This window comes from Pempheris klunzingeri, chromosome 3, assembly GCF_042242105.1.
Source record: "Pempheris klunzingeri isolate RE-2024b chromosome 3, fPemKlu1.hap1, whole genome shotgun sequence".
NCBI classification, from domain to species: domain Eukaryota; kingdom Metazoa; phylum Chordata; class Actinopteri; order Acropomatiformes; family Pempheridae; genus Pempheris; species Pempheris klunzingeri.
This window is the reverse complement of record NC_092014.1, coordinates 23,391,023-23,458,219: the sequence shown is the minus strand read 5'-3', so window position 1 is coordinate 23,458,219 and position 67,197 is coordinate 23,391,023. Positions and strand designations below refer to the sequence as shown.

The 67,197-nt window shown below is 42.8% G+C and overlaps 5 protein-coding genes across 6 annotated transcripts; all 5 read left to right on the top strand.

The window, feature by feature from the left end:
- The first annotated feature begins 7,678 nt into the window (after positions 1-7,678).
- On the top strand, positions 7,679-9,445 carry LOC139199179 (cysteine-rich protein 1). Its single transcript, XM_070828207.1, has 4 exons — positions 7,679-7,817; positions 8,934-9,028; positions 9,134-9,188; positions 9,299-9,445. The coding sequence occupies exons 1-4, from the start codon at positions 7,775-7,777 to the stop codon at positions 9,307-9,309; spliced, it is 204 nt and encodes a 67-aa protein (XP_070684308.1). The 5' UTR covers positions 7,679-7,774; the 3' UTR covers positions 9,310-9,445.
- Positions 9,446-11,926: 2,481 nt separating this feature from the next.
- On the top strand, positions 11,927-23,638 carry pi4k2b (phosphatidylinositol 4-kinase type 2 beta). The gene is made up of 11 exons (XM_070827488.1): positions 11,927-12,447; positions 16,566-16,717; positions 17,378-17,458; positions 17,574-17,693; positions 17,839-17,970; positions 18,863-19,016; positions 19,514-19,584; positions 20,018-20,120; positions 20,864-20,997; positions 21,143-21,202; positions 22,255-23,638. The coding sequence occupies exons 1-11, from the start codon at positions 12,093-12,095 to the stop codon at positions 22,426-22,428; spliced, it is 1,536 nt and encodes a 511-aa protein (XP_070683589.1). The 5' UTR covers positions 11,927-12,092; the 3' UTR covers positions 22,429-23,638.
- A 2,290-nt stretch (positions 23,639-25,928) lies between these two features.
- htra3a (HtrA serine peptidase 3a) lies at positions 25,929-31,256 on the top strand. Its single transcript, XM_070827491.1, has 10 exons — positions 25,929-26,368; positions 26,992-27,097; positions 27,400-27,622; positions 28,087-28,281; positions 28,975-29,007; positions 29,519-29,633; positions 29,759-29,809; positions 29,924-29,978; positions 30,203-30,298; positions 30,763-31,256. The coding sequence occupies exons 1-10, from the start codon at positions 25,945-25,947 to the stop codon at positions 30,929-30,931; spliced, it is 1,467 nt and encodes a 488-aa protein (XP_070683592.1). The 5' UTR covers positions 25,929-25,944; the 3' UTR covers positions 30,932-31,256.
- Positions 31,257-41,993: 10,737 nt separating this feature from the next.
- LOC139199327 (G-protein coupled receptor 26-like) lies at positions 41,994-43,925 on the top strand. The gene is made up of 3 exons (XM_070828377.1): positions 41,994-42,667; positions 42,863-42,976; positions 43,457-43,925. Exons 1-3 carry the CDS (start codon positions 41,994-41,996, stop codon positions 43,698-43,700), a joined length of 1,032 nt encoding a protein of 343 aa, XP_070684478.1. The 3' UTR covers positions 43,701-43,925.
- Positions 43,926-44,838: 913 nt separating this feature from the next.
- cpz (carboxypeptidase Z) lies at positions 44,839-54,207 on the top strand. 2 transcript variants are annotated; one of them, XM_070856488.1, is made up of 13 exons: positions 44,839-45,064; positions 45,634-45,666; positions 46,152-46,203; positions 46,323-46,645; positions 46,758-46,973; positions 49,558-49,793; positions 51,334-51,495; positions 51,574-51,732; positions 51,869-52,004; positions 52,112-52,251; positions 52,532-52,631; positions 52,905-53,050; positions 53,168-54,207. In XM_070856488.1, exons 1-13 carry the CDS (start codon positions 44,971-44,973, stop codon positions 53,369-53,371), a joined length of 2,001 nt encoding a protein of 666 aa, XP_070712589.1. In that variant the 5' UTR covers positions 44,839-44,970; the 3' UTR covers positions 53,372-54,207. The 2 variants fall into 2 exon arrangements, with proteins under 2 accessions (XP_070712589.1, XP_070712588.1); XM_070856487.1 differs by lacking the exons at positions 44,839-45,064; positions 45,634-45,666 and having other exon boundaries at positions 46,158-46,203; positions 49,558-49,754.
- Positions 54,208-67,197: the final 12,990 nt, after the last annotated feature.

Sequence of the window (67,197 nt, the reverse complement as noted above, 5' to 3'; positions counted from 1 at the left end):
TCTATCCATTAGTGTAGTGAGCCGGTAGCACTGCTGTTGTGTCAAAGGTCATAGCCTGTATATGAAACATCTCTGACATAAATAGGTAGTATAAATAGTGTGGTGTAGTGTTGATATTCTGTGTGCGTGTGTGTGTGTGTGTGTGTGTGTGTGTGTTGGGGGGGTGGGGGGGGCAGATGGCCTGTGAGTAGATACATGTGATCCTTGTCTGTCTGTCCTCTTTCTCTCTCAAACACACACCTAAACCCAGTCCATCTCACCTCCCATACCCTATTCCCTTGGTCTTGTTCTCTCATTTCACACACACTCAACCCCAACCCATCAACACCACTCCTAATACACACACACACCCAACTCACACACACACACACATCGCATTCTCTCCTCATTACACTCCCTTTCCCTACTTTGATGATATGCAAATATTCCTCCCTCCCTCCTTCCCCCACTCCTCCTCTCCTCCCTCCCTCCCTCCCTCCCTCTCACCCACAAGCAGCAAGCCTCCACACACACACACACACACACACACTCACATCACACACAGGCTAATGCGCTGTGGCAGCGTCCACAGACAGGCGGGGAGGATCAATTTTTCACCCAGTGTGCTACCGATATTCATAAGATAAGGCCACAGAAGAGACAGGGAGGGGGGAGAGACAAAGGTGGGGGAAGGAAGGGGAGCGGCAGAGATGGGGATAAGGAAAATGGCGAGTGGGTATAATGAAGGGGATGGAGTTTGAAGAAAGGGTGTCCAGGAAAAAGGGTGAGTGGGAAGCAGAGTGAGAGGAAAATGGAAGAAGACTAGGGAGCAGTTACTAGGGAGGGTGAGCACGGGTGAGAAACTAGAGAGGGTGGGGAAGTCTCGTGGGTGTGTAGGAGGGTGGAGGCAGGATGAGTAAGTGGGTTAGGGGTGGTAGGAAAGGGGGATGGGGTGTAGAGAGGGCTCTGGGGGATGGGGTTGGGAATGGATGGGGTGGTAAGGAAAATGAGTGGTGTGTGTGTGTGCGTGGAGGGGGGGTTATTTTGCTGACGTGCTCTCTTATTGGCTTGTTCAAACGCTGGGGGAGGGGCAGCCACAAACCATACTCTCACCAGCTGTAGGGAAGAGCAGAGAAACAAAGAGAGAGAGAGAGAGAGAGAGGAGGGAGGGGGGCAGATATGTGTTTTAATGTTGATATTCTGGTCTAATTAGATTCCTGTCTAAGTGGCGGAATGAATGGTGCTGATCAGATAGAAATGGGCGGCGTAGAGGAGGGAGTAGGCTTTGTTTGAGTTAGAGAATTCTGTTTTTAGTGCACACAAGGAGTTCTTGATCTATAATTCAATTTCACTTGAGAGACAGAGAGGAGCAAATTGCCAACACTGTCTCTTATGGATACATTGAAACTCACATTTATTCGTATTGTGTATGAAATGACTGAGTGTCTTCTGAGGTGCGGCTGAATTTTAGGTGACACGTCATAGCTTTAATACCTCCAGCGTTACCTAATCGTTATGCAATATGCTTTTGGGGTTAGACTGTATGTGGCAATAAAGACATTTCAAGTGATCCAAGTGGTTGAAATTTGTTATTCTGGAGATAAAATTCACAAAGAACAACAAAGAAAGACATATGGCACCATAGGGTGTGACGTCTACCCTGTCCATATGCATAAATGTAAAAATATTTAACTTTCTTTAGACGTGTTCATAAAATTGAAAGTCGATTAAACAGAAAGCATGAACAGCACAGAAAAAGAAATACCATTCCAGCACACACAAGACGGCAGATTGAGAGCCATGTGTTTGTGGAGCCCAGCTGAACCCCGCCTGCTAAACCAGTCCGCTGGCTGTGACAGACTGACAGGCAGGGAAATAGAGAGGGTGGTGTGTGTGTGTGTGTGTGTGTGTGTGTGTTAGAAGAGAACAAGAGAAAAGAAATTGAGACAAAGAGGCAGATTGACCAAAGCAGACAGACACAAAATATAAAACAGAAAGGAAGGAGACAAATAGAGGAGACATAGAGAAACATACAAAGAGAAAGAAGGAGGGACGCATACTGTAGTCATACATGGAGAATGAGAGAGCAGAGAGCAGAGGAAGCCAAGCTTTCTGTGGCTTAGCCAGACTGGAGCGGTGGGACTTGGCTGGCTGTGGACCCTTGGCTTCACTATTAAAGCTAGAGAGAGAAAAAAAATCACAGTCAAAAAATGAAAAGGGCAAAGAGCTATGCCAAGAATGCACAGGCAAGAAGCAACACATTAGGTTCTTTCCTTCTGCCTGCCTTTCTGTTTCCCCAAGCAGATCTAAACAATAGGTGGGACCAGCCTCGAGAACTGAGCGCCATACACTCAGAACCCTGCTGAGTGACTGAGGTCGACTCTGGAAGTTTGAAACTGTCTATAATGAGCATATCATCCTCTTAATACACCGCTTTCCTGTTTTGTTTCGTCCTCGGTAGCCTTAAGGTTGTTAAAATCATCTTATTCCACACAGTCTGACTGTATCATGTACAGTTTAATCTGTGTTACCCTACTCCAAGTCTTCATTGAAACTATATGATGTTAACACTGAGGAAAATATATGACTCCAAGAAAAATATTTTTTAAGACCGCGTCAGTCAATCAAATGGGACTATTTCAAATGTTTTTTTTCTCCAAAATCAGTCTCATCTAGTCAGGGCAACTTTCCAGTCTCCATTAGAATTGCATATACATTTCTGTGGATTTTATCAATGGTTGGCTGCATGACCTGCGTTTGTAATGACAAGTGTTCCTAAAAATGTAATTTTTGCTAACATCAGCATGTTGACATGCTCACTGTAATGAGGCTAACATGCTGAGGTTAAGCAGCTACAGTGTTGGCCGTGATCACCATATTGGTTTACAATGTTCCACATACTGATTTGCACTAAACAGAGAGTGCAGCTGAGGGTGATGGGAATGTCATCAGTTTAGCAGGTATGGTCATAAACCAAAATACTGCACACATTAGAAACTTGACCTGATGATGGAGCTGGAAGAAAATTCAGGAAATCACCAAAGTTAGAGTATTGTATTTCATCCTGATGGGGACATGAAAATGTCTTTACCAAACTTAATGCCCGCCCTTCTGGTAGATGTTGAGATATTCCACTGAATAAGCAGAAACTGTGACCTGCTGGTGACATTAAAGGAAAAGTACCAGATTTAATAGCAATCCATCCAATAGCTGTCAAGACATTTCACTAAAAGCTCTGGTGGCACTAGAGGAAAAGCCAGGGGAGTTAGTAGAGTACATCCGTCATTTCATGGCCACCCGTTTAATAGTTGTTTGGTTCAGTCTGAATCAAAACGGTGAACCAACTGACTTACTACCAGCTGGGCTAAAATCTCTTTGGCCTTTACATTTTTGTTGAGCAGCTCTCGAAGTTAATGGCAACACAACAACAAACAGATGCCAGAAGTTTAGTTCTTAGTATGTATGTTGTATGGCTTCTTCATGGCTCTTCATCTGTGTGTGTGTGTGTGTGTGTGTATTCCAAGGGCCATGTTAGCCATTTTAGAATTGGCATTGGCATATCAGCCCTCTAGAGAATTTAAAGCCAGAGTGGCATCAACACCTGTGTAATTTATGCTACTGGCAAACACACACACACACCACAAGATTTCTCTATTGCTTTCAGCACACAACATACAAAACAACAGAAGATCCCATAATGCAATGTGACTGACCCAGCTCCTAACCATGTAGTAGTAGTCACCATGCAGTAATCATATCACTGCATAGAGGCATGAGGGGTTTTATAGGCTTTGCCAGATTAATAGTGAAAAACAAGGACTTATTTTCCTGACTTTTCCATCCGCTGATACCCTAAGTAGAGGATTAGCCTTTAGATTGTCTGACTCCAGAAAGGCTGTCACAGAGGGGGATATTTGTGGAAAACACACCCCAGTAATGGCTCACCACACCACGGTGCACAGCACACCAAAATATCCAACCGGCTGTGCCAAAATGAGCACCAGAATGGCTTTAAAACAGCAAAGGGTGAGATATTTTTTTGGCTTGGTTAGAAAAGCGTAAGCTGTTTCCCTCACTTTGACAGTCTGATGATTCAAAAGAAGCAAGGAAAAGTCATTCTGAAAACTGATATTTCCACATCCACAAATGAAAATATCAGGGGAAAGCAAAAGTTTCTTCTCTGTACCTCAAGTAGGTACCACCAAGTAAATCACCATGTGGTCCTTTGGTTATCTTCATCTGTCAAATGTTTGAAATGCTGCTTGATTTTGTTTGCCATATGTCTCGTACTGCGAGGCTGATTGTGTGTACGCAGCTGAGACGTAACCCCAAAGCCATGTCATATTCTGGGCTTGGAGGAGAAAGGAGGATGCCAAGAACTGAAACGTGATGACGAGTGGGTGTGTGAGAGGCAGTGGGGAAAAAGGAAGCCTTCCAAAGGCTCTGTGTGTGTGTGTGTGTGTCTATGTATGCGAGTGTACTTTCATGTGTACACACATGTGATCAAGAGTGCATTTATGTGTGGGAAGAAGGAATCCTTCCAGCCGTTTTCTTTCCTGAGCCTCTTCCTGTGTCCCCCCCGCACACAATTCTCAAAGCCGGCGTCGGAGGGTTTGGCCTCTGCAATATCCAACCCACCAGAGGAGACGGAGGAGAGGAGCCAGTGTTTCTTTCCCTCTCTCCCTCCTCCGAGCTCTGTCTGTTTCCACCACTCGCTGAATGTTACTATAAATCCTGTTCACACACAAATATTCCCACATCTCTCCATCCAGTGCGTGTTGGTGTATCTCATATGACTTGGCAGAAGTGAACCATGCATATGTGCGTGCCAGTTCGGGAATGTGTGTGTTAAGAGTTTTGGCAGTTTTCTCAACGCAGCCTCACCAAAGGATCCACTGGGAAATGTGGTTTTAACGCCCCCTCTCTTCTCTCCTCTTGTTTCCTTTCTCTCTCTATTTCACAATTACATCGCCTCTGTTTCTCCATGCTCCACTCCCTCTTTCTTTTTAATTTCCTTTACATTTTCCTCTCATTTCACCTATGGAAATCCTCCCGGCTTCTCCTTCTATCTATTCCTTCTTGCTCCAATGGATCTAATCTCTACTTTTTTGCGCATATTCACTATCTGGTCTCTATTAAAATCATGACATCATTATTTGCATAAAAAAAACTGTGAGCCATGCAGTGATATAGGCTTCAGGTTCAGGATGTAGCTCTCCCAGCGCTGTCCACACACAATGAATGCTGATGGAGAGACATGATAGGTTATCCTGTAGGGAAAGCTGGTCAGATGAAATAGCTACTTGGTATTCCAGCCCTCTGCAAAGCATGACACACAGGAGAGGGATGCCGGCAAATATGCAAATGATGAAATACTTCATATATTCCATGGCCTTCTGAAGTTCATTAGGGACAGAATTGATAAAGAGATGTATTTGTAAGAGATGGGTACTTTAAAGAACCACAAATGTTTTAAGTTACATACATGTATATATACTCATGATGTACAGCATACACGTACAGTCCTGAATATATTTATAGTAACTAAATGCATTCACTTGTGTACTGTGCTTTAGTTAAGTTCCAGGGTACTTTAAATGTACTTTTCTTGAGTATTCCACTACATTTCACAGGGAAATATTGTATGACACATAATGAATTATTGGAGATTTAACTACCAACCATTATTTACAAAGCACTACCTATTTCACGCCGTAAGTAAATTATTATTAAAAGATGAATTTAAATTTACAAAACGTGCCACATTCAGTTCCTCAATACAGCTGTTCCAAAAATCCAATTCAATTCGATATATGAATGAATTATTTCATTCTTGATCTCCCCTACTCATTTTAACCAACTATTGCATACTTTCAGTTACAACTATCTTTTTGATCTGATCTGTTTTACCAAGCCTCATTTTAGAGACTTACATTTAATAAACAGTCTTGAAAAATGGATAGTGGATACTCCAGCTTCCTCCCAACATCCAAAGACATGCAGGTTAGGCTAACTGGTGACTCTAAATGGCCCTGCAGCTGACTGGCGACCAGTCCAGGGTGCCTCTTGCCCAGTGGCAGCTGGGTTTGTCTCCAGCCCCCCTATGAACCATAAGGATAAGAGGTATAGACAATGGATGGATAGAAGTTTGGCTCATAAATTATTTGTACAATTACCAAAGATGATGCCTAGTTGAAATTAAAAGAACTTTTTTTTGGTTTTGTTTCATTTTGTTCCCAACAGTATTCAAAAGTCTCATTCTTACCACAGTAGTATAAAATTGTATAATCTGCAAATAAAATAGAGTTTAAAAGAGCGCTCTTCTGATTTAGCATTCCACTCATAACAGTAACCTTTTTCACTTAAATAGTAGTAGTCCACACAGATGTGGGGTTCCCCTTTAATGTAATCATTTAATCAACCATATAATCATTTCAGCTGCAACATGTAATCGTGAATATAGGCCTACAGTAATGTATCAATAATAATGATAATAATAATAATACAAAAATATCACTGGAATTTGAATTTCTCTAGTAAAGTTAAAATAGTAAGAAAAATTCTGTACACGTTAGTTTTACTTGTAATGGAGCAATTTAACCTTGAGGTACTGCTACTTTTAGTGAATATTTCTTCCAGCACTGCCATCATGCAGTCGTACGTGTCTTTCAGTAACTCATGAGCGAGAAACAAGTCCTGTTGACAGTGATAGGGATCGAGCCACACAGACGTTTGTCTGTCCTCCACAGTGACTTCAGCAGCCTCGCTCTGCTCTGCGAAGTTCACCAGAGTTCATCTTCTTTGTCCCTGCTGAGCTGAGGCCGGCTACTGTCTCCATCCTTGTCTCGCTCATCTCTCCTCACCCCAGTCCCTCCCCAGGTCTGCTTCCATCACCTATCCCGAGGGGATAACTGCCTCCACACACACACCAACATACTTTGATGAAGACCAACCCGACCTCACCCTGCCTCTCCCTGTGCTCTTTGGCTGCAGCCTCTCTATGTGATGTCATTGAGGAGATGTACAGCCTTTTTGGTGTGTGTGTATGTGTGTATGTGTGTATGTGTGTATGTGTTTATGTGTGTGTGTGTGTGTGTGTGTGTGTGTGTGTCTGCGTGAGTATAAATGGGTCTATGGTGTGTGTCTGTGTGAGTCAGTGAGCGACAGAGAGACATAGAGCAAGAGTAACAGAGAGAAAGAGAGAGAGGATCGACAGAGAGAAAGAAAGAAAGGAATAAGTATCAGGTTTACCTTTTCAATTCAAAGGATCAACTCCTTGTTTTTAATCTAGAAAAGAGGGCGAAAACAGCAAGAAAGGAGAGAAGATAACTGGGAATTTGAGCTGCTGACAGCTGTTTTTGTCCCTTCTCTCCTTACCCCTCTGTCTCTCTCTCTCTCTCTCTCTTTACAGGCTCATGACTGGGTAGCCAAAGCATTTGTATAAACAGCTGACTATAAACTGATGCTTATTTTATATTTCACTCTATGATTTATACATTTATGGTGCCTTTATGTCTGTTATCATACAGGGAAGATGTGGTTGGTGATGCTGTATGTCTCTTTTTTCTACTGATGATAGTATTTACCTCTCAAATCTCTCTTCCTGTGATGTGTCACTCACCACATCCTGGTTGTGACGTCACAAGTCGCCAACATGTATGCAGTTTAACGGTTTTCCTGTCAATTTTCAGTTCACACACTTCATGCACTCGTAAGCTCTCGTGAGATATATTTTCACACCACGCCAGCTAAAGTGCACGTGTCTACACTATACGATCACTAATTATATACCATCATGGTGGGCTACTGTCCAATCTGTGGGAAGCCTGTTTACTTTGGTGAGTCTGACCTCTTTATTTTATTTTTTTTACTTTACATGTCTGTTTTCGTTTGTCTGACTGTCTGTCCTGTTTTCTGTTTCATTCTGATGATATTGTTCTCTGTGTCTCTCTGTGTTCTTATTTTACTTAATTCACCGAAAACAGAAAAACGATCAATAAGAAAAGAGTATTAATTTTTTTAAAAAGTGCTGCCAACAACCAAACAACCAAAGTGATGAAAAGGTGACGATGCATAGATAATATTAACAATAACTGGCTTTCTTACAGTGCACATAATAACCTGCCACACACAGTTGAAACTAATAATGCTATCGATGGCTGGGTTCCATTTAGATGTACCACTCTTAAGGCCCTGTTACAGTGTACACTGACTCATACACAAAACCTAAATGGAACCGAAACACCATTCCAATATCATTAGCTGCCCCTGAGCTTTTCCTGCTGTGGCAAGTCAAACTTTATGCTTTGAAAAAGGTGCTTTTATATACGTTTTGCTACAAAGATTTGGGAGGTCTATTTGCTGAGATGTCTGGCTCCATTCATTGTATGGAGGACAAAAGGAAGGCTTTTCACTCTTTCTTTGTCTCTGGCTTTCTCCTTCCCTTTCAAGCATGCACACACACACACACACACACACACAGATGCACACACAAATGCACACACACATATCCATGATAACAACAGGATGTGGGTCTAGCCAAACAAGCTTGCACGCTGCTCTCTGGGTTTCCTCCTCACCTTCTGTCTCTGTAAGACCTCATTATTAGCACCACTTAAACTAACTATTTTAAGTCTATTTTGTTGTTTTGTGTTTTTTTTTTTACTGCTAATTTTACTTTACTGTGCATGTTGCAGCTAAGTTCAAATTCTCTGATGTGACCTGGCCTACTTACTTCTTCCCCTCCAGCACCACACTCACTGGTCTGTTTGACCAGAGAGTGTGGTGCTGGATCACCCTATTTCCTGTACATTAAATACAGTCTATTGTTATTTAACTGAAGTGATCGTTCCACGTTTTAGAGAATTTCCGACTGCATGTGTGAAAATGAGAAATGCCTCTGACTTTTTGATCAAATAAAAATACCCCACCCTGCCTCATTTTCTTGGGTACAGGTGAGAAGAAGAGGTCCTTAGGGAGGGACTACCACCCTCTGTGTCTGAAGTGTCAAAAGTGCAACAGACAGCTCACAGCAGGGCAACATGCTGAGGTATATGAAGATGGGGAATGAGGAAATATATGAGGGAAGTAATAAAAAGGTGACTGAATGACTGTAGGGTGATGCAGTAAATATGTCCTGCTGATTGTGTTACAGTATGATGAGAAGCCGTACTGTTCATACTGCTACCTGAAGATGTTTGGTCCGAGAGGTACTGCCTTCCCACTATGAAGGCACACACACACATTTTTATCCATACACACACTTGCACCCACATACAATTTCTGAGTATTTTTTCTCTGTGTGAATCTTTGCTGACAGGTAACAGGTGACTGGTGTCCCCATGGCACAGCGCAGCTCCTTCACGGACACCAGACTGAGCCAAAATGGACATACAAAAATACACAGGGCCTGTTTATTGAGCAAAAAAATAGAAAATAAATGAATAAATAAATATGAATGATCCACTGTGGTAGACCATCATTTACACCTCCACAAATTTAAATATTTATAAATGTGTGATGACCACTTGATGCCATGTGATTGTTCACTTGTATGTATACATGCATATGAAAATTAATAAAAGTAAAAATAACATTTTAATGTCAAACTCAGGTGGATGTCTCTGTGACGGAAGGGCAGTTCACATTCTCATATTTTGGCATTGTAGGGTGGATGTAATTGCTCACAAATTAACAAATACTTTAATGACAGACAACAAATGTGCTTATCAAAAAATAAGTTATAGGTATAGAGCTGTAGGGTTCGCCCTCTCTCCATCATCAAGCAGCCAGGGGAAAGGAGAGTGGAGGAGGGAGGGATGGATGAGGATAGTTGCTGTTGGCAGAGTAAACCAGATCTTATGCCAACAGAATCTGCTGGAATGGGTGCTACAGTGAGTCAAAGACAGATCTCTCTCACACACACACACACACACACACACACACACACACACACACGCACACATGCATTCATGCACACTGCTGTCCCTGCAGCAGTGTGACTTGACTGCTGCAGGGGCTTGTCACCCAGTGGCTGGTGAAGCACATAGGTTTGACACACACAGACACACATAGAGAAAGAGGGAGGGAGACAGAGAGAGAGAGAGAGAGAGCGGTGTGCTGATGTGCCTCCCTGTGAAGTGTCATGTGTCACACGTGTGACATTTCAGGTATTTGTCCTTGAAGGATGGAGGGATACAGAAATAAAAAGAGTAGAGGATAACGGAAGTAGAGTCAGAAACAGTGTGAAGGAAGCTGATGGACAAAGGGAGAGAGGGCTGATGGGATTATTTTAACATCCAGCGAAGAGCTAGCAGCGAGATGCCTGCGTGTCTCTACAGCATGTCTTTGAACCTGTCCGTTTCCTTCTCATCCCCCCAGATCCCTCCTTCATCCTCTATCCCTGCACTCTCTCCCTCTTTCCCTCCCCCCCTCCTCTATCCATGTCTCCTTCACCCCCTCACCCCCTACCTTGATAGATCACATGACTGCTGTGATACCAGCTGGCTGACTGCTCATTTGCATGTGTTTCAGCTACACTCCCTTATTAGGGACACGGCTGGTGGCGGAGGGGCCGAGAAGTAGGCGGAGAGGGGATGAGGGTTAAGGGGGGAGCAAGGTGCTGTGGAGAGCTCTGGGTGATTGATAGGCTCTGTGAGAATTGAACGAAAAGAAGAGAGGAAGCCATGAACTTATTGGGGAGGCAGGAAGACGGAGGGGAAAGTAAAATAGAGGAATAGAAAATTATTGTTTTATTAAGCCTGGCAAAGTTAAAGGGGGTTTTCACCCTGCATTAATCCACCATAACACTGGAAATGGAGCTAAGTAAAATGTACCAATGCATTAACATGTGGTGGCTTTGCCAGAAAAAAAAGGCCCAACATTCACATGGTTCCAACATTCACATGGAGGAATTACTCCAATAAACAAACATAAAGAATGATGGCACTTTATGAAGATGAATCAAATCAGAATTGAGATGTCTGCAACACCACTGTTTGTCATCAAAGAAGAAAGAATGAATAAAGTATGTTTCTGAGGAAAAGTTGAGACTCAACGCTTTGCTCTAACCTCCATTTATGTATGACTGTCGACATCTAGTGGCCATAAACGGCACTGCTACATTTCATGAGGAGCAAACAGTGTCAAGGATGAATGGATGGACCGTGAAGGCATCAGTGTACCTGTTTAACATTATGTCTTAACATTATGAAGAGTATCAATGATCCTTATCAACATCAAAATACTACTTCTGTTTGTGTAAGAGAGTTTAACTTTTAAATTATTAGTGTAGTATAACCCACAACAAAGAAAAAATCAACCTACTGTTTTAAACAATGTTAATTTTTGTCAAGATTTAGGGAAATTCTTTGGAATGAAAGCTTTAAATGGTAATGTTACCTATTCATTACATTAAATTGAATTGTCTAACAGGCTGATTGGCCTTGGTTTGAGGGGGTCAGTGTGGCTTTATAAATTAAGCTTCACATTGAGTTTATTATTTACAGTGTTAGTTCCGTTTAAAAGGGGGGAAAAGCTGAGGATAAAGTGTTTCTGTTCAAAGATGGCTTCAAAGCAGACTAACAGGCGATTTTAATTAAAGCGAGTGGCTTCAAAAGCCACGGTGACTAGTTCTGACCTCCAATAAATAGCTATATTTGTCTTGTGTTTAGGTTTAAGGCATTCCTTACAAACCACAATATAATATTGTTTATATTAGTTATAGTTTGACCATGTGAAGTTTCCATAGTAGATCTTATTTTGATCCTGTTTTTTCCAGGCACGTCATGAGCAAACAGCCGAGTAACAGAGGGAGTGCAAGCGTCTTCAACATCCAGGTGTTCGGACTTGACCAGGAGCACTTGAAGGCAACTTCAGCCAACGGTGTTCTTTTTGTGTGGCGCATGCGCAGTGAGCCATATAGGAAGCAGCGCAGACGAGCCTGACGGATTATGTGGACACATCGGTGAGCGAGAGCAGCTGCTTCCTAATAGTTCACGTTATGTGCTCGTGGAAAGAACTGGGTCTCTTTACAATGGAAGGCTGACAGCTCAAAGGAAATCCAGTTTAATTTAATGTATATTTAAGCGTATGTATTAAACAAGTGAGCGACAATGATGTCAGAATGCGACCCGACAGAGACAGAGAGCAGCGAGCCCGTGTTGGACACTGGAGCAACAGCGGTGCCCGCTCCTGAGTGTAACTTTGGCTCCTCAGACCCTCCAAAGGTATTATTTGACAAGAACCGGATAGGTTTGGGGCTTGCGGCGAACCCCGGATCCGCCGTTCGCATTTCGGACTCCTGTGAAAGCGTCTTGACCGAGCTGGAGACGGATGGCTCCGGCGAAGAGGCGCTGTTGTTACCGTGCTTAGCAGGAGGCTCGTCGTCTCCGCGGGGTGTACGAGAGAAGCGGAGCAGGCGGAACAGACACAGCTCGTCGTCGGATAAAGACACCTTGGCCTCCCCAGGTAATTGTTTTGGATCAATGCCCGAGAGATCTGATTAAAAAAAGCACCGGGCACTTGGGTCCCATGCTCAAAGAGGACAGGTCCTGAGGAACATTACGTTGTGGTTTTGCCGCATATTGTTCATTGGTGCCTTTAGATGTCAGTGAACGCAACGTTCCTTAGACGTAATGTTTACTTAAGACAACAGCAACTCTGAGTTATTACTGCAGGAGTATTAACTCTTTTCTCTGTGACTCCCCACCTGGAGCCCCTCTAGGGTCCCTGCAGGGCGTTGGGTCTGATGTGAGGACCCAGCACGTTGGATACTCAAAGGATAAAAAGCTATAAACTGTAGCCTGAGCACAGCAGAAACTAAGCAAACAAACAACTCCGTGACTGCAATGAAAACTATCCATACATTCATGTTGCACTGCAGGCATTTGGCTTGTGTTTGCACTGAGCCTGTGACTGTGTGTGTGTGTGTGTGCCCTGTGTGTGTTTTGCAGTCAGCTGATGCAACAGCTTTATGTTATCATCCATGTGGATGAGATGAGCTGGCACTTTCACCCAGTGACCTGAACACCACATGGATGGCCCTGTACAGTCGGTCACTGTAAACACCCTTTTGAACGCACTCTCATGATTGAGGCATGTCTTTATTTTTCTTTTTTTCTAGCCAGTGTCCTCCTCAGTACAGCCATCAACTCAAACAGGAGGCCAGCAGAATCTATTTTTGACTATGTGTGTTTTGTTGCTTATCTGTTGTCAGTCTGGTGTATTATTCACAGCACTAGGTTTGCTTTGGACTGTAAATAAAAAAATGCCGGCATAGGTGAAAACAAAGAAAAGGTGATCTAGTCACCATGGAAGCGGCACATATTCTGACAAATCTGCTAATTGCATATAACACGTCTCCCTCTAATACCGCCCACCTTTTTTTTTTCTTCTCTTTTGTAACATAATTTTGTATTATTTGTTGCCGTCTACATTCTCTCCTATTGGTCTGTCTCTGTCTCTCTGCTGCGGTCTATTGTTCGATCATGTTCTATCGGGGCCAGAAATCTAGGCCACAGGTAGACACGCTGAGCCCGAAATCGCAGGTGTTAGTGTCCCATTTCCTGTGGCCTTTTAGAATAATAGTGTCCTGATCTAAAATTACAACAGTTTTATTCAGTGCATTGCAAATGAGGAGTCGTGCGCACACAATCCCAAGAGCTGCTATACTGTGTCGCTTTCTATGCTATAAAGTGTCATGCCATTTTCCAATACAAATTCTGGCACTTTAAATCCTATCACGCATATCTGGTGGAACAGGACCCTAAACCTTTACAGCTAAAATTTACTTTCATATAATCTGCCAAACTGCATACAGCTTTTGGTTCACCTACTCGTACTGTTTTCACCAGAGTCCAATGTGAAACCGTCTCATTTAAAGTTATGCAAAATACATTTCATCTTGAATGATACACCTGCATACATTCAAATGTGGAACCATGTGACTGTTTTAAGTATGGGACAAAGGTTTTAATGTGTTTTAAGTAAAGCACCAAGGATTCAAGTATGAGTTTGCAATGACTTGAACATATCTGCAGTGTGGCCACACATCATAGCCGTGGCCCTGTTCAGAGTTCAGAGTTGTTGTGACATCTCACACACTGCATGCATTGCAGGTCAGCGGGTCTCTCGAGCTGTGAGTGAGCTGCACTCCAGCTGTGAAAGAGCTGCGTTGGGCCGAGGGCTCTGAGAGACTGACATTAAATATGCAAAAGGCCCTCGGTGCAAGCAAACACGCAGACAGACATGCAAACATTCAGTAGTTCAGTGCAGTGCATGTTGATGATGAACAGGTCGTTTGGGAGGGAGGAGGTTCTCGTGCGTATTTCCTTAAACTCTGACTCTCTGCGGGGTGAAAATAAAGGAACGAGACAGAGATGGAGAGAGACATTCTTTCCTCCTGGGGTCACACAACACAGTGACATTATCATAGGCGTCCATCGTCAGTGTCGTCCAACACAAGCACACGACTTCCATCAGGCAAAACAGCTGAAGAAACTCACTGAATAGAGTTTTGCAAATGAAATGTTTAAGATAAAATATTGTGTCAACTCTGTTTTACACGTAGAGTAACTGCGTTGTGTAAATCAGAGGCATCCAGCAGGATTTAATCACAATCCTTACGCCTGTGTAGACACCTGGGTCCAGATGGAGTTGTTTTTAAATAACAGTCAGGCTCCCTGCATGCCACCAAGATGATGCCTTCATGGCCCTTTCGGCAGGGTGGCGTATTAGCAATTAGAACTCGTACTAGGTAATCGGGCAAAGATGGAGTCGCATGTTACACGTCTTCCTAATATGACACATTTCCCTATTTGATGCACAATGAATATTGTACATACACAGCGTTGTGTGAGCTGATCCAGGTATGTTGCCATGTAATACATTCTCACCATGTATATTCCTCCAAATCAAGATGTAGGAGTTTGGAGTCTCATATGATGTAAACAGTGTGTGTAAAGTGAAGGAAAGTGGGTCGATCAGGTGGGCTGACAGTCGAGCGTTGACTCAATTTGCTGTAGGATTATCTGACCTGTTGGTGAAGTTTGCTCAAGTTGGAGCTGGTTTTATAATCATCTGGTGCTCTACTTTCACGCTCCCTCTCAAGGCAGGATTTTAAGAATTTGGAGTTATTAAAACCACAGCATAAAACACAAGCGCAGCCTAACTTAAAACATCATTTGAGGTGCACCTCATGAACAGACCTTGAAAACATAAAAAATGCAGTAGTATGTTGCTTTTACAGAGAGATGTCGGTGATGATATTGAGGCCGGTGGTTTTTAGGTGGATGGAAATGAAGTATACATGAAGGCACAAATCATCCAACATGGGCACAAAACAGAGTGGGTGGAGGACTTTCAGAGGCTCGGTGTGAATTGGACGGAAGAGACTATGATAGGGCAGGTCTAGCCAGGCCACTTGGCTAACAAAACCCTGACATGAATCTGCGTTTTAAATAATCCAAGTCCTTGATGTAATTTTTGTACATCTCCATCCTGCTGTTCTCTCCTTCCTTCCTTTTTAATTAGCTTCCCACTCTACCCCCTTCAAGTGAATTAGCTTCAAAGCTATCTTTGTTTCTCCTTATCTCTCTATGACAAATGGCATGTTAACTGTCCTCCCGTTCCTTTGTCTGTTCCCCCCCCCACCCCCCCGTCTGTCCCTTCATCCCTCCTCGCGTCCCACTGTGACTGTAGTGTGACTGATACGGAGCATATGGAGCCTCTCTGTCAGCTGACTGTCCTGCTCAGTGTGAGGAGGAGAAGGTAGAATGTGTCATATGATTGGAGGCATCAAAGGAATATTTGGCAGCCCATGTCACTCGGGGAGCCGTCACATCCTGAGAATTACACTCAGTCTTCCAAGCAACAGAATATGGCAGAGTCACTCATTTCGCTCTGTTTCCTCCACAGCAAGAAGCTTCTGGGTTTAAATCCACCGACCAACTGGACCCTTTTTGTGTGCAGTCGGCGTGTCGTCTACACATGCTCATGCACGTTTAGTGAAATGGTGTTTCTAAATTGCCTTTGGGTGTGAATATGTGCGTGACCAGGCAGTACCCCACCTCACCTATTGTCTGCTGGGAACACTTCCAGCCTCCTATGACACCCCCCCAAAGGGCATAAGGCTTTCAGTGAAGAGGTGGATGGCTCCAGTTACCTCTTTCATACAAACCGTGTGCATGATATGACACAGTAGATTGGGTTATTAGAGGAGAAATGGTGGATGGAAAAACCTGTAGATTGTACAAGTGTTCATGATTGTTATTATTTTCAGCTAATGGTGTACAGACGTAGACACTGATCTCACTACTTGCTTTGGGGGTATTTTAAACCTGTATTTCTTACACCATATCATCTTTTAACTTTTAAGCTTTTGTGAAAATGATTTAATGAGTGATTTCAAGGTTCACCAAACTCTATAACCTTCACATGTTACTGCACCACAACAACTAAACAACATCTTTTAATGATTGCATGATGATGAAACATCACTGTTGGACTCTTTAAGAAAAGCCATTGCTTTTTACCATAGCACTGTCTGATTACCCACAATGTGAATATGAACCTTTAATCTGTTGTAGGTACCAACAGTGGGGACTTCAACCATTTCCCTGACGATCCTGAGTTTGCAGACATTATCCAAAGGGCGGAACAAGCTATCGAGAACGGCGTCTTTCCAGAGAGAATTTCCCAGGGTTCCAGTGGGAGCTACTTTGTCAAAGACCCAAAGGGGGTGAGGAGTGGTGGCGGAATGACATTGACATATGTGAGGGGAGGAAAGGAAGGATGATGGAGCACAGATTAACAATAGCCTTAAAACCTTTTTTTTGGCTCATGTACCTTGTTTTGTTTTTATATTATGAGATTTATTCACCATCCCTGTTCAGACATATCCAGCTAGTTGTAAATCCTTGCTGGACGTTACACGTGCTACCTATTTGACATTTAGCTCACTGGGAGCTCCCTGTAAGGTGGTTCGACATCGCTCTCGAGCAGAGTCGAGCAGCTGAAGGGAATGAGCGAGAGGTGAGGAGTTGGAAAGTTCACAGGAGGCGGAATCCTCAGCGGAGACTCGCTGAATAATGCAGCCAGAGATGCTCGCATCGATAACAGATAGCCAGCATGCGAGATTAGCATCACATTAACAAGTTTAATGTACGCCTCAGGGAGAGGATATTGATCTCTAACTTGTTAGCTGCATCTGTCGCTTTACATCTATTTCCTTTACCGTTACGTGTGGTTCTGTGATCTTGTCCTTTAAAGGTCCCAGAAAATGGCAAAGGGTTAGTTCTGAGTGTGTGTTGTGTATATTCCTGTGTGTGCGGTATTGACCAATTTTCTGAATGTGTTCTCAATATAAAACTCAACAAATCATTCTCATTTCTTTCTGCAGAAAATCATTGGTGTTTTCAAGCCAAAGTCAGAGGAACCTTATGGTCACCTTAACCCCAAATGGACCAAATATTTTCACAAGGTGGGAACACTTTGTCACATGTTGTATTCGTGTGTAAACAATCGGAACCAGGTTTCTAAAAACAGCTTTCTCAAGGTGTCCTGGTTGCCCTCTTTGACTTTCCCTCTCCCATCAGCTGTGCTGTCCGTGTTGTTTTGGCCGAGGCTGCTTGTTGCCTAACCAGGGCTACCTCTCAGAGGCTGCTGCCTCACTGGTTGACACCAAGCTCGGCCTGGGCGTGGTGCCAAAAACGAAGGTGGGTCAGAGTACCTGCAAGTTCTTGCATTTTAAAATTTTTTTTCGTGTGCAACATGCCGTCACAGTTTCACTGAGATCAGACTATTTTCTCAACTGCTGCACAGCTAAACAAGCGTTAACTGACCTATTTCCTTTTTTATCAGGAAGTGTATCTGGCCAGTGAGACATTCCACTACAGCGCCATCGACAGAGCCAAGTCCAGGGGGAAGAAGTACGCCTTAGAGAAAGTCCCCAAGGTGGGACGGCGCTTCCACAGAGTGGGCCTGCCACCCAAGGTAACATACAACAGCATGTCTAATGTCACCAACTTGTAGTTGTTTTGTATGAGCAATCAATGGGAAGTATAGGCTGCTCTTGTTCATTCCTGTGTGGTATTTTCCTTCTGCTTTTCCTTTCAGTGTCTTTGTTATTGTGTGAAAAGCTTAATAGCTGCGTTGTGATGCAGACCTAAGGCCTTTACAAAGGCCGTTACTGATATATACTAACATGAACATCTTTTTGTTTCCAGCACCTTTAAAGAGTTTTTTAAATGCCAAATGTTTAAACTTATATGTCCACTATCTCATCACTATGTATTGAAAGAGTTGTTGTCTCAGTGAGCAGAGGGCTCAGAATAGCTGCTGATGCAGTCCTGGCAGAGGACAGTAAAATGAATCGTGCCACACCGTCTGTCTTTGTGTTCCCTGAAAAGACAGGTTTCTTCAAATAAATAGCACAGAGGAAGCATAAATGTCTTCTCTGCTTTAAATTGTGTTCCTTTTTTCAGGGTCCTCAAACAGTGAGTGGATATTGTTATCTCTCTCTTGTACTGTACTCACACCCAGCAGCAGCCTTTACATTAAATCAAAGACGTGTCTAACAACATGTCATGCAGCTGCCTGTTTCTTATCTGAGAAAGCCGTCTTGATGATCTATAGCTGTGTTGATGTTGTAGACGGGTGGCTGAAAAAAAAACGTGTATGAGGAAGTCAAACTGTCGTGCACGCTGCGGACATTTCACCCTGCTGACATCACAATCTCACATATTCTCACATCATTGCCTCACACAAGATCATTACCATATAAACAAACACCCAGTGAACTCCGCACTGTGGGGTTTTTACTGAATGCGTATCTGATGTGTTGCATGGTCTGTGTGTGTGTGTGTGTGTGTGTGTGTGTTTGCAGGTGGGCTCATTTCAGCTGTTTGTGGAGGGTTACCGTGAAGCGGACCACTGGCTGCGGCGCTTTGAGGCTGAACCTCTGCCAGAGAACATCAGGAAGCAGCTGCAGTCGCAGTTTGAGCGGTTGGTGGTGTTGGACTACGTCATCAGAAACACAGGTGAGGGTGTGTTCGTGTTGACATTTTAACAGTGTTTACCCAGCGTAAACACAGCATTGCTTTTAAGCCCATCAGTCAAACTGTGTTGAGTTCCCGGTCTCACTATATTGGCAGTTTTACTTGTCCGGATGGACTGATTTTTGGTAATGATAGAAGTTCATTGAGATTCAAGATTCAAGATGTTTATTTGTCATGTGCACAGTAAGAACACGATGGTGACACTGAGCAATGAAATTCTTACTTTGTTCGTTTCCCTCCACATAGACACAAGAATAAAAGATAGAAAAACTATTATAAATATAAAAAAAGAGGGCATTGGTGCTTGTAGACAGCATAGTTGTGTGTTGAGATTTGAATTCGTCATCATAGCCAATAATTTTGATAGCTGTCTGATTATGCTCTCTGTCCCCCATCTACATACATAGCTGAGGAAATCAAATCATATGATAAGTTAATCTCACTCCACACCCCTGTGTTTCTGCTGCGTCTCCTGTCAGATCGAGGGAATGACAACTGGTTGATCAAGTATGAGAAGCCAGGAGAGGGAGGAGAAGGAGCGGGAGAAAAGGTGAGGTTAAATCAACACATACTTTAAGATGTATCCAGACCCATTATAGAGTCATTATACTCACCCTGATTGAACAGCTGGAATTTTTAGTACGCAGCTCGTGAACATGCACGCTCAGTAAAGCTTTAACAAAGCACACACACACACTTGTGTACTGTACATACCCTGTCACTCATTCACACACACACAGCACACACGGGGGCCCACATAGACACACGATAGCTCGGGTATTGTAGGTGTGGAACGATCCCGTGATGAGCACTGTCATCATCAATCATTATTTGCCATGTGTTGACTAATGAGAAAAGGTTGTCATCTATCTGTCCAGTTAATCAGGCCTTTGGACAGTGATCAATAACAAGTTTGGCCGTCGGTCATTAATCATTCAGTCGGTTGTTGGTGGTGACTCCTCTGACTTCTCCCCTCGCTGCAGGATGCAGAGTGGCCAGAGAACAGTTCTGACTCCTGCATCAAGATCGCGGCGATCGACAACGGCCTCGCCTTCCCCTTTAAACACCCAGACGAATGGAGAGCCTGTATGTTGGTCTCTTTCTTCCCTCACTTCTCCTCACGCACGTTCTGTCTTCACTACTGGTTGCCTCAGTCAGCACCATGTCCCTGCTAATAATGGTGTACAACTACTAACTTTCATCTTGGAGTAATTACTCATTTAGTCTATAAAATGTTTTGAAAATGGCAAATGACCATTATTGTGTTACTAGAGCACAACATGATGAAATTATTTAAAATTAAATTAGAATAAAAAATTACAATGATAATAGCATGAATTTGATTATTTTTACTGTGAAACAAGAACACCGTTTTAGATTATGTTTGTTTTCTTAGATTTAAAGCGTTTCTCAATCTGACCCTTGAAACTTTGGGGGAATAAACATATTTGCTTTCTTACTGAGACTTGGATGATACTGATACCACTCTTTTGTCTCTAATCATTATGCTAGAGTCAGCTGACTGTTAGCTTAGATTAGCATATAGACTGGAAACAGAAGGACACATCTGTCCAGGCTTTTTGTTTTTAGCTATTAATCTATTGTAAAATCAAAACAATTTTTTTGTACGTATTAAACAAACAGTATTCAATGTGTCAACTAGTGATCCTTCGAGATGCACAGCACAGAAACAGTGTAGTAATAGTTATCGACAGCTGTGAAAGATCAAGGCTGCAACTGTAGTAGCAGGTAAATGTTGGTTAACGTCACACACCGTGTTGTGAGAGCGTGTGCCAAACTGGACTGTTGGTGTTGCCTCCTTCCATCAGACCCGTTCCACTGGGCATGGCTCCCCCAGGCTAAGGTGGCCTTCTCCCAGGAGACCAGAGACCTGGTCCTGTCCCGCCTCTCTGACATGAACTTTGTGCAGGACCTCTGTGAGGACCTCTACGAGATGTTCAAGGTACAAGCCACCTCATTCTTTCACTGCCCTTTTCTCTGTTCACCCCGATTCAATCTAAGATTCTTCAGTGGTTGTGTAAACGAAGCATTTTTGAACGTAGATGCACAGGATACCTGCTAACAGGAGTTACTGTTTTTCCCCTCAGACGGATAAAGGCTTTGACAAAACCATGTTTGAGAGACAGATGTCTGTGATGAGAGGACAGGTTAGTATTTTGACTGTTCCCATGAGTCTCTCTGCTTTTTCTTTCCCTCCCTTCTGTCCTCTATTTTGTTCTTGTGCCGTTCTTTCCTTTTTATATCCTGCCTCTCTCTCCCGTGTCCCACTTTCAGTCACTGCTACTGTTTGCTCTGTAACCTCATCACCACCCATCTTAACCTAATTTCTCACCCTCCAGCCCCGTCTACTGGCCTGTCTCACATTTCCTGTCCCTAACCCTGCTGTTCTTTTCCCTCTTTGGATCAAGGGCCACTCACTGTGGCCATAGCACAGTACTTATGCCGCGTTTCCACTAGCACTGCTCGGCTCGACTCTACTCGACTCGGCACGGTTTGGTTGTGTTTCCATTACAGAAGCGTACCACTTCAAAGTGGGCGGGGTCGTCATAGTAAGGCGGGCCGAAACTCCGGTGCCGTAATGTGTATACGGCACAAACAAACACAACTAAGGACGTGGAGTGTTTGGTTTGTCTGTATCCGTTTACCTCGTTCACAGAAATAATAAAAACGCCCGGTCTCTGTTTCCAGGGTTTTAAAAACGGCGGGTTTGATTCTTGTGAACGAGTCGCTCTCATGACTCAAGTGACGTCGCTTCCTGGCCAATCAGTGGCCTGCAGTCTGGTGACGTCGCATTGTCAGCTCGACTCAGCTCGCTTGGAACCCCGGCCGAGGAGGTACTAAAATAGTAGCTGGTACCAGGTACTAGGGCCGGTGGAAACGCAACCTAAACCGTGTCGAGTCGAGTCGAGCTGAGTAGTGCTGGTGGACAGCAGCACACAGTGAATTCTAGATACTGAAACGATTATTCAATTAAACAGGAAATTGATTATTTTGATAAATTACTTCTTGAAATTATCTTTCAACAGATTGAATTTTACTTGCATTATCCATGTTGCTGCAGATTTCATCTGTGCTTATCCTCACAGATGCTCAAATGCAGACCAATGCACCAGTACTCAGAATGAACAGGGAGCCAGTTTACCTTGCGTCTTTTTTACAAATCTTTATTTTACGCTTCACGCACCCTGTTTGTGACCAGGTGTTGAACCTGACCCAGGCGCTGAAGGACGGGAAGAGCCCCATCCAGCTGGTGCAGATGCCCCGGGTGGTAGTGGAGCGCAGCCGCTCAGGCGGCCAGGGACGTGTGGTCACACTTGGCAACGCCTTCACACAAACCTTTCACTGCAAGCGGCCCTTTTTCTCCTCTTGGTAGTAAGAGATGGGTGAGTGGGTGGGGGTGGGGGGTCGGAGAGAGATTTACGCAACATCTCTTTTTTTCTTTTTTTTTTTGTCCTCAAGTCAGGAAGTGAGGGAGAAGATGTGAATATCTCACTGGAGACTGAGCATGTGTCCTTCCTTCCAGAAGACATGAGGAGGGAAGGCATGGATGACAGAAAGTAAGAGGGAAGAAAAGGAGTTTAGGCCTGCTCCTCATTTAGAGGGTGCAGAGAAGCATAGGAGCTGGAGAGATTGGCATACCAGTGTCTCCCGGAGGCCTTGGGGCTGTTTGTGGTTACCATGGTGACTTGATTGGATAATCGGCTTTTCCACAGAGGTGGGCTTTGTTTATTGTTATAGGGGGCAGAAAGGTTTTTTTTTTTTTTACCCATCTAAAATACCTACTGAAGTCTCTCGCAAGGTCTCTTAGTGGGGCTCATGGCCAAAGAACAAGCACTTACAGACCATTAAGTAGTCTTTGGAATCTAAAGGACTGGTTTCATTGATCTCACCAGAAAGGGATGGTTTTTCTTATCTGGGACAGTGTTCCTGGTCTGGGATTAAGTCTAAAAATATTTGCTTTGCCTTGTAGGATTAGTCATTAAAATATAGTTGTGCACTTGCACTGCTGGAAGTGTTTGACTAGTGCTACACAACTGGGTCAAACCGCTCTTTACCCAGTGTTAGGTCTCACAACCACATCTGATGAAACCCAGTGTCTTCAACACTCACTACTGCCAAAACCTGTTTGTGGAAGGAATATTTCAAAGCCTCAAGAAAAGACTATTGTTGAAACTTGAACATGAGGTTTCGGAGGAGGTGGACTAGTAATAAACACATTGCTTGAATGTAATCTGTTTACGGTTTCTATACAGATTCTCGCTCCTAAACATTTCAATAAGAGTGAATGCTGTCAAAAATCGACTTTTCTCGTAACAATGAATGTATTTGTTGTTTGACATGTATTTGATGGCTGATAACCAGCTTTCTCTTGAACCTCATGGCATGGGGGATGGCTCCTGGCCCTTCTCTTTCTAACACGTTCTATGAAGAGGAAAAGCAAAACCGAGGACGATATTTCAATCTTGCTCGATGCCGTTGTGTTTTCTTATGTATGCATCTTGAAATTTTTATTCCAACTCAATGATTGTATGAGAAAAAGTTGTATATTTAACACATGAAAAATAAAATTTGGGAAATTTGAATTTGCAGCGAAATGAGCTTTTTGACAAACAAGCAGCACAGAGTACTGCAGTTGTGTACATTTACTGTCCTAAAGTACTGTTTATTAGAGAGCCGTGCTCAGCAGAGCTAAGACGATGTGGGCGTAACAGTTTCCATACGCTTGACAGGGCTGTTAAACTAGTGGACTTAACCACTAACAGTTTGGCTTCCAGCCAAAGTGAGCAATTAATAGCAGATTACCTAGCCCGAGCCTTCTGTGTTGTTCTGCCTGTGGTTAAAAAACACACACACACACACATAAACACACACATTTGAATTATGTACTAAGCTAATTTTGTGTGAGCCATTTGAATATAAAGTGTATTACAAAACTGAGAGAGGAGAAAACACTTCACCCCATGTGATTATATCAAACAATAAAGATTGTAAAGATGAAACTACAGATCTGATAGATACACAGACCAGTTGTAGTCCTGTTCTATATTGAGCTCAGGCTTCCTATTTGATGATTACTTTAAATAGTGTAGTGCACTCTGGGTCTTTTCTGATCGTTGGAGATCAGTGTTTTTCAGCCGGTAAGTGTTCCCCAATCCCAAGAGCTGTAGCTAACAATTGTCTTTAGTAGAGAGTCTGTCAATCAATGTCCATAGATATTCAGTTTATAGCAATATATGAGTAGAGTAGCAAATCTAGAAATGCTCGAATTAGTGCATGTTTGGCATTTTTAAATAATTGAATCATTTTTGATTGATTTTCAGAAGTGTTGGCAGTTAGCTACAAATATATCAATTGTGTTATTGTATCTTAGGGTACAAAATTGGAGAATTATGTAGCAGGGAGCACTTGGCGTGGTTGATCAAGCATGGCTGTGGAAACACCCTCAGGATCAGTGATGTTCCATCTTGGGAATAGCGACAGTTAAGCCATTAACAGAAATCTCAGCTGCTTCTTGGTTGCAATGGAAAGATCAAAATGCTCAGACTTGATGCTGCATGTCAGGCTGATGATGCTCTTATTAGAGGTGCTGATGAGCAGATGTTGTCATGTGGACACAAAATAAGGGCATAAATTACCTGCCCTCATTAAAACGCCTCTACATGCATGTGCAAATGAAGCACGTGCACCAGCGCACGCCCACATGCTTCCTCCACAGCATGCCCTCCCCAGCTATGACGGCGGTAGAGGTGAAGTATCTGAAAATCATCACCACACACTCATCTGGTTAGACAAAAGCAGCACCCACACACACGCTCAGTGAGGGGCTGCACACATCTGGAGGGGAAATAACATGAAAACGTGTTGCAATGAGTGCCAGAAGCAAGGGGGACACATGGCTTAACTCTGCCATCATGTGGAAAATATTCCCTTAACTCACTTTGAGCTTAACTCAAAGGCACAATTTGTGATCTCTTGAAATTCAAAATGCAGTATTTAGAGCTATCACACTCAAACTGGCAAATCGTATTCAACAAAGATTAATTATGCAGTATTATACAACAGCCTCTTCAGTGTGCAGAATCTATTGTGATGCTGCACACTGCTTGTAGTGATATTTCAAGTAGTGTGTTGATTTATTGAATTACAGTTGGTTTAGAAACACCCAATCTATGATCTATTTCAATTACATAGGAATATCCTTTAAAAAAAAAAATTCACAAGATGACAGATTGGCAGTTGTACAAGTTCTGTGAAGAAAACATTTGTTGGAATTTGTCCTTTTCTTGTGAAAATAGTTACATTTAGACAGCTGTTATCTTGATTTTTAACTTTAGATATAGAAGGTTTAAGGTAAAACCTTTTAAACCTGCAACATGTAAGAGTTAACTTAACAAGACCGAGACACAGAGCTGTGCTTTATAATTACTGCACTTTCATTCAGCCAACGCGGTGGCTTGCAGCCGCCAGCAGGACACAGTGTGAACACAGCAGCCCCCTTTTTCTCTTGTGAGGCTGCTTTTATGTTGGGCTGTTGCGTTCTGTCGCCACTAGAGGACGCACATTATCCGTTTGATTTCATGAGCGGCTCTCCGGTTCAAATTCACCCGTTCACAAAAGTCCTGCACAGTCACAAGGGGGTCAGAATATGCGGGCGTGATGACTTGGCAATGACCGGAGCTCAATCTACGGAGAGCTTATAGGACACCAGCTTCATAGGCTCAATCATTTCCCGACACAGCGTAGATGTGTGCAGTAACGGAACAGTGGACAGTCAATATAGTTTTATTTATTGGGCAGAGAGACACAACCCGGCTGTTGGAATGTCTGCAGAGAAACATTTAATATGACGACATAAGGAATAAATCAAATCAAGTCAAGGTTCATCACAATGCAGCTCCTTCTCCTTGGAGCGGCGTTCCTCTTTACGCACGACCTCACCGGAGCTGTGCGCTCTGACAAGTGCGCCTCCCGGTGCGACGTGAGCGCGTGTCCGAGCCCCAGCTGTCCCGGCGGGTACGTCCCGGACAGATGTAACTGCTGCGTGGTGTGTGCGCCGCGCGAGGGAGACCCCTGCGGCCGCAAAAACGACCTGCCCTGCGGGGATGGCCTGGAGTGCAAGCTGCGCGCTGCGGGGAGGCGGAGAGGCTCCAAGGGGGTCTGCCGGTGTAAGATGGAGCATGAAGTGTGCGGAAGCGACGGGAAGACGTACGGTAATGTGTGTAAGATGAGAGCAGCCAGCCGTAAAGCTCAGCAGACGAGGAGACCCGCAGTTAGCCAAGCGCACAAAGGACCGTGTTCACCCTCCGGCGCAGGTAGGGATGCTTTGGGTGAAAGTACAGTAATAAACATATCATCACACAAATTCACTAAACATCCGTAAAATGATTATGGTTCTTAATGTGGCGCAACATTTAGGTTGTACAGTAGTGCCAGTTACGCAGTTTGGTGCTTAGTTTGCGCACACAAGCGCTTCCAAAGTACTATTGTAGGAATCCTTCTGTTTGACTCAGGGAACAGCCGATTATATACTATATTATATATAACTACTGTAATTACTGGTTTTAGCTTCTTAAGTATCAGGAACTGATGCCCTTCTCAGTTTCATATAATTGTAAACTGAACATTTTGGGGTTTTGGACTGTTGGTGTGACAAAAGAAGGTTTTTGAAGATGTCACTTTGGACTGTGGGAACCTGTGATGGGCATTTTTCACTATTTTCTGGTATTTCATAATCAATTGATCAATAATTAATAAATATTAGTAATTAATTTAAAAAAACAGCATTGTATTTTGAATGGAAACAGATAGGACTAATGATTGATAGATCTTTTTGTTGTGTGATGTGGTGGAGGATTCAATGTGTGTGTGTGTGTGTGTGTGTGTGTGTGTGTGTGTGTATTTATGTTAATGCTGCGCTTTCTTTGTGTCAGTATAGGTCCTCCTCTGGTCCGTCCTGGCAGCCCACGCTACAAGTTCAACTTCATCGCTGATGTGGTGGAGAAAATAGCACCTGCTGTTGTCCACATTGAGCTGTTTGTAAGGTGTGTGTGTGTGTGTGTGTGTGTGTGTGTGTGTGTGTGTGTGTGTGTGTGTCAGGGGGGTTGTGGTGTAAAAGTCAACCTACCAGTCAATCCAACCATGGTGTAAAACAAACTGTATGGTCCCCCCCCCTCTCCCTTTACAGTGAAAACTCACTGTAGATTGAAGTGATTCTCATGTCGTTGTTTGAGTACGTACGTGCACCGTGAACTTGAAATGTAGCTCATAGCTCTGTGTGTCTTGGATGACTTCTGGGTATTGTAATCTTCAAACTGAAGCCTCTTCATCTCCTCTCCGTCCCCAGACATCCTCTGTTTGGGCGCCACATGCGTCTCTCCAGTGGCTCTGGTTTTATTGTGACCCACTCAGGTGTGATTGTGACCAACGCTCACGTGGTAACCACGGCCGCCACGGCGACAGGGAGGCCCCAGCTGCGTGTGCAGCTCCACGACGGCGACGCATACGAGGCCGTGGTCAGAGACGTGGACAGGAAGGCGGACATTGCCACAATCAAGGTCAATCCTGAGGTGAGTGTCCACACTGAACACGGCTCCATTTACATCAAGATTACAGTGGCTCTCTTTACCCTTTTCTCTTTCTCCAAGTTGAAGTAATGTTAATCGTTTCTAAACGCTTTCTACTCCCTTGACCCCTGCGCAAGAACGACCTGCGCCTTTGCAAAAGAGCCCACATCCTGACACGTTTAGTTCTGACAGTTTTCTCCTACATTCACAAGGCTAGGGGGAATAGTTTCATAAACAGCAGCTCTGTGACTCAGAGACACAGCGCTGGTGTGTGTATTCTCACACTCATATCTAAAATACTTGGGCAGTTATGCAATTATTCAACTCTTCTTCCTGTCTGTCTCTGTCTGTCTCTTTTCCAAAAGTATTTTACCTTTATTCTTGATTTTCTGTCTGTCCAACCTGGCCGATATGACTCTCTCTGACATGTCGACCTGTGTGCATGTGTGTGTTCATGTGGAGGACAGAAGAAGCTTCCTGTGCTGGCTCTGGGCCGTTCAGCTGATCTGAGACCAGGGGAATTTGTGGTCGCTATTGGCAGCCCCTTTGCTCTGCAGAACACCGTCACCACCGGCATCGTCAGCACTGCTCAGAGAGACGGCAAAGAGCTGGGCATCAAGGACTCAGACATGGACTACATCCAGACTGACGCTATCATTAACGTGAGCTCTCACACACACACACACACATACATTTCTACTGGACCCTCATTTACATTATGCATTCCCCTGCCCGTTACCATAACCTTAACCATCCCAGATAAATGCCTAACCCCAACCTTACTCTAACTTTAACTTAAGCCTAATTCTATCCTGAATCTTAAAACCAAGTCTGAAACCTAAAACAGCCCCCTGAAGTTGTGAAGGCTGGTCAAAATGTCCTCACTTCCCAAAAATGTCCTCACTGCCGGTAAAACACATGTTCTAGTCCTCATTATGTAGCAAGCACAAGAGCAGACACACACTTTGGAGGACATTACGTTGACTTACAACATGACTTTTCCTGGAGACTAACCCTAATCATAACCACTACTTATCTAAACCTAACCCTAACTTTGACCATAACCCCACCCTGTGCTAAGTGCTAACCCTAAAATTAAATGAGTTACATTATGGGGACTTGTATTTTGTCCATGAAAGGAAGGCAAATCCAACAACGTGAGTGTGTGTGCACATTTATGTCCCCACAACATGAGTAATGCATATATATATATATATAAACATGGTTTATGGTGTATTATTATTTCTTTTGTTCATGGCAGATGCACATATAGAAATGTAGTTGTATGGATTTTTGCATGTGTTCATCATTGATGTGATTGTCTCTGTCTCATACTTCATCTCATCCCTGAGAAGTACGGAAATTCTGGAGGACCTCTTGTTAACTTGGTGAGTTGTGTTGTGTTGTGTGTTGTGAGACTTATATGACTGTGGAGGATCATTCAGACGGACTGACTTTTGTCATGTCTAAAAAGTGTCCTTTGACACAGTTTTTAGGCCTCTAGTTTATCTTGACTCAATTAATCTGATAGATCTGGCAATTACAATTTTGTCAAATGAAAAAAATGCAAAAGAAAAAAGTCATTCATTGCAAAATCTAATAAATAAATAGCAAGAAAAGCAATTCTGTATTATGGGTCATGTGGAAGAGTTTGGTTCCAGATCTCTGAATTTCTCCTTAAATCTATGATTCATGGAGCTTTTCAAATGAAACGATGAAGAGTCTGTATCCCGTGTATAAAACAGTATTGAATATGTTAAATTATGCACAATTATTCCTTTAAAAATATTCGCCATGTTTTGTTTCTAAGCTTCTACTTTTTTTTTTTTTTACAGTGTACTGTGTATATTTGTACATTTATATTAGATGTATATGTGTATATTTGTTTTTTTCCCTCAGGATGGCGAGGTGATAGGCATCAACACTCTGAAAGTTACAGCGGGGATCTCCTTCGCTATTCCTTCAGACAGAATCAGCCGCTTCCTCACAGAGTCACAGACCCGACACAGCAAAGGTCAGAGGTCAAAGCATGAACAGAGGAAACAGCAACTAGATTCAGCTGCTGTTTGAAAACCTCGAACATGTAGAAATACTTTGTATGAAGTGAGTATTTCTCATCCCAGTTTGTTGTCGTGACAGAAAAGACAAGACAGCAAAGAAGACTCACAGAGGACCCGCAGTCTGATGCAGGTGAGAGCTGCTGACGTACCAACGTCTGTCCTGATGCAGTTTTCATGTCTGTTTGCATGTTAGAAGCATCGTCAGCCTTCTCCTAAATTAAATGTACTTTTGTGCTGTTTTCAGTGTCGGAAGTGAAAAGATATTTTTTAGGGATCAGGATGCTTTCTGTCACCGAAGCGTGAGTTATAAATGTCCACACACACACACACACACACACACGCTAGATTGTAACTTTTTATTACAAACCCTGAGCATCTTCAGCATTTCATTTAGCATCTACATAAATGATGATGGACTTGTTACCCAGTTTCTTCCAACCAAACTACATTTGTAAAGAAGGAAATGTTGTCAGTATCGGTCTTCATTTGGATTAGCTTTAACACTAGCATTTTTGTGTCTCAGTGTAGCAGCAGAGTTGAAGCGTCAGAATCCAGACTTTCCAGAGGTCAGAAGTGGAGTTCTGGTGCAGCAGGTCATACCTGACAGTCCAGCACAGAAGTACGTTCACACACATCACAGTAGCTCCTGGTTTAGCAAAGTGTAATGTGATTTATGATCACTATTGGGAAGGTTCTCGACAAAGGTTATTCTGTCATAAGTCATGTGTTATTTGTATGTTCTTATCGGGGAAATGTGGTTTTTCTATTATTCATGAATTTTCATTTTCATTTTGTTTTCAATTCAGTTTCGCTTCAGTTAGATTTCAGAAATGTTTAATTTTAGTTTCATTTTTATCACTTTATGTGATAATATGGGAGATATTTCTCAGATGTAACGTAACAATACACACACAGCACTTTGTGAAGGCAGCTGACACCCAGTCATGAAGACAACCTCTATACACACATGCACCAAGTCTAGATTTTATTTCAGTTAACCTCAATGTTTTTTCACTTCTAATCTTAGGTTTTAGTTTAGTTTTAGGGACTATAATAACCGTGCTTCCTTCCTCTGTGTTTTAGTGGTGGGATAAAGGAAGGTGATGTTATAGTCAAACTAAATGGACGACCGGTTCAGACCACCGAAGACGTCCGTGAGGTGCTGCAGCATAACCAGCCTGTCCTGCTTGAGATTCGCAGAGGCAACGATGATTTACTGTTCAACATCCACCCTCAACTTATAGTACACTGAAGAACAGGACAGTTAGCGTGAGCACATGTTGGGCAGGATTCAGTAGCAGTAGCATTAAATTTCCATTACACGGTGGGAAACACAGAGCAAAGACTTATGACGATGCCATATATGGAAATATGAACTGATCTGAAGCGTTTTCAGTTCATATTTCTGGTTTAACAAGAAAAAAACACAACATTTGCTGTCAGTGTTTAGTAGTCTGAAGATGTTTATGTTGTTTGATGGTTTTTAAGCGGAATTTTTGGGTGTGTTTTATCATACATTCTGTTTGATAAATATAGTAGCCTACTACATTACTCAAAATACTGCAGAGGAAATGATATTGCACTGTATATTGTATGAAACTCAAAGAATTTCAGAGTAAAAGCTTTCAAACAAGGAACTGTACACTAGTATGTCTTTTTCTATCCAGTCTGATCAGCAGCTGTCGTCCATCTGCCCAGACGGCAGGTTGCAGTCCTTTGTTTATGTCTTCTTATCCCTCCTTCCTCTCCTCCGCCTTGGAAAGAGGTTCTCTTAATTTAAACAAACCTAAGCATACACATAGAGCACACACACACACACACACACACACACACACATACACACAGTCAGCAAAGTCCTGCTACTGGAAAAGTCTATTTTATCCTCTCCTGTTTTGGTAATGAAAATCTTCATGCGTAACATTTTCTGAACCTTGAAGTTAAGGACAGAAAATCCTTGTGCGGCTGCTTTGTAGGTTAGAAACTAATGACAAGCCTCAGCTCGGCAACATTTGCTTCAAACCATAATGCAATTACGTGTAGCTGACTGAACAAATTCTCTTCTTGGTGGCTTGACATGACATTATTCTAGGACAGTGTCAGCATAGATTTGTACAGATGATGATATTACCTAAAAATAACCCCATATGATGTGTGCCAGTGCACACAGTTCATTTAACTGAGACATGCAAACAACTCTCTCGGCTTATTTGAATGACGACTGTGCTACCATACCATTGGCTGTGACACCATGACAGACAGAGGGAAGATGGAAAAACGCAAAAGGGTTGGGATAGGGATCAAGAAAAAGGCCACAATGGATGAATTACTACCATATCAACCAGTGGGAGGCTTCCTTTAACATGCTCCCTGGAGTCTTAGCTGCAATGAGTGTGTGTGTGTGTGTGTGTGTGTGTCACTGACCCAGTTGTTCGAGTGTGTGGTGTTTTCCCGTCTCAGCCAGTCATATTGTCATAGCAGAGTGCCAGACTACTTCAGTGTGCAGACAGACGACACAGCTGTTTGTCCTTGTAAAGACAAATCTCCACATTAAAAACTTGTCGCTGAGTTCTCAGCGAATCACAACATCTCACATCACACAAATACTGTCAATTTGAAATATACCTGCATCAGATAAACCAATCCATAATGCTATGTGCACAGTAAATTTCCATAAGGCCTCTATGTTTACACTGTGGCTGAGTCCAGCCTCGGCTCAAGCCAAGGACCGATGAATGTATCACCATCTACAGGCCAAATGGAGTCACGTCTGGTTTAGATTAAACACAAATTATGAGTCTCAAACAGACCACTAGATGGCATGTTGGGTATGACCATTTGCTCCTGACGTGGCAGCTGGTGCCCAGATCACAGGACTGCTGTATATGAGGAGCATAGCTGCTGGTGCCGTCGTCGTATAGCTATAGCTGGTTTCTAACTGAATCTTAAAATAGAGGGCACTGTTGAATAGGTTTTCTGTACTGGACAGCAGTGCTGCTTACTTACTTACTGTTAGAACCTGACGTGCACAATGAATAACAAATCACAGAATAACATATTCAGTGCTGCAGTGACCAACAATAACCATATTCACCAAACTGAAATGTTAATCAACTATAAGTGTTTTACAGTAATATCTAGGTGTCACACACCCTTGTGAAGACTTTAGGACCTATTCATGGTCTGTCTCTTGTGTATGCTAGTTGCTCATTTTACTTAAAAGGTCAACTCTGCTCATTTTTACACAAAAAGATCGGAGGATGATATGAAGAGTCCTGCTCAGTCAATCAGCTGTATATCCTCCACTGGTGGAGCTTTGTCAGGTCTGAGAATGTAACTTTGAGGATGTCAGCTTGGCCGTGGAGACCACACATTCATAGCAGAAAGCCTGCATCACAAGCTGGAGTTTAGAGTTTGAAAGACATTTGGACATTTTCCAGTCAGGGAGTATCAAACAAAAGCTGAGTTTGACTCTTACTAGGAGCTAAAAGTCGGGATATCTTGTTTCTGCTGCTTTAATTCAGACTATTCATCATGTTCATGTGGGTGTATGGTGCAGATATGAACCCCCGCACCGCATGTGGTATTTCAGATTGTTGATTTAAGTAAGATTTAATGTTGATGTATGAGCTCATACCTCATTGCTGCTCAGATTATTTTTTCTTTTTTTTTTCTTTGCTTGTCCTTTGCTGAACTACGGATTTTTGCAAAACATTGACTTCAGTTGCTGCGGATTTAGTCATGAATATTGAATGTTAAAGAGAAGTACTTGAGGTTTGTAATCTCGTTTTCAGGGGCTTTGCGAACACAAATACTACAAGTTCTTTTCATCTGGCCTATGTGCATTCATGTTTGTCATATCCATTCCTGTAATACTGCAGGGGGTGGGGGGGGGGGTGTAGGGTCCAGGGACCTCAGGCCTCCAGGAAAGGCATCCATAAGCAATAATGGACCTTCAGCTCAGTCACATGTTTTCATGATGCTTGTTCATCATTCAGGGAGAAAAAGAGACAGAGAGACCTTTATAGAAGGGCACAATCACACTGCCCTATATAAAGTCAAACTGTGAGTCATCTGTGGCCTGATGGCATTCTCAGTGCAATGAGCAGCACTTAATGGATGCTAATCAGTGTCATCTCTCTCTGTCGATTGTAAACAAACACACATTCACACATGCAGTTTATGTGTCGTTCAAATGAACCTGAGATGGAAGTCTCTGCAATGAGGGTATACAAATATGGAGCTGGTCATCTCAAATAAATAAATAAATGTAACAACCATAGTTTATTTTTGCTTTTCAGATTTAAATTATTACTTAATATCATCAACAAAGAAATAGAGTTATACAGAAATGACCCTTTCCCCATAATGAGTACTTTTGGGATATATTTTGATGTTAATGCTTCTGTACTTCTACTGGTGTAACATTTGATTGCCTGACTTTCATTTGTAGCTGAGTAATTCTGAACTGTGGCAGCGGCACTTTCACTTTTGTAAATCTAAGCACTTCTTCCACCGCTGGATTATGGATGTGCGTGTCTGTGGGTTCCATTATGATCAAGGGAGTGAGTAATATATGGTTGGGAAATGATGTAAACCAGTACATAGACAGTGTGTGTGGCTTCAGCTGAATCTCTAGCAAGCTAAAGAGACATCAGCACAGTGAAGTTGTGAGTTAGAGGAACTTTGGAGGCACAGACTGCAGACTGGGACATCTGGCATGGCAGCACAGCCATAGACAGATTGGACTCGATTAAAAAAAAAAAAAAAAAAAACTGTTAAACTGTGGCATTACAGTAGTACAGGCCCTAACTACTTCCATCTGTCTGGACTCCAACTCTCACTGTATGACTCACAGCCTTACTGACCAAAACGAAGACAAGAGAAGAGAGGAGAAGAGAAGAGAGGAGGAGATTTAAGCAGACATTTGGAGAGAAAATAAGTATGTCTTTCAACCCACCACACATGGAGACACCCACACAACCTTTGAACACAGTACAGCACAGCTAAAGGCAACATCTCTCACACAATGAGGCACCACAACTGGACAATTAGTCTTGGAAGAAGATAAGTAGGTCCATGTGTTGTTCTGCTGGAATCTATCCTGTGCTTCCACCTCCACAAATACGATCAAATAGATTATGGCACATTCAACAGGGACGGTCAATGTCCTTATGATAGCTATGGCGCAGAATATTTCATTTTCCAAAGGCCACATAGTTTTCATGAGGGCTGGAATTCCAGACATTCCTCTCAAGTGTGATCTGTTTTTATTGAGTTTTTCTTTGGAAAAATTCAGGTCATCCACAGTCTTGTCAAAGGGGGGTGAGATAGTGGGTGGGTGACTCCTCTCTCTCTCTCTCTCTCTCTCTCTCTCTCTCTCTCTCTCTCTCTCTCTCTCTCTGTGTCCTTTCAGTGCATCCAAACATCGTCCTGTCAAAACAGAGAGAAAAGGGTGATTATGCAAAAAAAGGGGGAACAAAAGACTTTCACTCATCCATACAGTACATGCTGAGAGATATGTTTCACACTTTTTCTGCTCATCTCCCAGCCTGTCTCATCTTTCTTTGTCTAATCTTACTTTCTTACTTCCATGTCTTGTCTGTTTCCCGTTCACACCTTTCATTCTGCTTTTTTTCCCCCTCAAAAGCAAGATGAGAGTCTCCAGTGTCTCTGGCCCCGAGGCGCTGAAGGTACCACAGAAAATCAGTTCAAGCAGACTGTGTAGAAGACGCTGCACCATTTTCCCTCAAACACTTCCCATTTCTTATTTCTGGGTGTGAATGTGGTTGACATTAAATCCCATGGTAAGGGAGTTGTTTAATATTGCAGTAAACTTAAATATTCTATGGGCTCCAGGGCTTTGCAAGAAAAGGCATTCTGACATTAGACATCCAAGCTACCAGGTGAACTCCATTAATCCACTCTGGTTCATTTTGTTATAGCAGTTTTTAATATAGTCAGAGACATTCAAGAGACCAGAGACAGGACTGTACGGCAATAGACTACTGCTGGCTGATAGCATGTCTTATAGTGTATTAGTTTAGCTGAGTTTAGCTATAGTCAATGTTTCAAGCCGGAAAGGTATTTGCTTTCAACACCATCAATATGTGCATCAATAATTCAGCTAGAGCCTGCAGACAGTTAACTTAGCTTAGCATAAGGACTGGGAGCGGGGGGTAACAGCTAGTATGGCTCTTATACTTACATACAGTAGGCAATATTATTGTAATGGATGTGTTGGTTAAGTTCATGGATTGTGTGTGTGGGTGTGTGAGTGCATTCAAAGTCTAAAGCTGATGAATAAATATATACTGTAACTACACTGTTGCCCATAAAGTTGGAATAATTGTTCAATACCCCCAATTGTGTTAAAGCCTGAATACACAGTTTGCAAAGGTTAATTGTGGTTTAAGTTTCACTGTGATATGTTTGGAAGAGTTTGATCCACAAAGTTGAGAAGATATACACTTTATTTATCAAGAATAAATCACATTGTCACAATCATTTCATGAGAAGAGGTAAAAAACATTTTATTCCAACTTTATGGGCAACAGTGTATTTATCTGCAACCAGCGGTGACCAGGACAGAGTGATCTACTGGAGTCTTGTAACTAAAATTGCTGTGCAAATGAATGTTAATGTTAAATAGATAAGATAAGATAAGATAAGATAAGATATTCTTTTATTAGTCCCACGATGGGGAAATGTACAACATTACAGCAGACAGGAGGAGATATTAAAAAAATATATACAGTTTAGACAGAGGAGGTATAAAAATAGAAACAATATACACACAGTGAGCTTGAGAGGTGTTAGTGGGTAGATGAGAGCCAGGCTAGCTGTTTCCCACATCAGCTGTACAATACACATCCACCTAGAGAAACCTCCTGTCTGAGTTCCAGACCAAGGAAGCATGCTGGATGACTCCAGTACATCAATATCTGTATCATAGATGTTTATTATGTCCTTGAATCTTAAATCTTGAGTGTAGCTCAATACTTTCCAGACATAAGTGGTATCATTCTTCTAATCTAACTCTTGGCAGGAACGTGAACAAGAGTATTTCCCAAAATGCTAAACTATTCCTTTGAGATTAAAGTATTTCTGTCATGCTCTGAGCAAAACTGTTGAGCAAAACTCTTTCTAAACAGAAATAGAAGCCAGTGCTTTGCTGTGGTCTTACACAAATTCCTCAGAACTGGATGGCCTCATGTACACCCTGCCGCATGCACACACACACACACACACACACACACACACATCACACACAGTCACACAGTAAAGTGAGCTCAGAAATTCTTTTGTCAGGGCTCCAGTGATAACTAAATCCTGTGAGCCCTTCGTCTGTCTCTCAACTCCCTCTTTCTGGCAGACTGCTGACTCATGCGCTCTACTCCTCTCTCTCTCTCTCTCTCTCTCTCTCTCTCTCTCTGTCTCTAGGTCTCTCTCTCTTTATAAATCATGTCTGCAGTTTTCCCCTCAACTCCTCTCCTTTCTCACTCAGTCATTTCCTGGGATTCTGAATAATTCAGCTGTATTTCCTCATCTTGTACCTCTGTGTGTGTGTGTACGTGCACACACACACACTTATATACTGTAGGCAATATTATTGTAGTGTACGTGTTGGTTAAGTTCATGGACTGTGTGTGTGTGTGTGTGTGTGTGTGTGTGTGTGTGTGTGTGTGTGTGTGTATAACCAGTCATAATCATCTCTCCTGCCTGTGCAGTTTATGTAGTGTTTGAAGAAACACAGTAATTGCTTCGTACTGTGGCAGTATAGATAACTCTGTAAGTCTTTTAATGAGAATAATGCCTGCTGTGCCCAAGCCAGAGGCTCAATAGTCTGTGGGTAAAGTTGGCACACACATGGAAACCACTTTTTTTTTTTACTGTAGCTGGAAAAGGTTCTTCTTATCTCGAAAAACTGAGCTTTTTGTTGGTTATGTCTTACTGACAGAATAGAAATACTTGTTTGTTTGCCCAGACAGTCTTTGCCGTTGGCAAATTAAGGCTATAAAGTTATTTGGGGGGGGGGAAATACAGCGTCCAGAAGTCTCCTTTTCACATTTTAAAAGCAGAAAAGGGAGACATCTGTGTTGAACATTTGCAAAAACAAACAACCAGCGAGCCAAGGGAAGCAGAAAGTGTACAGCAAAGTAGAGAACCACATGCGCTGTAACGGCTTCAGCCGGGGCCAGAAATATGGAAAAAAAACAAGAGGCTTCAGACGAAGGACAGCATGTTAGACAAACACAGGCAAAAGGTTGAGTATGATGATTTAAATATGGCAGTGATGACAAAAACACTGTTTGTGTCTTAACGGCAAAGCATTTGTTTTTGCTCAGTAGTGGCAGGATGTAAACATGGGATATCCATCGGTTGGTTGGTCCTTCAGCCACGGTCTGTTTTCCTATCAGGGGATTTCATATCAACAGCTTGGTCAGGAGTAAGCTATTGATACAAACACCAGCCAGATTGCAGTGGTGGTGTCAAACAAGACCAGTTCAGTTCAATTCAAAATATTAAAAATGTGTCCCTCATGGGGCAATGTGATGGAAGTGAATACAAACATTTCATTTAAACACACACAAGCATGGCTTCCTTCTCCTTCTGTTTGGATTACATACAGGCGATCTATCTCTATTCCGCATGGCATTCACTTAAAGCAGTCGTAGACATGTGTGGGGCCAATGATATTCTTATATGCTTTGAGGACTCGTGCAGTATGCAGCCTTTTTCACAAAGACAGCTGTGTTTTTTTTCCCCTCAATCTCAGTCTGTTATCATACTAAACAAGTGCTTCATTAGGAATCATATATAATAAAATAAACAGGGTTTCGGTTGCATCTGCTCTTTTATTTAGTGGCACCATCTCCCCACCCCACAGCAAAAGCACAAATATAGAATCTGAACAGCATGAAACACAAATGCTGAGAAAACACATTCTCAGGCATCTTCTTGCAAAAAACCTAATACAAAGTTGCATAAAATTAGCCAGATAGAAACCGCTATCATGAACATAAGCTATTCCTGCAGATTAATTGAAAACTGCAAGCTTCACTGCTGAATACAAATAACAGATGTTGTACATGTGAACAGATAAGAAGAATTCTGTTCAGCTGAAAAAGGACAAACAATCACGCTGAGGAGCAGCACATGAAATGTGTTTATGGACTTTTTATGCTGTGCTGTGCATCTAAAACAAAGACATATTGTCTGTGACAGTGTCACCCAGGGTAGACAGATATTGTTCACATTATCATCAAAAGTATGAAAATGTCTTTCACCTCTACTGCATCATACACTTGCACACCATCATTCCCCAGTCAGCCTCCCACAGTGCTTAGCACGTGACTGAGAGCGAGATAAAGCGGGAGAGAGAGGCATGGAGGGAGGGAAAGAGGGAGTGACAGAAAGCAGGGATGAAAGCGAGGCTATATGTGTGTGTCTGGACATGTGAGTGTCTGTGTGAGTTAGCGTTTGTGCGCAGAGCGTTTGCTCCGTAGCTCACAGGGCAGAGGCCTATTTATACATCCAGAACTCCCACGCTCCAGAAACACTCACCCATGACATTTGTTTCCATTCTCTCTCTTCCTCACATCATCCTCTCATCCTTCATCTTTTATCACATCTCTTATTCCTCTCTCGCCACCAGCACCCGTTGGACAGGTATTGCACTGACTACAGGGGCATGTTCCCATCACCCCGGCAAAATGCCTCGCTCTCAGGTTTTTCTAAAGTGTAGGACTGAATAGAATGGAGCAGACAGATCAGGGTCACTGCTGCCAAAAAGGCGTGATTCTCTCCTCTCAGCCACTACGAGCCTTCAGTGGTACTAAAGAGCTGCACCCAGGGATTTAGACTGTTGAGGATGTGTTCAAATGTGAATTTTGGTTTAAGATCTTCACAGAACCGACCTGCAGGGAGCCAAGCCTCAGGAAGGCTTGAGGATGGAGGGGTTGTAGGACACATGAGTGCGTGGACTGGTGAACAGAGAGGAAAATCCTTTTCTAGCTCAGAGGGAAAGCAATAGAGGCGAAGGTAAGGTGATGAGAGAGCTCCATATTGTGTTGCCGACCGTGGGAATTGTGATGTTACGTAACTGCACACACACTCAGAGCATATACGCAGAGTCAGAGAGCCAGGGGCAGCAGCTTAGGGGGAAGTCGGACGGACCCCTTGCCTGCTAACGGGACTTCTTAAGTGCTTCTGCCATCAGCATTCTGCTGCTTGCGTAACAGCTTTTCCAGCACTGGGAACCCAGAGGAAAAACATGTGACCATTAGGAGGGTTCCTTCAGGCTGAGGGGTGATTTCTCATTCCCTCCCTTCCTCTTTTTCCCCCCCTCGTTCTCTCTCTCTTTCTCTTTCTCCTTCTTAGCAACAAAGGGGCTTTTCCTTTCGCGGCAAAAGAGCCATTAAGTTAACACGCTCAGGAGCAGCCTGATGCATGGAAAAAAAAGAAAAAGAAAAGGGCAGCATATTAGCCGTATTACTGCATATACTGTAAATGTGATCTTCTCAGAACCTGTCAATGATTGAATGTAAGTGGAGCCACCGGGAGCAGAAGGGATAAACAACATCTGCGGGGCTGTTGGGAAGAAAAGCAGCGCAGCCCACCTTCATGCCCACAGACGAACATATAGAATGTGTACATAGTGAGGAAAAAGCCGCCCACGCATTCACACACACTAGCTCACTCATGCTTGCATGCTTACAGAGGTGAAAACTGTGGAGGATTTAAAAGCACCTAAGTAAAAACAAATCAAACAAAGAAGATAAGTCAAACACAATATGTCGTATGAGACTTGTCCTCTGAGGAAGAATCACCTCATTTGAGAAAAGTCTCCAAACCAACATCTGTTAATGCTCAAGTGACAAAGCCCTGCAGCAGCTGTATGACAAAGGAGGCAAAGGAGCTAAATGAGCGTCCTCTTTAGATGTGTTTTTCATCATGATAGAGGACATGCACACATATAGAAGTGTGCTCTGCATTTCGCTGAATTTCTTTGTTTTTAATTCATCTAAATTTGGAAGTTAGATTTAAATCTTCACACATGGATGCACAAAAATGCAACCAAGCTTGTTAAAGTGAAAGTTTTTCTGTTCTCATTATTATCATCATCAATTATCATCATTAGCACTTTAGTTTAGATGGTGTATAGGAAAGGGCTAACACCTGAATTAGACTGTAAGACACACTGGAAAGGCAGGTGCACCCATCATCCATTTTTTTATCTGTCCTGCATATGTCCTTTCTCTCCATGAATCCATTTTTCTTTTCAGCCTCGGGTCCCACCCTTCTCCTCATACTCCCCCTGCTCTTTCCTCTCTTAAGCCTGCATTTGGAATGTAGATTATGCCCAGCACAGTGTCTGATAGTTTCTACAAGGGTATTTAAATGAACGCGTTGAGGCAAATGATTTCTTACAGGCATTTGAGGCTAGATCAGCGAAAATCAGAGATGAAGTTCAAAGAGTTATGGAGCCACCAGGGAATTTGCTGTTGCTATGGAGATGAGTGATTGTGTGCGTGTGCGTGTGCGTGCGCGCTTCACCTGATGTTTTCTGAGGGTGGGCTGAATCTGTCACAGTGGTCACAGCTTCACTGTGGATATGTGCTCACTGGAAGCTTTTTAAAGGAAATATACTTGGCAAACTGTAACGCTCTCTCCTCTTCTCTCTCTCTCTCACACACACACACACACACACACACACACACATTACAATTTAATAATATTTCTTAAACTGCCAGCAGCCTGGTCTCTACGACCATCAGCCTGGGCTTTCGTGCGTAAAGTGTGATCTTTTTTTGGAGGGGAATGTGGATTTTCTTGTGCAAACACCGCCACATCCCCATCTTTGATATTAACTATATGCATGAATATTGTTGAAGCGTCACATGAGCCAGCCACCGACTGCACGTGCAGGGCGCACGGCATTGACAGCTAGAGAGGAGGCGCTGGATTGTGCGCATGTTCGAGAGTAAACACAGAGCACTTGGCAAACCTGGAGTCACCATTTCCACAGCTTTTCACTTTGGACCAGCCAACAGGGGGGGTGATCAGTGGAGGAATGAACACTGATAGAATCTCTGGACAGTTGAAGAACCATATGATGAGTTTTAAAAGTAGCGAGTGCCACTGACAGGAGGGTTTGTTTGGGCATTTCAGCACTGGACAGCTCTCCCGCGCTCTCGAGCTCGCTCCTGGCATGTGCGCCGGGGAGATAACCTGCTGGGGGGCACGGGCAGAGAGCATGGCGGACTCTCCACAGCATCCTCCCCACAGCTGCTTCTAACGCCCAGGCTCGAGAGATGAGCATCCCGGAGTTCTTACTGGAAATGTCCATTGTGGTGATAGCTGTCGTCTCGTTGTTGACAAACTTGTCAGTGCTGCTATGTTTCATCCAGAGCGCCGACTTAAGATCCCACGTGCCGGGCATCTTCATCCTGAACCTGTCATTCTCCAACATCCTCCTCACCGTCATCAACATGCCCGCCACGTTTCTCGGAGTGGCCAAACGCGCCGAGCCTTTCGAGGACTTGTTCTGTCAGGCCGTGAGCTTTGCTGAGACTTTCCTCACCACTAATGCCATGTTGAGCATGGCCGCGCTCAGCATGGACAGGTGGGTGGCGGTGGTGTTTCCCCTCAGTTACTCCAGCAAGATGCGCTACAGGGACGCCTCTGTGATCGTGGCGTACTCCTGGCTGCACGCACTCACCTTTGCTCTCACCCAGCTGCTGATGGACTGGGGGGGCTACAGCCACACTTACGCCTCATGCACGGTTCACCTGGACGGGGGGAAGAGGTCGCAGCTGGCCGCCTATGCGACCTTCACGGCGCTGCTCCACTGCAGCAGCTTCGCGCTCTGCCTCCTCGTCCTGTGCTTCGCCTACCTCAAAGTTCTGAGGGTGGCCAGGTCCCACTGCAAGAGGATAGATGTGATTACAGTGCAGACTCTGCTTCTGCTGGTGGATATTCACCCCAGGTAAAGTACACTGGAGATAGAAGACAGTCTGAGGGGTTTCTGATTAGCTGTTTGACTTGTTTCAAAGGAGAAAAGTCTACAAAACCTGTCATGTCATGTTTTGTCATGCTGATGATTTAGATTGTTAATATATTAGCTGTCATGTCAGACATGAATTCATTTCTCTCTCTGTGTGTGTCTGTGCCTGTCTGTCAGTGTGAAGGAGAGGTGTCTAGCTGAACAGAGGAAGAGGAGGCAGCGCGCCACTAAAAAGATTTGCATCTTCATCGGCTCTTTCATCCTCTGCTTTTCACCCTATGTTATAACAAGGTAACACTCTTTTCAGATCCCAGGCTTGAAGATGTTGTTTGACTTGCCTTCCCAAAGGTGCTTTTACAATAATGGTCCTCAAGAAAAACAGACCGTAACATTTTCTGTCTGATGATACAAACATGAGCGTATGTTGTGTCCTCTGTGGACATTAGTACAGTTTTACTGTGGTATAAGATCTGACACACAGAGACAAGACATAATATCCTCAACATACCAGTGTATACGTACAAGTACAAGAGCCCTGAAAAGCTACCCTAGTGAGGTTTCTACCATTCATTTAGATGAATCTGGGCCTCAAACAAAGAATTGCCAAGATCCTACGCAGGTGTTTTTTCATAATCATGCAAAAATAAGTCATAATCATGAAATACGTCACATAATTGGGAGTAATTGGGAGTGCATGACAGAAATGTGCTTCCATATTCAGTCCATCAAGGCCAGCAGAACTGACTTACTCTCCTTGTACTCCTCCTGCAGGTTGGTGGAGTTGTTTCCCTCAGTGCACATCCCCCGCTACTGGGGCATCACCGCCAAATGTCTGTCCTACGCCAAGACCTCCAGCGACCCGTTCGTCTACTGTCTGCTGCGGCATCAGTACAGGAAGGTCCTGGTCAATATCATCAGCCGGGTTCTGAGAAAAGATCATTACTCGCTGTCTGTCCACAGCACGAGCAGCACGCTGGACACCACAGATGATAACTGTATCGCGAGAATTACCTGAGATGTTTCAGTCCCTTCTGCAGGAAGGTGACAGGTCAGGGTCTCTGAGGAGCAGCAGCTCTGTAAATGACAGAGCGTCAGTGCTTTGCTCAAGGACACTTTAAAGCAGGATGGAGCACAGGACTCTTTTAGCCACGGTGTGAAGGACACAAAACAGTGTACGTTGAGTGAGGCCGCACTGGCCTCTGATGAGAGCCAGAGGCCCTTTCAGACTCTACAGGCTGCTGTTTCCACAGGGCTCATCAGTTCGCCTGCTGAGGCACTGCCAAGGATGCACCATATGAGCCACAACACTATGTTATACCACCATTAATGTAAATGTATGGTTGAAGTAACTGTGAATTTAAGAGGAGGTCTTTATGTTTCACTGAAAAGTGTCCAAAATATCCATTCTGATAAAGCTAATGTTAAAGTGTGTGTTAATGAGTGTCATTTTTAACATGGAGGGTGTACCAATAGGTTGTGTGAAGATGTTATAGCACAGAAACACTGATTTTGAATAAACCCCACTGGCACACACACACACACACACACACACACACACACACACACTGTGAGTCCATTGTGTGAATACATAAAATCATTGGATTCTGGTAACATGGTGATGCTGTAGGCATTTTATAATGTAGTTCTGTTGCAGTTCTTTGACTTGTGAATCACATGAATAATGCAAGAGTATTTACTTTACTTTCTCAGGTTTGTGTCTGAGGAAAGTTTTTCACAAGGGAGAAAAGAAAAGCAAAAAATAGACTCATGAGATAACTTTCTCTCAAACTATCTGACCACTTCTAGATACACATTATACACCCATATAATAGTCTGATAATATGGTTGAGGAGGTTTCACAGACTACTGGTGCAGAGTTCTACTCTTGCTTTGAACTGGTGAACAGGCTCAGCAGCACTATTATGTCAAACAAAACAGGCATGAACTTCTCTCACTCCCACCCCCACAAGCCACGTTCCTTCCTCATCTCTCCACACACACACACACACACACACACACACACACACACACACACACACACACACACACACACACACAGCTCTGTGCAGTGAAATATGATCGGCGCTCGCTCGCAACGCGCAGCAGTGAGCCATAATCCTGGCGCGCCGCACTTTTTTCGGGTCAGGGATGCTCCGCGCAAACAAAAGAAGGAGGTTTCCTTGCTGTGGGTGGTAATTATCATCTGGCCTAGAGGACGGAAAAGTTGCAGTTTCAAACAGTCACTGCCACATCGCGCAGCGCCAAGCAGCTTACTGCACGCCAACATGCTTTTGGGACTGTCGGTGCTGTTTCTCTCCTTGGCGAAAAGTTGTTGGTGCGCCCCGCAGCAGACTTGTCACCCGGGAGACGAGATTTTAGGTAAGATCACTTCTTCTTAAAACAAGTGCTTCACAGAAATATGTGTGAGGTCCGAAAACAAAAGTACAGTCGGTGGCGGCTGACGCGTAAAGCGCTGGAAACAGGCTTTAAAGGCCCATTGCACCGAGCAATGTGGACGATTTAAGACTACCAATGTCTACTTCCGGTGCTCTAAATTGATAGTTTTTTAAAAACAGATGATAGAGCTGATATTCAGACCGCAAAAAAACAACCACCAAAAAACACACACTCCAGTATGAATATGAAAGCTGTAATTGTGTTTCCTCAGAGTCTGTTTTCTCTGCTCTCCTGCAGCTTGTTCATACAGCTAAATCCTGTAATTGGCCTTTAAAGCCACATCCATGGCTTCATGCTGTAGACACATTGTCACCTGCTGTGTTTTTGCACCACACCAGCCTTGTCATTAACAGCAGTAAAGCCTTTGAGTCCCCGCTTTGACTCACCTCCTGGTTTTGAAGGTGTCGCCTCCTAGCGTTTTATTCGCGCCTCAACCATTTTCTCGTGCTTTCTTTCTCATGTCTGTTGCCTGGCTTGTGTTTCTCTCACAGGAAGATGCAGCAACAACGTGTTTGAAGAAAAACGTAGGTGGCTCATTCATTTCACCAATCACCATCTATGCTGGCTTTTTAAAGAGCAGACTGTATGTCTCAGGTGCAGAAGGTGTTCAGAGCCTGTCCACTTGGGAAGTGGATGAGCTGGAGGACCTAACTGTTTGAAATACCAAGTGTTGCTGCAAGATGCAACAGGCCTCCTCTCCGCATAGTTAGCCTGGAGCTCAATCCTCTGGGGAGGATTTATGAAGCTCCAAATATCCCCTACTGTACTTTTCCATTTTGAAACAGCAGGATGTAGTAGTTTCTTTTGAATAGATCGTTTTCTCACTACTCTTAAAGATGTGACAGGTACAGATGTTTCAACACAAGCCCTAAATAGATTTCACTGTTTCTGAGTCCAGAAATGCAACAGTGAACTTAGAACAATCAAAGAACAGCTTTGCTTTACTTACTAGATTATTCTCTTTTAAAAATCTATGTTACCAGTTCTGTCTGCCTTGTCTCTCCCACAGCTACCTGCACAGAGATGAACCTCGGCTACTGCAATGATATGGAATACTCTAGGTGGGTCCCAGAGGTTGGTAATATTGTGGGTGAGGCAATCAGTGCATTCTTTATAAGTTCTTCCATGCTGATTGTGGGCATCGCGTTCAACAACCTCTGTTTAACTGCTGCCACTCCAGAACCATTTACCCCAACATCCTCGGCCACCGGAGCCGCTTGGAAGCCGAGTCGGGAGCAGAGTACCTCCTCCTGAGTGTCATCCACGGCCTGCTCAACGGAGAGTGCTCCCCTGATATGCGTCTTGTGGGCTGCTCGGTGCTCGCCTCGCCCTGTCAAAATGACAAGATGATCAAACCCTGTCGCAGCACATGCGAGGCACTGAGGAGGGACTGTATCCATGCCTTTGAAGCCATCGAAATGGCCTGGCCCTACTTCCTGGATTGCGACCGCTTCTTTGCCAGTGACCAGGAGGGCTGCTATGACCCGCTGGGAGGGCTGAAAGGTAAAGGTCACACTGCTGTGTCGTACCATTTGGACCAATGCGTGTCCAGTGCTCTGTGAACACAGCGCAGCATCCTTCCCTCACTCCCTAAATCCTGGTATGCCTCCTCCAGCCAGACAGGAGCTAGCAATGTCCAGCCTCTCTCCTGAAGAGCCCAGCACCATCATCCAGTTCACCTACACCTCCAACGCCCAGATGTACAATCTACTGAAGAGAACAGCAGCCAAGTGCTCCCACATCTCTCGTGTCTACAGCATCGGACGCAGCACAGAGGGCAGAGACCTGCTGGTCATCGAATTCACCAACAACCCAGGACAGCATGAGCTATGTGAGTAAGAATCAGAATCAGAATCAGAATCAGAATCAGAATCAGAATCAGAATCAGAATCAGAATCAGAATCAGAATTACTTTAATAATCCCCAGGGGGAAATTGCTTTTTGTTACATAAATTATTACACAGAGGTAAATTACTGCACCAGGTGAGTCCAGAGTCTTATAATAATAATGATAATAATAACAATAATACCACTTCTAATAAAAATATATAACAACATGCACAACCATAGTAAGGCGCTGTACTATATAATACCAATAATACTACTACCACTACCACTACTACCAACAATAATATATAACAACATGTACACTCAGAGTGAGAAGATGTATTATATAATACTAATAATACTACCACTACTACTACTACCACTACCAATAATAATAATAATATATAACAACGTGTACCTTCAGAGTGAGGAGATGTGTTATATAATACTACTACTACTACTACTACTACTACTACTACCAACAATAATATATAACAACGTGTACCTTCAGAGTGAGGAGATGTGTTATATAATACTACTACTACTACTACTACTACTACCAACAATAATATATAACAACATGTACACTCAGAATGAGGAGATGTATTATATAAATTATAATAATAATGATAATAATAATAATAATGATAATAATAATAGTAATAACATACAACAACATGTACACTCAGAGTGAGGAGTTGTATAGATTCATGGCCACAGGCAGGAATGATTTCCTGTGGCGCTCTGTAGAGCATCTTGGTACAATTAGTCTGGCACTGAAAGAACTCCTGTATCTAACCAGCACTTCATGAAGTGGGTTGGACACATTGTCCAAAATAGCTCCCACTTTGTGAAGCATTCTCCTCTCTGACACCACCGTAGAGAGTCGAGCTTCACTCCTACAACGTCACTGGCCCTGCGTATCAGTCTGTTCAGTCTATTGACATCCTCTACCCTCAGCCTGCTGCCCCAGCATACCACAGCATAGAAGATAGCACTGGCTACCACAGACTCATAGAACATCCTGAGCATAGTCCTGCAGATGTTGAAGGACCTCAACCGCCTCAGAAAATAGAGGCGGCTCTGGCCCTTCCTATAAAGGGCATCAGTGTTCCTCCCCCAGTCCAGTTTGTTATCAATGTGTACCCCCAAGTACTTATAATCCTCAACAATGTCCACACTGACCCCCTGAATGAAAACAGGGGACACCTTGGTTCTCCTCAGATCCACCACCAGTTCCTTTGTCTTTGTCACATTGAGCTGTAGATGGTTCTGCTCACACCATGTGACAAAGTTGTCCACAACAGCCAACAGCCAACAGTAAGGAAGGGCAGTGTACATTAAGTGTGTGATAATGTTAATGTTGTAGCGTGCGCAGCCTTTCATATGTATTATTAGTACTTTACATTCAGTTCTTCATCTTCTGTACCTAATTTCCTGTATAGAAAAGTTCATCCTGTTTTTTCTTCATCCTTCTGCTAACCAAGACAAATTTATGCCAAAGAATTGTGAATGTCCAAAACCTGCATTACCTGCATTTTGGCCACTTGGGGTCAGTGGAAACAAGTTGTAAACACAACACTGACATACAGTATTATCACCCTACTGAACTACATTAGTAAGCAGATGCTTATTTACACATCCAGCCAACAGTGAGCAACATTAGAATTCATTTGGAGTCATGTCTATGGAGACCTGAAGAATGGAGGTCCGATATTTACTCTCCTTTAAGCTGTTTTTGTTAACAGTGCTGATGAAAGTAGTGAGAGTGAATCAACACAGTAACAGTAAAGTGGGCAGTTAAACCAAAAAGTGCATTTTTAAGGGGAGAGTGGTGGCTGTGTTGGCAGAAATGTCCTTTTAAGAGTCTCAAAAAACTCATTGGCTGCCGCTACCAGTCCACTTCCAACATCATTCAATCATAAAAAAAATCATTTGTACAGGTTAGGGCAGTTATCATATGGTAAAGAAATGTTGGTAATATGGTAATATACTTAGACAGCTGATGTACAAAATGGTAATAATGTGTCATTGTGAAAGGTACTGTTACTTTTAGTTTTAAAGCAGCACTAATTGATATTTAATATGAACAACACTGAAATGACTTTGTGTTGCATTTATAGTGATGACCCTTCACACTCCCTCAACGCTACAGAGCATTTTACTGTTGTTTAGCTCATCATCTTGGTTTTGTCTCTGTCTCGGTCCGTCTTGTTGCTCATATCAACCAGATTTTCAGCTGATAACTGCTCTGTATAGCAGCTAACCAACACTAAGTCACAGACAAAGTTAGTGAACCTATAGCTGCTAAAGAGTAAGAGATGGTGGAAACCAAAACTGAGCTAAAAGAAGAGGGAATATTGTACTTAACACTGATCAGGTGGACTCAAACACAGCTCCAAATGAATGCCAATGTTTCGATGTGGCTGCTGGCTGCTGGCTGCTGGCTAGGCAACTATTTTTCTGCATGTTTGCCACGGCAACTTTCCAAATGGTTAATATGTCAACATTGTGTTAACAGCCTGTTCCGCTGGTCCAAAGTGGCTTTAAAAAAATTAACCATGCCTGCTTCTGTCTGTACACCGTAGTGGAGCCAGAGATGAAGCTGGTGGGTAACATGCATGGCAACGAGGTGCTGGGCCGCCAACTGCTCATCTACCTGGTCCAGTACCTGTGTTCAGAGTACACTCTGGGGAACCAACGAATTCAGACCATCATCAACACCACCCGCATCCATCTTCTGGCCTCCATGAATCCAGATGGTTATGAGCTGGCCGCCTCAGAGGTAGAGGATAACAATGACCCGGAGCTCAGCAACCAGGAAGTAAATATTGTTAACAGAAAAAAGACAAACTGCCATTATCCGTTCTCTGTCCAATGTCTGCTCGGCCTGTTCAGCTTGAGGTGTGGAGGTGGAGGAGTGAGCTACTCTGAGGGTGTTTATAACGCTGCTTGTGGGTTGTGGATTGGGACACCATGGAGCAACACTTTGGCAGTGTTGTAGCTGAGTGTTTCTAGGGCTGTCCACCTGTACATGTATAGAAAACGAAGACGTTTTGCTTTTACGATGATACGCTAAAGGGTAAAGAACAACGTTTTCTCTGCTCTAAGATTGTACTTCACGTGATCAGGAACTGATCAAGACTGCCAGTGCTCATGCTTGCTCATGTTGTCTTGTATTAAGATGGGTAGAAAGTAATTTATTAGAGAAGACAAGGGCAAGCAGCTGGTAGATTTAATGACTCTTATGTCTCAATCATGGTTCAAAAATGGAGTACTCAATCCTTCCACCTTCTACCTGTCACCCTTTTTGTCTACTAACCAGAGCATTCAAATCTAATCATCACTTCTTTAGTTTGTTTAATTGTAGAAGTCCCTCAGCTCTGTTTATTCTACTGTACATTATTACTAACAGCAGGATTGTCCAAACAATTGAGACCAATTGTCTGTGGACAGCATGACGAGTCTGAGAAAGTGGGACTTCTACGCTGGCACGTCTTGAACCTTTTTCATGCTCTACATAACAATAGTGACAGCCTTTGGTCAAAATGCTGTGTGTTCACTCACTGATCTCTCAGGCCGTGTCACTGTGCCTCTGACAAGCTCTGCATGCATATATGATGTAGACTGATCATGTCTGTGTCGTGCAGGTCACATTGTGAGGGCCGCATTGTCCATGTATGGAAAGTGCAATCTAAAATGTATTCCGTTGTCTTGTATCCTCATGGCAACACTACAGTCCAAGAGAGACATTTTTACACGCATGGGTTTCTGTCTGATTGCACCAGCGTTAGCAGTTCACAATACATACCTGCTTGAAACATGAATGAAAGTGTGCAGCACATTGTAGCTTTTTATGAATATGATCACAACTCAAATGTAAACCAAACTAATCTGAATTTATTCACGCTCAGTATATTGCATGTATCATGGTTTCAATTATAATTAGTGGATAAAAGAGTAAATTGGAACCTCAAACTGTTCCCATATTTGTACTGTATATGGAAACATATATATATATATATATAACATAATATGCAACAGTTTGGATAATCCAAACATGCCTTTTTAATTGTTTGGATGTTAGTTTCCTCTTGTCATTTGATTCGCTACTTTTTTCTCATGACGGATATATGGTCTTGTCTACATGTTAACAGCAGAATTAACAAACATAGTCTAACCTGTTCCTTCTTGTACTTATGACTAATATTCATACGATTTGCTCAGTAGTTTCTTCACATAATCAAAGCTCCTACTAATGTCTACACAGCATCATCTTCATCATCATCGCTGCAATCATGAGGTTGAATAACTCTCTGGCAACTCTCTTGATACCCTTAGTTGTTTTAAACTAAATGTTTCAGGGTCACTTGTTAAATGGGTGGACCAATGGCCGCACCAACGCCCAGAATATTGACCTCAACCGCAATTTCCCGGACCTCACCTCCATCTTCTACCGCAACCGCCGCAGCAGGTTCTACCGCATAGACCACATCCCAATCCCTGATGCCTACTGGTTTGGGAAGGTGAGTAGAATTATCCTAATCGGATCCACTATTTTAGCCTGGATCCCAAAACAATCCAATACACCCTTTGGGCTGCAGGTGGCACCAGAGACCTATGCAGTGATGAAGTGGATCAGGTCGCTGCCCTTCGTTCAGTCTGCCAGCCTCCACGGAGGGGAGCTGGTGGTCTCCTACCCGTTCGACTTCTCTAGACACCCACAGGAGGAGAGGATGTTCTCACCCACACCAGATGAGCAGGTGGGGAGGGGGGGGGGGATGTCTGAGCTAATGGAGGCACACATTAATGATGGCTGAAAAAGTTTAACGCTGCAGCTGGATGTTCATATTGCCTCTCTGACCACACACTTAGCTTCATGATACCCCCCATGCTCAGGTCTTAAAGCAGCTGGCTCGCACCTACGCAGACGCCCATGAGACCATGTCAAACAATGACACGGACAGGTGTGGAGCCTCCTTTTACCGAACAAGGGGCATCATCAACGGGGCACTGTGGTACAGTTTTGCTGGTGGTGAGATTCAATACTTTTCACATTACAGAGAAAACCATTCGTACATTATCTTGTCTACCCCTCAAATCCCTTGCGAGGGACTTATTATGCACACTCTTCCCCTCTAGGTATGTCAGACTTCAACTACTTACATACTAATTGTCTGGAGATCACTGTGGAGCTGGGATGTGATAAATTCCCCTCAGAGGCAGAGCTTTACCCAGAGTGGAAGAGGAATAAGGAAGCTCTTCTTAGTTTTCTGGAGTCTGTAAGTGTTGGAAATGCTCCATAACCTGAGGGAAAAAAAAAGATCCATTTGTGTTGAAAAAGTATATATTTTTACAGTTTTATTCATTTCTACTGGTGTGAAATGATAAACACTTGCCAAGTTAACCAGAAAAATTCAAAGCAAGCAGATTTTGAAAGGGACGTAATGGACAAAAACAATATTATAATAACTACGTGCCTATGGGTATAGGAACCACACAGGCAACATAAGCAGGCGGAAATAATACGGCTTTCCATTGTGCCTCTGTGTCTCTGAACAGGTCCATCGAGGAATAAAGGGATTAGTTACGGATGCTAATGGAAATGGGATAAAAGGTGCAACTATCTCTGTCAGGGGGATAAGGAAAGATGTCACCACAGGTAGACACAGTCCTACACGCTTCCATGTTGTCTAGTTGGTGTGAATCATTCATTGTCGTCTATTGTAGCCTCCAGGAAGCTGCTGTAGCTGTGAGGCATATTTTGCAAAACTAACCTTGCATATTCAACATTTTTAGCCACCCTAGCAGCGTGGCTCTTGAGAGAGCAAGGTCGGTCAGTCGATCCACCACCATCCTTGACCTTGACCCCCTGGCATGTTGACTGTATTACCCTGTTCTCTTTCTACTCTCCCTTCTCTTACCCTCCTTCCAGCTGAAGATGGAGACTACTGGCGGCTGCTGAACCCCGGTACTCACATCCTAACTGCCACCGCCAAGGGTTACTCCAGGGTCAGTAAGAGGGTTCATCTGCCTCACCACATGAACAAGGCCGGACGTGTCGACTTTGTCTTGAAGAAGGTTGGATCTTTTCTTTAATGGCCTTGAATTAAAACGCAGATTGCGCATCTTATAGAGGTGGGCATCCATTATCCCTGCTCTCCATCTCCAACCTTTCCGTTCCTTTCCTGCATCCAGGTCCCCGTGGAGCCCGATATCGACGACCACCTCTTCCCCACAGTGGACACATGGGATCGATTCGACCCCTACAACCAGTTTGACCGCTACAGCGAGCCAGACGCAGGTGAGGGGGGAATAGAGCGGCAGGAGAAGCCATGGTGGTGGAACTACTTCTCCCAGTCTGGCATCTCACCTCCACACTGGCTGCTGCGCAATGTGTAGACACGTTACAGGACAGTAAAGATCCCAGCATACCACTGGGAGACTGGTGATGGACGGTCCCACATCCGGTCCAACCCACTGGTGCTCTCAGAGGCATCTACGCAGCAGGAGCTGTGACACTGAAATCAGCAGTGACCTAAATAGGTTTCAGTGCTTCCTGGAGGGATGTCAAAAGGCTTTTTTTCAACCAGGCAATAACATTTAAATTTGGCCTGTAAGCGGACTTTTGGCCAATATTGCTTTGCAGCTGCATTTATTTTGTTTTAAGCAAAAATGGAACCAATGGGAATTAAATGGGGTTATGAAAGCTTCAGTGGTCCAACTTTCAAAGATGTTAACACTTAAGAAATAATGAAATGCACTAATTGTGATGTTGATTGTGATGATTTCAGATTACAATTTTGCATGTGATGGCAGCTCCATAAAACGTCTTTGTGCACATTTTTTGGAACCGAGTTGGGTAAAAATTGAATACAGATTTGACTGTTTTCCATTATTACAACATACCATATGAGCACCACATTTAAACTTGGAGCAGCAGCAGTACTGTGGCAAATGTGAACAGGAGAAATTCTTGCTTTGTTTGTTTTTCACAAGCGTGAAAAATAAATACGAAATATTTGTGGCACATTTGCTTCCATTTTTAAACCAAAAATCGGTAATTTTTCCCCCCAGAGTTTAAAACAGGCCTTACTTCTTGTTTCACACCCTTCAGCTCTAACCTGTCCTGAAAGGCTGTTGTAGCCTTTGATCACTAGAGGGCGCTATAGAACATGCAATGACAGACTGTATGCCAACTTCATTAAAGTAAGTGATGAGCTGTCATAGATGGTAAAGTAGCGTCTGTACTTCATTCATATAATTCATTCATTCAGGAATTAATTTTTTAACTAACTCTTTTTTTTCTCACGCCAGTAGTGAGAATTGGTTCATTTCTTTTACAGTCTGTGCAAAACTTCAGGTCCCAAGTGAAAAGTTGAAGTAGCTCTCAGAAGTCATCAGTGAAGAGGATTATCTGTCAGGGTCAACCTGCAAGTGTTTGCCTCGTTTTTTGGTCCTATATTTTCAAGCGGAAGAACACTTTAAATTTCTTTCTTTTTTTAAAATTACATATAAAGCACTTGTTTTAGCGCGGATCGTATCCTTCCGCCTAAAAAAAAAACAAAAAAACGCGGCAGGTGCGTTTGAGTTGTTGTGATTATAGTTTCGTCCAGAAGAGTTTAGAGCTGTTTTGTTAGCCAAAAAACATGTAATTAACTGAAATTAATGGTACTGACAATGTGCATCCTTTACCCGGCCTCTCTAACGCGACAGGACAGACTGAAGTAACTGTATTTAGTTTTAATGTAGGAAAGAAGCCCGACGCGCCATGCTAGCTCTCTGCTTGACTTTGACGTGACTCCCTCGGCAGCCGGCCATAAGGTAAGCAACTTAGTAGAGCTATTTTATTATTAAGAGCAATGGCTTTAATTCTCTCTCCTAACAGTTCATGTCCTACCTGTTACCCAGTGTGTAAAGGGAATATTGAACCTGGCTAGCATGAAAACCAGCTGGAAACTCGGTCTCCTGCAGACCACAGAGGCCTTATTTTGCAGGCTTATGACAAACGTGTGTAGCAGCATTAATGTGTGTGTATACCTGCTAGTCAACTTATTTCTCACGGCAGACATTTTTTCTGGTCATAGTAGCAAAAGCTCAGGTGTAAGTAATAACGTAAAGTAGGGCCCAGGTCCATTGAGGTGCACCATTGAGTCAGCGTGCAGGATGACTGGGCTGTGCAACTAAAAGCAGAAATTCTTAGTGTTGTTGGTACACCTTCTCAAGGTTTTTGAAATGGTCTCACTTACTCTTCTGATTGAGGCCGTGATGGCTTTCTGTATGTAATAAAATGGAAAGCATGATCCTTACTTTCTAGTAAGTAGAAATCTGTCATGAGATCAGGCAACAATGAAGCACACAATCAAAACTACACTTTCATGCTCCTTTTGGGGCAACAAATCTTAGGTTTGTGCAGCTCAGTCTCCTCATTTCTGGTCATTAGTTAACAATGGTCACATGAAATAAACATGTTTTAAATTGTCAATCCAAAGTACAAAGCTGTGTAAACATTTCATAGGAACCTCTCTTTTCCAAGGTAGTTGCTGTTATGAAGACGGCAGTGTATTCTGTGGATTATTCAGAAAACAGGGATACTTCTTCTGTTTTTTGTTTTTTAATGAAACTTTTAGAACATATGTATTTTGGGTGTCCTTACTCTTTAATCCCTGTTAGCAATAATTTAATAGATTGAATGAGCAGCCCAAACCCCATTATACACCTATCTGACCAACCAATCAGTACTAACTCCCTGAGGCTGGATGCATGCACACAAGGCACTAGGTCCTCTTTTTAAAAACATGTTATACAGACCACATTATTAAACATACAAATAAGGGAGCCTGCGTGGACATAAAATTAATCCATGGTGGCTCTATAATCTGGAGCGTCTGTTTATTTAGGTCTGTTCAGCGTAATCCATCTGCACCACCTGCATCCTGCATCTTACCCAATTGTCACAGCTGGAGCGGAGGATGTACAGCAGTCTATCAATACTATCTGCTGGGGACTAGATCGCGTGTAACCCCTCCTAACCTTACAATCCATCTGCTATCTCTTTCTAAAGCACATTGACCTGTGTTTGAACCAGCGTGTGTACGCATATTAAGCCAGGGCATGATTCATATCCATAATGTATCCCATAATTAGCTGCACTATGTGGAGGTCTGAATAGTCTGTGTTACGTAATTCTACAGTTATCAAGGAAGCTAAAGTAATAACCAACCTTGCAGACGGGTCATATATGCTCAGAGCAGGTTTTATGATGACGAGCTTAATGCAAGTCTGCAGAAGGTAAACAAACATCCTCATTAGACCATGTGTCAGTGAACTAAATTGAACCCAACACAAATACTGTAGGCTGAATGACATTTCATCAGTGTTAATAGAAGTCTGACGTTGGGGGTGATAATGTATGTTAACTTATTAACCCTGTGTTTCAGGGGGTGGAAGTCTGCACCCTTACATGCAGAACATGCTGTAATGGGTATGTGCGTTACAACATGTGACCTTGTAAACTCCCAAACGAGGTATCACATACAGCACAGCGGTTATCAACACGCCTATTGTCTGTTTATCAAAACACTAATTACTGAATTAATGGAGAATTGCTCTTGTTGCTGTGCTATGTGCTCCAGTCACGATCAAGCAACATTTGAATGGCGGTTGGTCGTTTCTTGCTGATGTTGCTGGACCACTGTCATCAAGTTGGAGTGGTTGATTATAGACCCTTTTCATGGCAGAATTAATAACATTCATGACGTCTGAATTCCATGTAGGTGAGTCTGTCTCAGGGCTGTGGTGTTGGTCATGCACACTCACTAACAACATCCCCTCCCTTCAGGCTTTCTTTCAAAGCCACGCTGCCTTACTGCTGCTGGAGGACACGTCCATGACAGCGTAGAGAAGACTGGCCGCTGCCACCATGACTCCATGGAGGGGCCTTTCTTTTGTTCACTCACACCACTGACTGACAACCTCTCACAGCCTTTCAGTCTATCAAATAAACAACTTTGTTAAATGTCACAAATGTAACGTCACCTTTAGGTCATTGTTTCTGCTCCTTCAGCTTGGAGGCTTTGCTTTGTGCTAACAGGTTAGCTTTAGCTCAGTGGATGTGTGCTATGTACTCACAACACTGTCACTGAGCAGTAACTCAAATTGAGGCTGCACTTTCTCTGCCTAGAGTAACTTGCTTGCTATAGCCTTGTGGAAGTTTCTGGTCATAGGCATAGTGTGTGCAGGTATGTAGGTAGGCAGGCAGCTCAGCCGGTTCTTATGACAGCCATGGACACCGTCTTGTTTTTTTTTTTTCTCAAACTATTTATTGTTCTGTTGAGAATTTCAACAGATTTAACATAGAATGAGTTGCATACCCTGCCTTTAAATCATCTCAAAGCTTGCAAGGCCAATTTTGAGATAGTTGACTGATTAGGACCTTCGTCATGAACTTCATAAAAACAAGAATGTAACGTCTCACCTCCATGACACTATGCTCATTTCAAATATATGCTGATGGTGACTGATCACTCATAGGAGTTAATGCTGCTTTAAGTTACCAGTTACAACGTTCACTAACAGTAACCACTAACAGTAACCATCAACATTACATTGCCACTGACATGGCAATGACCCCAATGTCAAATAGTGAGAATATTGTATATAGTATAATATAGTGTGCACTTCAACTGATGATTTTTAAAAAATATTTAATTAATTTTTTTATTTACTAAAAAATTTGCTGCCCCCGTCCACAGCAGTACACTGCTTAACAGTGGACATTATTGGAGCTGGAGCCAATAGCTTGAACCACAGTCATCAACCACACTAATGTTTGCTTCAGGGGAAAAATCCCCCACCTCAAAAGCGCCCTCTGTGGCAAGGGTGCCTTGCAATTCTGTTTTGCTCTCCATTTTGCCCTGGCAGAGGATCATATCGCTGAGCAACTCCTGCCTCGCACACCCTCAGCCCCTTGCTCACTTTTTTTAGTATTTTTCAGAATTATGCAGTGGGTGGAGTGAGGCTCAGACTTGGGGGTAGTTACACTTTGATCATAAATAGTTAATGATACAGACAAACCTTAAAATTTTAAATGAAGTTTCCATGGTCGTCAAAAGCTAGCTGTAGCAAGGTCTACCTGTACTCAGTCATGATATCCATAATATCCAATATCCTGGTAGTTCCATCCCCTAGTTACCTTCAAACATCCTCCGTACTGAAAACTTTTTCTCTCAGCAAACAAGAGAAAAATGTTGATCTAACAGATAAGTTTGAACTAAAAGTGACCGAACTGAAAAGTGTAATTACATTTCTGGTCACCTTTTGTTGTCATTCTTAAATTATAGTTGTAACAGGTAAGCAATAGGTAGAACTTTTCCTCCTCATCTTGTAAGTAATAGAACATTAGTTGTCTCTCAAGAACAACTCCTGTGTGGGAGCTGGCTCTTGATGGTAGCCTTAACTCAGAATCTTGCAGAATATACAGTATAAGAGAGGTTGTTTACGCTCTCTGTGATCTTTATATATACAGCTGATCTCAGTGAGAAAAGTGATCAAATTTAACTTCATCCTAAAGACATATATTCTCATAAAACTTCAGCAGCATCTCTATTTCCAAAACATTCCTCTTGCCTCATCAATGAACCCTGACGCCAATATTAAAGGCAGAACAACATGAACGGTTCTGATGCATTTGTAGGTTTTCTTTTTGAAAAGGCCATTTTTGAATCATGCTATAATTATCTTCTTTCCAAGGCAGTGTGTTCCCAGATGTCTCCTCCTTATGTTCCTGGAGTGAGTTTCCATCTGGCAGAATTCTACTGAGGTCTTGCACACTTTCTCTCTCTCTCTCTCTCTCTCCCTCTCTCTCTCTCTCATGTTCTCTCTCTCTTGCCTCCCATTGCACCATGTAGTCACTTTCAATCTAACTGCATCAGTTTCTCTAACATAACCCGTTTTAACACTGTGCACATAATGCAAATGCCAAACCACTTTGCTCTGAACTTCTTCCATCTCTCTCTTTTCATCTCCCTCTTTTCTCTCTCTTTTCCTCTCTGTGTCCGTCTGTCTTTTATTCCTGTAGCTATCTAGCTGCTACGCCCCAGGAGTAGAGGCCTGCTCAATGTGGCAGAGATGATTTGTTTGCTTTGCAATTATTTTCCGTCAGTGGAGACAAATGGATTCATACTGCATAGAAAAACCCACACAGACAGGGCCGGAGCATTGAATGCAGTGGAACAGACTAATATGTACTGCCCAAAGATAAAGATAGAGATGGGGAACATGTAGCACCTAGGGTAAAGAATAGATAGCTTTATAAAAAGATCTAAGGATGAAGAGCACGTCAGGAGCAAATGTCTCGTCTGTCTATTGAAATCTGTGGTGGTGTGTTAATTGTTGCTTTCAAGAATTAAATTCTAGCTACTGTCCTTAAGTTTTAGATGAGCACTAGCCTTTCTTTTCCACATACCTATTTTTTCCATCAGAAAAATATAGATCTTTGTCATAATTAAGTTTAGGATGCTGGTTTAAACACTATTTGTGGCAATTATGACAGCTCCAATAAGACATGATTGCAACAATAGGTGAATTGACACATTAACACATGGTTAAGATTAGGGAAAGTTTGTGTTTTGGGTTAAACACTCAAAAAAAAGAAGACGCCAATGTCAAATGGTGAGAATGATGATTTAACGCAAACCACAATCTGTCCCCAACTTTAACCCAACGTGTTTTAGTAGCCAAAGCATGTGAAAGACACAGAACACTAATTCCTGTCTCCAGTGTGAAGGTTCCTGTGTTTTGTATATCCCACATCCATCCTGACCACCTCCTAATGACTTCTGTTTGGGTATTACAGCTCTAAAAACAAAAAAATGTTGGCAGTGAACTTAATCCAGGTAATGAGCAAAATTAATCTGGTGAAATCATTTTGGTTGTGTAGAGATATATTCTTTATTAGAACGCTGCTTTAGCCTATCTTCTCAGTAATTTGAAATAAATGATTCTTTGGGTCATACTGATAAATGTTTGGAAAAGCACCTTTTGTAATTTCTCAAACATAGTTTGAAAACTGGGCTGTCAGAATATGTAGTCAGAGGACAGACTGGAGGTGAAGGATCTCCCCATTTGCCCCCAATGTGTGATGGACACAACTGGGCTGCAGACTTTTTCTGTCTCTGTTGAACTTTCAAACTATCCACAGTAAAAGAGATTAACCTTTTACTCCCAGCTCGCGTCTCCTTGATTTTTCTTTCTCCTGCCTTCCGTCTTCCTTTCCTCTTTATGACCCTGTCTCCCCTTTTCTTGTGTCTCTGTTGACTATCCCTTGTCCTGTCTCCCCCCTCCTCCCCTTCCCTCCTCCTACCCTCCCCTTTATACGAAGGGCAGGTTCAGGGGTCACCAATTACTCAGAGAGGGCTGAGAAAGTTGTATGGGCTCTGCCCTTGGGGCTGCCATGTTACATTATCATCAGTGAGATTGCAGGTACGCAGCAACCACTGGCTGCCAGTACAACAACCACAAACCTCAGCCCCAGCACCAGGCCGTATAGACTCAGCGAGGTTCAAACCCTCCTTATGCCTGAGCGGCTGGCTGGCTCCGAGTCAGACCCCCTATCTTACTGACCTGCTGGGCAGAACTAATACGTATGTCTAGACTTCCTGGAAACCCCTTTACCTGAGAATACACCACTGCACAGTATGTGTTCTGATTGTTCAGCTACTTTTTTATTGATAGACTTCTGCCCTGTACTGTGGGATGAATACTTTGTGAAGAAATTCTTGTGTTTTTAGAGGAAATGCTTACAATCCTGTTTTTGCTCTTGGAGAAAAGAGGTGCTGCAATGTGCAGTAGATATTTGCAATCTACCAGACAGACAATCTACAAGCTTAGTTTTTGTAAGAGATAGTGTAGGGGAGGGAACTTTAGTTTAGTTTAGGAATTGTTTCACATTTAGACAAATAATATGAAGCTACAGCCAGGAGAGAGTTTGTAAAGCTTAGCATAGAAACTGGAAGCAGACTGTCTTGGCCCGAAGCAACAACATAAGTCTCGTCAATGCTTCAAAGGTAAGCAGTGACTCTAAGAAGTCGCTGCTTCTGGTCAAGAAATAGTTTGGCACATAACTCTGTAAAACCACAAATTGTAATTTTTGCACTTCAGTTTTTGAGCTAAAGTGAACTTGGTGAGCTTTAGACGTGGAGTTTTTTTTCACGAGTGGACAGAGCCCGAGTAGCTGTGTCCCCGATTCAAGTCTTTATGCTAAGTGTTCTCCTGGCTGTAGCTCACTCACTATCCACTTTATTGTATTGCAAGGTAACCTGATAAAGTGGCCGGTGTGGTTTTCTGCTGATGTAGCTATTCTGTTTCCCAGCCATTGGTTTGTGGACAGAAGTGACATGAGTTTCTTCCTGCCTCTGATTTGTTAGGCTTTGGAATGACCCGTCTCTGATTGGTTTGTCACAAGGTATTCCCGCCCTAAATCATGCTCTGCTTTGTCTGTTTTACTCTAAATGAGAGCATAATGTACGAAGCGTAGAGCTAGTGACTGAGACCATAAACTCATTCGGGACATGTTTACTGAGGTAATAAATCAAAAAAGAAGTAGGGTCATTTTCTTATAGTATTTCGTACAATCTGACAGCTTTCTGGAGCCAGTGGTGTTACTCCCTGCTGGCCATTTGAAAGAATGCAAGTTTAAGGCACTTCTGCAATGTCCACTTCTTTTATACAGTCTATAGCTCAAACCAATGGCCATTCTCCTCTGACCTCTGCCGTCAAGAAGCTATTTTCACCTGGAGAACTGCCGCTCAGTGGATATTTGTGTACAGGCGATTGTGTGTGAAAATCCCAGTAGATCAGTGGTCTCTGAAAATACTCAAACCAGTCCACCTGTCACTAACAAATATGCCACAAGTCACTTAAATCACCTTACTTTCCCATTCTGCTGCTTGGTTTCAACTTTGGCAGATTGTGTTGTTAATGTGTACATGCCTTAATGCCTTCACGTGATTGGCTGATTAGTTGCATGAGTGAGCAGTGAACACGTATACCTAACGAAGTGGCTGGTGAGTGTATATAATGGACAAGTATGAGAGTGGTATTGATGTTCTCATTTAACTGTCTGCAGTTAAGTAAATAAGTGTCCAAAATATCTAAAAATTCGGATACAAATTCATCGATTAAAATTTCATGACTGTCATATTTCACGAACCTCCGTGAGACTGGGTTGGCTGTGATCGGGGGCAGCAGAAAAGACATCTAAAAAAATTATATCAGTTTAAGTGTACAGTCTAAATAGAATATTTTCCCTGCTTTACATTGCTGTCAGACAGCCCTTTGGAGGGGCAACTAAAACTGTTCACTCTTTCTTCGCTTTCTTACCTCCCAGAACACAGGGGCTGCCTCAATCAATGCACTTACATGTTAGATGAATCAGAACTAACGATGTAAGACACAAAAGTCACACAATAACACAAGCAAACAAACTTAAGGCGGCAACAGAATTGAGGCTGTGACAAACTAGCAACTTTTCTGCAGTGTAAAACAACTGTTTTTGTGCATGGAGCCCTGTTGGAAGGTGTGTCTGATGCCAATGGTAAGAATATTCTGTATTATATGATCCTATATGATTCCTTTTTGCTCTGCCTCCAGGTTGTCCAAATTCAGCCCTACAGCAGCCAGACAGCCTTTTTCACCACTTTGTTTATCCTGCCTGTCTTGGCCATCTGATTCTGCCTCTGCAAAAAAAACCCAAAAGACCTTTCGACTGTGGGACCTGTGATTCAGACATTTCAAAAAGGGAAGCCCTGATTCACCTATCCTTTCCAAACTCCATCAGAACCCATTTTCTAGCTCACAGAGAGGCCCAGCCCAGTGCTGGTTAGGCAGGGGCCAACAGAAGCTGTGCAGCCAGTTGGAGTTGAAATGGCTCCTGAATAGAGAATCCCAGAGTCTGATTCAGTGTGCTCAGCCAAACCCTCGGTAATTGCAAAAACAGCATTTGGTCCACTAATAATGGGTGCGTGTCATCTCCAATCCCCAGTCCGCCTGTCTGTCCATGCCACAGAGGCAGCAATTACAGACTCAGGCCTGCCACTGGACGTGCACACAGTAAGGGCCGAGGAACAGTAGCCTGTGTGTATGTGTGTGTGGGGGCAGCAGGTTAAGGGGTGCATGAGTAACTGAATGAGGTGTATGTATGCTTTTGTGTGTGTGTACTCACACTTGTACTCGCTGCATAGTGAAGACCAGAACATGTACTTAGCAAACAGACTGAGGACTTATTTGACCTGCTACTTCAATTGACAGTTTTAAGGTTAAGACTTAACTACACAGTGATGAGTACTTGAGTAAGTGATCAGTAAATGGGAAGTTGTCATCCACTGAATGTAAATGATTATTTGGCATTTGCTAAATATGCCAGTATTGCATAAATATCCTTATTGATGCTGTTGCTGTCATTTCTCCCTTGTATTTTCCAGTCCATTCTCATGGTTGTCCCTGAGATGACGATAACAGTGAGATGGCAAGACAAAATCATTGCTACAAATGGTAGAAGCAGGAAAATGTTGTACTAGTATGAACCGAAACATTCAAAGGCTTAGAAACTATTAATGCATTAATTTTTCTCCTTCAAGTTGAGACCTCCTTTTTATTAAGTGTTTTTTTTACTGTCTAACTATGTGTGATAACTAAGACCTTGTGTGAGCAGCACACAGTTGGACATCTCTCTGAGTCACTTCCTTTACTAAACACTCTCATGGCTACCCATCCATGACTCCTACAATGGCCATCACGAGGATTTACTAAAACATCGACTGATCTTTCCTGTTACGCTGCTATTGTTATATTTGATTTTCTCTGCAGAGGCATGACGAACTGGTGTCGTGGCAGACAATAGACCAGAGTCAGGGTCGCACCCCAAAACTAATTTGCCAGCTTAAGCTGTTTTAAAAAGTGGCAGTTTCACCAGTACCCAGTTTGTTTAGCCTTCGTTCTGCTTTCCCTTTATTTGTTGTGATTTTCTTTTTCTTTTTTTTTTTTCTTTTCAAAGAGCTGTTAAGGGGAAAGAGAGACTAAAAACAAGTTTTGGGGCATTTTCTTTGTCTCCTTTCACATACCCTGTGCTTGTGCTACTATTTTTCATTAAAATAAATTGAAACCATTACATTTTTTAGATGGAACAATCTGGATCCATGACCGTTGTTACTACATCAGTATTGTGTAATCATTTCTTAAATTAATAAACTGTTTTCCTGATAAATAGCTCATTTGTCTTTCTCACAAACTTGAATCTCACTGCTCATGATTTGTCAAGACAGTATCTGCTTTTGATTTGGTTGGAGTGTTGTTTCCATGGTATTGTACCACAACAACCAGTATCTGGTTGCTGAAGGGGGTCAGAGATCACAGCAGAGTAGCCGTAAGCAGCAACAATGCGTGTGAAATTGGACACAGCTATGCACCATTTGTGTGTGATTACGCCGATTTCCTAGGGCACTTCTGTCGACACCTTCTCATGGACAGATAGCATACACAACGTGGGAATCTATGATAGAAAGAAGGACTGGTCCACTGGTTACAAACTTCACACTCATGTACACGAGATGAGTGTGCTTTTGTCATTGTTCATGATGACAATATTGCATATATAACAGTATCCAGTATAAGACTAGGTTTGCAGAGGTTAGTAAGGCTGTAATGGTACACAGATTTAGTTGATATGTTGTCAGAAGGTCATTCAGTATGTTAGTGGAACAGTAGGGAAGACAAAATATCTCTTTGAAAAAAACCCACACTAAGCAGAATCTCATGGGCGATCCACGTTATCAAAACAAAGACTCAAACATCTGGATGTGGTCAGTAGGTTATCTAAAATAAAACAAAGACAATATGTCTATATTCATCTAATTTGAATACATAACTAAAAGGGCAATAGTCCAGATACACCATTAATTGCTTGTTTGTGAGTTGGCTCCTAAATGTCATCGATTATTCCTTTTCCCATGCTACACCCTTCCACCAAGTTCATGAAAATCAGGCCAGTAGTTTTTCTGTAGTCCTGGTCACAAACAGCTGTACCGAAAACTGAAAACATATCCGCCTTGGCAGAGGTATCTGTGCAAAGGAACATACTGTGTCTCAAACACTCTGAGCATATTCTGCCTGAATGCCACAGTCTGAGTCACACTGAGACGCATGCAGCACTCCTAGGATGTTGGACATTGTTTAAATGAGTGCTTGAAAACAGATAGAGGCACCGTTGCAAATGAGTTTGTGTGTTCGTTGCAACCATTTCCTGACATAATGTTACCTGACTTGGGTTGAACATCACCACATATAGTCTGTAATGTTACTTTAATCGTTATCCATTGCTGTAATTTACTACTATACAGGGGATCTAAATGATACAGCAATAGAGTATCATCTTACTTTTTGCATTTGCCATACTAATAATGTTAACTGAGGGTGGTTGGCACTGTTGCCTCACAGCAAGAAGGTTGCAGGTTCAAATCTGCCGGCCGGCAGATTTGAATCCGCAACGTACACAGTCACAGTCCAGCGTATACCCCGCCTCCTGTCCAGTGACAGTTGGGAGTGGCTCTAGCCCTCCTGTGACCCTTGAGGATGAGCAGTATAGACAATGGATGGATGGATGGATGGATGGATGGATGAATAATGTTAACTGCATGAGCTTGGACAATCTGATAAGGATGGTTTAGTCAACAGTCAACAACTGGTTAGCTGCCAAATGTACTATATCCTATATTCCAAAATGTAAACACAGTCCTAATGTAATTGCTTCATGAAGTCGGGTCTAACGCAGCAGCAAACAGTTGCCTCTTTACACATCCAGCAGACACAGAACTTTATCATCATTTCTATTGGATTTTATGTTTCAAGGCACCTCAAAAATAGTCAAAGTAAAATATTCAGTGTCTCTTCTGCTGTCTCTATGCTTCAGCATAATCTGCTGTCTGAACAACCAGAAGAAGTCATCAGGTCCGTTGTTTACATAGAAAAAGTCATAGGCCTTATTAAACCAAGTCATTTTTTGAACCCAATATAGTGTTTTGAACAGTAAGAGAATATACGTGTTTGTTGTTAGTGTTTGTAGCTCTTAGGATGGTGTGTTAAAGACACACAACGCATGAATGCGAATGTACCAGGCACAAACACACACATTGTTTTCCAAATTTGTTCTAGCTGTTTCTTTCACAATAAAATACCCTAAAGCCATGTGGCCAATGAAACAAATATAAAAGCGGGGAGAGCAAACTTATGGGAAGCCGTAATTTTAGTATTAGTCATTAGAATTAAGGGAAGAAGTGAGCAAAGTTAATGAAGAGAAAAAAAAAGTAATTGCAAACCAAATTGAGATCAACATGTAGATGCATTTGGAATTATTTGGTTGTTTACTCAGCTAATGGGATTATTTAATTTTAGAATCCCTTCAGACAGCGGAAACTTCCTCATGGGTGGGCAGTCAGAAGATGCACCTGAGGGACATTTTTAAATTTGTCTGATTCACTGTCTGACTGATGTTAAAATGGGGTGACGAAGTCAAATGCTGGAGTTGAAATGTCATTCAAAATAAATGTCAGGACTTAAAGTAAATATTTTCTTGACTTTATTGTCAATTTGAGTTGAAGAGGTATAGTAGTGCAGTGTATATAACTCATATCTTTTTTTATCTGTTCTTACAGAGAGTGCTCTGAAATGGCCTTTGCACCTTTCAGATAAAACCATTATTTATTCTTTTTTTTTTTTTTTATCTCTCCCATCTTTTCCTCAACCTCTAATCCTTTTAGTTTTTGTGGAAAGTAGTGAAGTAAAATGCAATTCAATTAGGTGGTTGTTGCCCCGAGGCCTCTGATGTTCCTTCTCTTCCTGCTGCAGCTCAAGTCCGTCTCCCCCTTTATTCCTTATGCAATGTTGAGAAGTAGACCATGCAATATTGTTATTATTACTCATGTCTACATGTACCCAACAGCAGATCCAAGTGAGCTCAGCGGGGAAGAAGACACATTTAGAAGAAACTGAAACTCAGACCAATATGTTATGTTTTACCATAAATTAAACAGCAATTCATTAAATTATTAAAGAACAGCAGCTGATTCATCTAACTTGAATGTAACCCATGTCAAAGCAACTGTGCCTGATCACTTGACTGATTCAAGATAAGGAGCAAGAGTCTCCCATTCAACTAACTTGTGTCTTTTGAAATG

Excerpts from the sequence above, each read along its gene's own strand:
- pi4k2b (XM_070827488.1), top strand. The coding sequence starts at position 12,093 with ATGATGTCAGAATGCGACCCGACAGAGACAGAGAGCAGCGAGCCCGTG. Across the intron at positions 17,459-17,573 it reads GGACCAAATATTTTCACAAG|CTGTGCTGTCCGTGTTGTTT; the intron begins GTGGGAACACTT and ends CTCTCCCATCAG. Across the intron at positions 17,694-17,838 it reads GCGTGGTGCCAAAAACGAAG|GAAGTGTATCTGGCCAGTGA; the intron begins GTGGGTCAGAGT and ends CTTTTTTATCAG.
- LOC139199179 (XM_070828207.1), top strand. The coding sequence starts at position 7,775 with ATGGTGGGCTACTGTCCAATCTGTGGGAAGCCTGTTTACTTTG. Across the intron at positions 7,818-8,933 it reads TGGGAAGCCTGTTTACTTTG|GTGAGAAGAAGAGGTCCTTA; the intron begins GTGAGTCTGACC and ends TCTTGGGTACAG. Across the intron at positions 9,029-9,133 it reads CAGCAGGGCAACATGCTGAG|TATGATGAGAAGCCGTACTG; the intron begins GTATATGAAGAT and ends ATTGTGTTACAG.
- htra3a (XM_070827491.1), top strand. The coding sequence starts at position 25,945 with ATGCAGCTCCTTCTCCTTGGAGCGGCGTTCCTCTTTACGCACGACCTC. Across the intron at positions 26,369-26,991 it reads GTGTTCACCCTCCGGCGCAG|GTCCTCCTCTGGTCCGTCCT; the intron begins GTAGGGATGCTT and ends GTGTCAGTATAG. Across the intron at positions 28,282-28,974 it reads AGACTGACGCTATCATTAAC|TACGGAAATTCTGGAGGACC; the intron begins GTGAGCTCTCAC and ends ATCCCTGAGAAG.
- LOC139199327 (XM_070828377.1), top strand. The coding sequence starts at position 41,994 with ATGAGCATCCCGGAGTTCTTACTGGAAATGTCCATTGTGGTGATAGCT. Across the intron at positions 42,668-42,862 it reads CTGGTGGATATTCACCCCAG|TGTGAAGGAGAGGTGTCTAG; the intron begins GTAAAGTACACT and ends CCTGTCTGTCAG. Across the intron at positions 42,977-43,456 it reads TCACCCTATGTTATAACAAG|GTTGGTGGAGTTGTTTCCCT; the intron begins GTAACACTCTTT and ends CTCCTCCTGCAG.
- cpz (XM_070856488.1), top strand. The coding sequence starts at position 44,971 with ATGCTTTTGGGACTGTCGGTGCTGTTTCTCTCCTTGGCGAAAAGTTGT. Across the intron at positions 52,005-52,111 it reads GTGGTACAGTTTTGCTGGTG|GTATGTCAGACTTCAACTAC; the intron begins GTGAGATTCAAT and ends CTTCCCCTCTAG. Across the intron at positions 52,252-52,531 it reads TTCTTAGTTTTCTGGAGTCT|GTCCATCGAGGAATAAAGGG; the intron begins GTAAGTGTTGGA and ends GTCTCTGAACAG.